Here is a 60948-nt window from a genome sequence, read left to right on the forward strand (position 1 = left end):
ATATATAGCTATGAACTTATGCATTGGCACGTAAAACTGCACACGTTTTTGTAGTTTTCTCAACAATATTGTAAAAGTCTTATGACAGCATATTACTGGTAAACTTCAATGTTTTACATTTATGTTCCAATATTGTATATCTATGCATAAATATGGTTTGAATATACGCTCAATATCTTTAAACAAATATATCTGTTTGTCAATATGTGTTTGAAAACAAAGGATATATTTATTTGAATTTGAAAACAGATGTTAAGGAAATATACATTCGATAAACTTGGTTTTACCTCTTATGCTTGTAATTTACAATAGAAACATTTACCAGGTATGGCTGCAAACGACTGAGTAATCAGCATCATTTGATTTTATCATTAGGCATTCCCTATGGCATATGTGCTCTTGGAAATTTAGATTTTGAGACGATCCTTTCAAACGTTTAACGGAAAGGCAACATATAAATATCATAACAAGTAGGCAGAGACGTCACTGGAGTCTGAAACAAGGTTAGTTCTTAATTAACGGCCATCTTCATGCGATACTATAGTCATAAATGCATCGCCTAAAGATGACGTTATTCTTTTTAAATATATGTATCTTTAAACGTATTTTCCGACAGCCTGAATTATAATAGATTGAACAAAGAAGTGTCCAACGAACTATATTTAGCTGTGGGTTTTCCATGATGTGTCGCTATTTCTATAGTTCTATTTATATAGTTGAGTCATTATCATGTAGTCCAACAGACAGATATAGTAGGATTTCTTAAGCTTTGAATAGTTTTTAAAAAAAAGATACTTGTACAGTACGTATAATACAGATACATTGTAATATAAGAAACGTTCTGAATACAATCATTTGACTTTAACTAATACGAAGTTAATACCATTCTCAATACGGTTTCCATGATATAAATACTGCAAACCAAAGTAATATGACTGAAGACCTCGATAAGATGTAACTTTCTTTGAATTATAATTCATATCAGTAAGATGCATTTGCTTCTAAATAATGTTTATTTACATTCAAGTTAATGGTTAGAATAAGTTATAAAAGATATATGAATATATCAATTTTCTACAAATTTCGAAATATATTAAGAAAACCATTTGCAATAATTAAACTCAATCATTCAGCTGTTTCAGATTCTCAATATGTAAGGACTTTATACAAACCTGTCAGTAAATACAAACCTGAAATTACTCAAAAACTGGTTACTGTATATTTATCCAACGAGAGTGAATGATAACAACCACGGGAGCTTGTCCGACAACGAATCGATCCGTTCTGTGCCCATGTGTTTTGTTTATATCGATTGGGGCGTAATGATATGATATGTCACGCAACGCCGCTAATGATTGTGTTTTCATTTATGTGCAGAATTGGTTATAGTAACAATCGGAAATCATAACGGATTTATCATCTTCAAGAATGATAAATCAATATACAAATCAATTATTATAAGACAATCACATAATAGAATTTGCGTGTTTTGATTTCCACGAGTGAGTGAAGCGCATCTCCCGCCAACATTTTATTCTTTCCCACAGGTCAATGCATATTTAATCAGCAAAATCGGGTTCAGAGGTTATTCCTGTGTTTTATTTATTTTGTTTGTATTGACTGGAAAATCATTCTTATTTGTTTATCGGGTAGGAAACGAGAATAGTGACTTCAAGTTTAATTAGTTAACTCTAGTAACAGGTACACTGTACCGTTGTATATGAGGGAGAGGGCAGGGAAGTGGGGGGAGGGGGTGGTAGACTGATACAATGAAGACAAGTGTCTATTTGTACGTTCTTGTTACTGGTATATTGTACATTTGCATGTGAGGGAAAACGGTAGGGGTTACCATTAGTGAAATGTACATTGAAATCAGGTTACGTTTTGTAAAATATATATTATGTTACTGTATTCGAGGGAGGAAGGGGGCTGTTGCAATGAAATCAAGTTACAGTTTATAATAGTTACTATTATGAGAGAGAGAGAGGGGGGGGGGCTGGTACAATGAAATTAAATACCTTTTTGTAAGTACATGTATATATGATAAATAAATATCTGTATTTTAAGTATGATATCAATATGATTATATTAGAAGAAAACGGATTAAGTCTATGTACATTTAACAGATAGTTTTTTGGATCTGTTTTATTATGACAGGTGAAGTATAGGTAAAACTTTGTCATATGCTGATATATTTCAAATTCATGTAGGAATTTGAAGTCTTACAGTCAAACTTATTAAATAACAAGGTATAAAACATTTGATATTATTATATTGAACTCGTTGAATTAATAACGGTTCATGACCAGGCACTGTTCAAGAGCGCAAGTCCTTAGGGCAGAGCGACGGGACGACATCATACATATAGGAGCGCGATTTTCCAGTCGTCTCCGCCGCGTTAGATGAAGATTCTGCCATCACCAGACCAAAGTTAGTCGACCATACCTGTAAACTGTGCAGTAAAGAGGTATTTCAAAAAGTCCCTGTCGGACGCGAGTCAGATCTTCCGTAATGAATTGTCAGTCAGAATTGCCTCTAAGTTGTCGCTTACAACTAAACACTTTGTTTTTAACTTTCCAGTTTCTGATCTGCAAATGATTGGATATTTGTTGTCACGTGGTGTTCCAATAATGTTAGATCAGAAAAATAATTTCCTCGTTTATTGAAACTTTGAGTAATTTGTTTTACGATATATCCACAATGGTTGGGTCAGTATTATTAACAAACTCTCTACTGAGAGGGACATTGTGAAAACGGAGGGAATTCCTCTTCCCGTACTATTCTAATTCCTGCTGCAGGGATAAAGGGGGGGAACTAACTCGGTCATCATGGCATGGATTGATCCCTGCAAGAGGCCAGTAGGGATTTAACTAGAGCTAGCGCGAGAACCGGTGCTATTGAGTCCAAAAGTCGGGATTGAATAAAGTACTCTTACTTAGAGTGTCCAAGACCAGATGGTTCATCTATGTCGGATAAAGAGTTGCGACGTCTGAGGGTGGAGGACTCAGTACTGGGGCCGGGTGTGTTACTAACAGGTTGATCGTTTCTGTTGAGCAGATGTAACTTCATTTCCTCCAGAAGAAGTTGACATATTAAGGAGTAGGTCACTAATGAACGAATTGACCAAAGTCAAATGTAAACAAAGGAGTAAACAAATGAATTCAAATTCGCAGATCTAGAAATCCCAGAACTTCACGATAAATGCATGTAGTTGTCAGTTTTTATTTTGCAAATGATGCCACAATCATGTTATGGCGAGACTGGGTTCTTTTGACACTGTAGTAACATCGTTAGACACAAAATTCAAAACCTTGTCGAAGAGGTGATCACATACCAGTCGTTCCCTGCGCCGCCATCTTGCGTTCGATGACTACGGACGAACTTACCAGTAGTATGATAAATATATCCTATAATGATTTATCTTGAATGGATTGTTTTTTTACTAACCCCATAGGTGTCTTAATGTCTCCTAATGTCTTAATTCTGATCAGTCATATCAGTTTGGAGTCTTTTGACACTTTGGTTTTAAGGATCATTCGTATTATACTTCTCATATATCTAACTGAGCAAATAGATTCCTTTAACTTACGGTGTTTACTCATTCATTTCCCCTGAAATACCGTTACCACTTATATAGTCGTGTTGTTTCCATTTGTTTTAATTTGTGAGGAAGGTGGATTAATGGAATGAGGGAATTGCAATCTTGGTTTATACAATTTACGCAAGTTTGTCCTTTCTGTTCACCAGATTTAGTGAAAAGGGCGATGGAAAATATGGAAACAAGTCCTTCGCATGCATCAACAAAAATCACGCTTCTGCGTGCATGTTGATCACCTGTCTAACATGATAACAAATAGGTATAAGGAAAATAGCGAGAACACTAAATTATCCCTTGCATTGTGAGATATGTTTTTAATCTCAGATTGCGTAAAAGTTCGATTTTTTAAGGAAAGGAATTTCAGCGTTTTGTTTTACTTTAATTTGTTAAACCATTCAATGTCACTAATTCATTTCTACATTTTTTTGCAGTATGTTTAAACGTTCGTATCTCGTATTAGGTTTGTTTGCACGGGCTTGTTTAAGTAGTATGTAAGAAATTATACACTTAAAACATAAGTAAAGGTTATGAGTACTGAAGTCACATAATTGGTAACAAAAACAAATATTATTTTTTTTAAAATCTATATATAAATAATTGGATGATTAAATATAAAGCACAAAGCATCAACTTATTATGAATGTACTGTCACGTTTGGAATATTTTCTGTAAAAGTTCGAGTGTACTCATGTATACAAGCTTTAAGAGCTGATTAAGAGGACCAGGTGCGTCAAAAGGTTTGCCTACGTATATCTGCATGGCCACTCTACAGTACTGACATACAACCAAGATATTATATAGCATAGCCAACAAGTTTCATGGCACATTTGAATAAATCTTTAATTGAAGATTGTTCAAATATGCAATAAAAAGGCGCACATCCTTGGCAAACCAGTAGATATCCCCTTAGATTATGATTTGCTTATTAAATGCATTATAAACGAAAGTACCAAATCCATTATTTATCGTTATTTGGGGTTTTACTTACTTTTTTTTGAAATTTGAAATTATGAAAGGTTTATTCATAAATTATTCATTTTCCAAACAATTAAAATATATTCCTAAATTTGATTGTGTTGTTCTGTACCCACAGGTGTTTTGTTTACGTCATCAGTTTGGACGTTGATAAAACCCGTAGTGAAATGCCACTAACTGATATGCAAAAATTACAATTTCCGTAATACATACAGATATTATAATTATTTTTTATAGATTATACGATATAAATTGGTTTATTGAAAAAACAAAAAGACGAAAACTCAAAAAGAAATAAAAATATTTTTTAAAAATAATGAAATACTTACTGTGCTATGTGGTTTCTTTTTGTGCGTGACTCGCCCTTTCAATCAAAATTCACCCGTTTAGCAAATCACAGCGTGCTCAATTTTTAAACCTAATGTGGTTATACGTGTTATTTAAACAGAATGGTAAACTGATGTCTTGAGAGTTAAGTAACTCCCTCCTATCGTGGTTGAAGAGACAATATAACAAATGATGGATATGTTTGTGAAGCTCATTTTGATATATTTGAATCATATTTCTTTGTTTCTGTTTTCAGTTTCGAACACAAATCCCGGTAACTAATGGTTGTGTGGTGGTATTGGCTTATATACCTGTCATTTGGTATAAAAGCGCTCGAGATACCTTGCTCGAATGACAGTCACAAATACACAATGGTAAATCATGTTGTTAAGATCAATATTATGTAAACTATGTAATTGAAACATAGAGCATACATATTGCTCATACGTAATTAAGATAAAATTTGCGGCCATGTTAAAGAATTTTGCTTACTCAAATTTCAAATGTTCTCGCCAAGTTATCTTCTGTTTCAACTGATGTTAGCCTCAACTGTTGTACGTCTAATTCAAAAGCTCAATGTTGTTTGGTACGCTTAAAGGGAATTTATTTAATGTAAATTACCACAAAAACAGAATGGAAATGCTGTTTTAAACCCTAGTTTTAAAAATTGTCATTATCAGAGACCAGAAATTCCGATATGCGAATCTTCGCCTGTGATCGTATCAGGCAAACAGGAAACAATGCTGCGAATGACTGTGCCGAATAAGGTATAGTGAATTGAGACGTTATCTAATGTAAAGAAATACATTGATATAATAACAAGTTCATGTTATATATCAATCTGTTGTCAACTTGTTATCAGGCGTTATTCAAGAATATCATTTTACCAATTCGGTAAAAAAACGTTTTATTCCTAATGTTTTCTTAAATACAACAATTACAGACTTATTTGCTGATCCTTCGTGACATCCTCGGTATAAGAAAATATTGCTGGTTAAACATGTATATCAACAAAGATTTTTTGAGCGCTGAAGATTTTATGGAAATTTTATGAAATATTTGCAAAAAATTCTACTTCCTTTTTTATGCTATGACGTGTGGCATTTTTTTTGCTCTGGTGTTTATTTTTACATTCCATGTTTTGTTTTCGTCGATAAATGATCGAAACTCAGTTCTTACATCATGTCCTCTGCTATCCGCTGCCGGATTTTGTCCCAAAAAATGCCTTAAAGGGCTCAATTGAGCTTTTAAAACCGGAGAGCCGGGGATGAACAAAACTGTAACAATGTAAATTTTCTAACTGATTTTAGACGGATGCTGACTTTGTTAACAACAAAATGATCGACGAACAAACGAACACGACAGGTAATTTTTCCTTGGATTTCAATATGTATTATTTATATATATACATGTATTATAAGATATTAATAGCAAGTGTTTATTCATTTATAAAACACAAAATCCAATATAATTATCGGATATTGATGTTATAGTTATTTCAGAAAATAAAGTGAAGGGGAAAGCCTACGAAGAAGAATGCAAAGTGTGCTTAATGTAAGAATAAAAAATACTGCACTTACCACGATAACGCTTTAATGTATGTGTAATACTAACCCCTAAAGATGAAGAAATCACATACCAAGTGCCCGTTGTCTTTGGTGTTTATTCTATCACCAGAGTTTTTTTTTTCCAAAAAGTTACCAAAGTCGGGAGCTTAACCGAATTTCAGTTCGGGATTGTGACAATTTATCTAACCTTATCGAGAATGAAGAGTTAAAGTTATAGCTTAAACATTGGTCTTAGATTTGGAAAAAAAATCTATTTTGGTAAACATATTGATTAACTGATTAAATATGATAAAGATTCCAACGCAGTACATTAACGAGACTTCAGAAAGAGAAACACAACATGATTAGTCTAAAAATCATAATAAATTTGAATTGAAAGTAACTTGGAAAATATTTTCTACAATGTCAGCATACCAATCTCCTTAAAGACCAATAATTGATAAATATTGAACTCAAAATCTTATTTCTCTGTCGCATTGTATGTAAAATCCGTATACCATCTGGTTTTTGTTGCCCTGGTAAGTTTTGTTATGCGATCTATCATACTACAATAGTGTTTTCTTCTATCATTCAAATTTTGTTATTTCAGACTTCTTATTGCTCTCGGATTTGGCTTTCTGTGGAAGATAAGCAACAAACATATTTACCGTACGTATCATAGATAAGATGTATGATATGAATTGTAGTAGATACATCACACATTATTACAACTCCGTATACAGAGAACAAAGTGGCATTTTGGTCACTTCTTGTGTCATGTTATCGATTTAAACAATTTACTATGAAACGAATCACCACAAAAATGGTTGCGACCTTGAATAGATCCTCATTCCTTGAAAATGTTATACATTGTAGTCGCTAATTAATCATGTTACTATGACAAAGAACAATCCTTTAGAGTTTTAATATTTCATTGAAAAAACAAATATTGAGACATATCAGATGATCAAACAACATAAAGAAAAATACAAATAGATCTTATACTGCTAGGCTTATAATAACGATTTACTGAATAAAAAGAGAGCAACAAGTTGTGCTCGCAAAGCTCCTTATGTGACCGTTTGTATTACTGACTTAACTATTGAATTTTTTTCAATGTTTGTTTCGCTGTTTCTTTTGATTTTACGTTGCATAATTCATCGTAACAGCCAGGGTCATATGCAGAAAGATGTACAATTAACGTACACCTGACCACCAAGTGAAAGGAACACAATTAATCTTCTGATACGACAAACAGTATTTTCTTTCCTCCATCCTACAGGGTTTTCGTTTTTTGTGGTTTTCCCAATTTTTGACAGATTTGAAATAGGATAATGATTTTAACATCGCGTAACATAAGTATATAAAAATCATGAACAAAATGTATCGTAAATACGAATGTGTTTGAAACCAGCTCTATTATCGTTGTAAGTATGGGGAATAGAACCCCGGATGTCTAAGTGTCTACGCCATCCGATCATTTAGTCCTTTGATAATTTCGATGAATGGCATAAAGAGTTATACACATGAACTACTGTACTGAATGGAAAAGAAGCCTCTGTTATTATAAAGTTCTTTCGTGTTGATTTATATCGGTTACTGCAACAAATGAAAGAAATGAAATTTATTATAAGTAAATATCCGAATTTACAATAACTTGATTTGATGTCTTTTGTATTTTATGTTGTGACAATTTGTAGGGAAGATGTAGTAATCACGACACGGAGTCAGAAGGCTGTTAACGTGCTTTTATTTTTAGAAGGACGCTCGAGGCACAACATGGCCGAGGAAGCATATAAACTTCAAATACCCGGGAGATAGTTCTAATTACTCTAACTTCTTTTTTAAAGGGAAGCAACCCATGATGTTACATTTACCACAGACGATAACAGAACAGTGCCAACGTTTGAGACGGGACCAAGAAACATCCGGTAATATTTACACGGGTTTTAAATGGGGAAGTGACCTTATACAGCTGATAATATTTCTTTATAAGGAGTAACATTAACATTGATTTATATCTAATTCTCAGTTTTTAATTATGCAATGATATAATATTCTTTATGTTTATATATATCCATTGCAAACATCAAACGTTTGACACAGGCTCGCCGGTAAAACACCTCCATTTGGATTTACCGATAATAGCTATCTAGGTATTAGTACAAAACTCCCGATGTAGTCAGTAATGTTAATTGTTTAAACATTCCTATGGATAGTATTTCAACTCACGTTTCATGACAGCCATGAATTTTATTACATGTTTCCATATAATTTATTTATACCAATTTGAATTATCAATCCTCCTCCGGATATATCGCTTCATATATCGTTCACGTATATAGTTAAGGTATCTTTGTAAGATATCGAATATTATTTTTATGAATTTCATACAGGATCTCTACTGCGTTCAGGAAAAATGTCAACTTTGCCTTCAAAATGATCTATGATCATTATGTTATTATCTTTTCCAGTTAGACAATCGCCACATTCAGATGAGTCTTACAATTCTATTGACCTCGATATGGAAAGTGTCGAATCATTGGATGTTAACGTAAGTGTGCCCTCTTTTACATGTTGATCCTAGATTAATTGACTATAAGTATCTGCATTACTCTCATTTGTTTCTCAAATAAAGCCTCAACACGGGATTGATCTTGAATTGTAACTCAGCATTAACTGGAGATAATGTACCGATTAGCTAAAAATATACATAATGCTATTGATTTACATGTCAATCGATAACAAAGTATAACATATTTATGATATGATATCAATTAGCAGTTTCAAATTTCAGAGTTTGTTATCGGAAAGTGATGAATACCCCTAACCAAGACCGGTGAGTATTAGCTATCTGTTTTTACCAAAGTGTTTAATAAATTTTGACTTTAAAGGCCCTGCTGGGTGTCTTGATAAGCTGTGTTTATGTGTGTAAATTATTTGCTAGACAAAAAACAGCAAGTACGTTTAATGAGAATGGCGTCACATGTTTACTAGTAATATGGCGATCAAAACAGAACTATTTTCTTTAAAAACAAATATAACGACTTTATTTGACCTTTAGCTGACGTCATCAGAGGGACATTTATTAATCAGACATTCATGTTATCATTATTCAATGATCGGGGACCATCGTTAGTCAAAACTGTAATAGATACCGTAAGCCATTAATACACAAATCATAACATTTCATCCTGTCCCCTAAACGAGGTTTTCTCGAAAACTATTGGATGGGATTTAACGAAACTTCACTTGCTAGTTTGAATATGAGAGGGCGTGGAATGGCTTTTCATTATTATTTTCTAGATAAATCATCTGAACGGTCAAGTACTGAATATTTCGTCAAAATTTACACAAAATAAAGATTTTGTTCAATTTTCATAAAAATCAGTATGTAAGTATAGTTTTTCACCAGAAACACAAGTATAATATTCGTCTTCCGATTACACCATATAGTGGCTTCTGATGAGTTAGAATTAAAATATCATCCGATATCTATGAGAATTGGTATGTAGGTGTGGTGTTAAACCAAAAACACAATGGTGAAATTCGTTCTCCGATTGAATAAATGACCGTTACAAAGCTCCGATTTCGAAGTCGGATTTTCAAGAAAATATATTTGATTTTAAAATGGCGTCTGAAGAAAGCTTTTGATTGGATGAAATTTCGTATTATGTTCAAATTTCAACTCCAAGGCACTAGTGATATTACCCTTTTTCATTTCCGAAGTGGGTGAAATATTATCTTTAAAGAAGCGCAATATTTTCTTTTAATATTGCAGATAATGAACATGGTGAACGAATAAGCATCATCGAATGGTAAGCAGATCTTGTAACAAAGACTTTCTGATTCAGGTCCATTTAGATATAGATTTTGAATTGTGTTTAGGGAGGTTAACACTGATGAAAAACAAACAACCACTATGCATATGAGTGATCTATATGATATAATATCATGGTATCTGTTGACCAAATAACTATTAAGTATCGTTGTGTGGCATGCTATTCGTTGTGTTAAGAAAATATCATTTTTCATATGGTATATATATATATATATATATAACATTATTCTGCTGCTCTACATGGGATATATGTGTGATCATAATTAAGATACGATATAAAGAAATCATTAGACGAGGAATGACTCAATCTCCTTCCACAATACGGTATAACGAGAAAGCCCTTGCTGTAATCAGAACGTCTGATGTTTAGATCAGTATGGAATCATTCTCGATACTAAAGGAATTTACAATCACGTTCGCCCTCTGCATCCCTTAAACATGTCATGAAAAAATCAGGGTACCTTGTGCGACACATGGTTTGGACAAGGCGAAAAGACTAGTTTGATCTTCCGATAAACATCAAATGAATCTCGAGGTAACATAACGGTATATTGTAATGGCTTTGAAGTTGGGCGTCGCTTCTTTGTAATCCTCAAAAGGAGTGTATTATCATGTGATTGGTGAGATTCTTCACTTAATCAAATTACTTCACCTGTGCCTTCAATATTGCCATGGCTTGTTGCAGGGGTGCAGCAAGCGGAAGTGATCGTAATCCATGGAGTATGAAAATCTGTACAGCGTTTTCTGTTTTTTTGCAGATTGAATTTGGAAACAATTAACGGAATTTCGGTTCGTATATATATATATAGAAAAATGTATATGTAGTCTTGAACTTGTTTCGTGAATTTTAAAATTTGCAATTGTAGTCCTGAACTGGTATTATGAATTTTATAAAATGCAGAATTAGAATAGTCTTTAACTTCTTTTCAATTTTTTTTAAGATGCATTTTTATGGAAGTTGACGTTCAGTAATTGATACGGTGATTAAACATTGTCTTACACCCAGTTGATTAGTGTAATTTTGACTTGACCTATGTTTTACCAGTTATCGTCCAGAAGAGAAATTGTACAAATAACAAATATTGTAATACGCTCACCGAATAACACAAATGTTTCCATTGAAAAAAAAGTTCCAGTGTGATTATGAAAATAAAGTCCTAATTTGGGATGTAACCTATATTTTCGGTTTTAAAACAACATTCCATTAGTTTTTGAGAAATATTGATAAACTATAGTTCCTGATATCATTGGTAGCCCAACGTTGATAAACTATAGTTACTGACTATAGTCTCAAAATCACAGAAGCCAGTGCAATGAAAAATGCTTTTTCGTTTCTACATTTTTTGGTCGAAATTAAATCAAACTGGGCATTTTCGATTATATATATATATATCTAACGCCACTATCCGGATTTGGTAGCTTGTGTTAAAGTGATTGTTCTGCATATTTGGTGTGTTGTAGGTTACCTCAAATTCGAAGTGTGACAGATCCGTTTAATATGCTAAGTATCTACATAAGCAATGAGGAGAATATTATGTACTAATATCATTTCATCACAAAGAGAGAGAGAGATTAATAATTGTAATAATTGTTTAAATGACTGGAATACAAAATAAAAAAGGTCTCAGAAATTTAGACTGATGAGTAACTATAACTCAAACTCATGAATGGACATGTGTGATTACAGATAATTGATAACAAATTACAAAATTGATATAATTTAACAATAGAATAGGTTTGTAATATAGCGCTTATATATTAAAACATTTAAACAGTTCTTATTTAACATATCGCTGACACTGTGGGCTGGCTGTGTTGCAAAGAGAAATTATATATCGATAAAGGGAGCATATAGAGAAACAACAAAAGTTATAAAATAAGAAAAAGTCACTTGATAAGGTTTCCAGATTTGCGGAAAATTTAACTAAGAAAGAAAGATAACTCTTCCTAGGGCGGGACACACACGCAGTGTAAATAAAGTCCTAACAACAGGGTTTCATGAGGTTTTTTGCAGTGCTGTACAGGAAAAGACAAAGCATGGTCGACAAAGATAACTTATCAAACAAGGCGCTTGAGTATTGCGCATTATGTTCTGCTTACCTACTAATTTTATGTGCTTATACACATTTTGTTGCTAAATAAAAACTCTAACGATAGTAATTATTCTTCATATTGCAGAACCATTTAGTAGATGCAATTTCGATATCCTTGGTGACACGCGATTTAATGGTGTTCTTGGGAACTACACTTTATATTAGTTGTAACACCACATTCTACATTTTGTTCATTCTGATGTTGCTCCTGCAATGAGGCCTCGTCTCAAAATGATCCTATTGTCCAGAAGACAAACAAACATTCACCGTATATGCTTTGCCACCTAATCACTGAAGAATTCTAAGCAAAAGGTTTTTAAGTTTTCCAATATCAGCTTACATTTGCAAACGAAATAATGTTGAAATCGATTTATTTTTTTTATTTGTTCAATATCAATGATTCACGTGTCATCAAAATGCTCCGACGATTTTAAGGTAACAATACATGAAAATAGATTTACATATTATTGTCCCTTAATTATTCATGTGTTTGCTGTTCGTAAATATGTCTCTAACACTTGTTCCTGCCTGTTAAATATGATGATGTTGACTTCCTTTCCGTCATTGTTGATAATTTAATTTTTAATGTTAAATGATTTTACACGAGACCCCAATATATATTAAATAATGAAAAAACAAAACTAAACGAAACTTATCAACATAATTTTAATCCAAACACAAATTAAACAAGGCAATATATGAACCAAACAAAGATTTAAACTGAAACTTCTGAAGAAGTTTTAGGAGAATAAGATCAGGTGTTTGGAAAGAGAAAGCGTGTTCTACTTTATCGACGACACCCGCCATGCAAACCTTGATCGATCCAAGTACGTAATATCACATAATCAAAGAGATTAAGGTACGCAAAAACGCAAATAACAGGCAAACTAACAAGCAACAAATACGTCTAGCTTCATATCGCACGAAGAAATAAGAAATTTCTAAATCCGATCTCTATGACGAAAGCTAAACATTCTATGACATTCATCAATCTGCATCATTTTAACCTTGTCTTCTGTGTTCACCAGTCAGTTGACGTTAGTTTCTCTGTAGGGAAAAACCAAGATAAGCGACTGATGTAGACTGTTTTCCTAGTTTTCCACTTCTGATGGGTAAATGTCTGTTTGATGGATGTAGTCAATAAAGTTCTTTTGTTTAAAGACAACATGTAAATAATATATCAGAAAGTGAAATCAAACGACCATTTAATGTCTTTGTGACCTGTTGTCATGAACACTTTGTTAAATTCAGCCTCGTAGAAAAACAACAAAAATATGTCGTCCCAGTGTCATCAAATCTGAGTTTGAATTTGAGATCTGGCACGTCAGAAAGTGATCTGCGATGTGTCTGATTCTAAACCTGAGTTTAACAGAAAGCTGATATATTTGGCGAACTGGAATTATGTTTGATACGGTATATATATTTTTCCATGGCTGCTTTTACATAATATATATATATACTAAGGTGATTCTGCAAGTTTGACTTATGAACATGAAACCCAATACAAAGTAAAACATCTTCTCTGACAAATATAAAGTCTTTATGTAATTTCATGAAAACACGCTTATTGTCTTAAAGTAACCGTTAAGACGCTGTTCATATGTCGATTTGATGTTGGGTAAGGGGGGGGAGGATAGGACGCGAATAAAAAAGACAAAACGGAAACAGTTCGACCTACAATGTCGACAATTTTACTCATATAAAGGTAACAATAGTAGGCACTGTTTAGCTAATTTCTACATAGTATGGAATTTGGTTTCTGCATTAGAAATTTATCAGTTGCAGCCATATAAGCAATGTAGATTGGATAAGAAATGAATGCATTTACTAATATTTCATGTTAACCATTCCAACTTAACTATCACGTTACTATTTCTAGTATGTCTACCGATGTTAAGCTGTTATATATATACAACATTAACATTTTGACATTGATAAAAAATTGATAAATACACCATAGACAAAACCATCAAGAAAACATGGCAACACAATCAAAATTCTAACACAAATTCCATAAAACTAGGACAAGATATGGACAAAAGAAAGATTTACACGGAGACTCCTGAACACGTACAAGGAGAAAAAGACCAGGTGTATTGAATTATGAATTATGACCAGCATGAAACAGACCTAAATCGTCCTAGGACTAGTCTGTGTTGATGGGGGCTTAATTAGTTTTGAGACAATTAAGGAAAATAAACGTTTTGTAAGTTGATTTCAAATTATAAATGGGATGGTGCAATATCACACCATACTGTTTATCTTATATGATTATACAAGCACAAAAATCGACATTTGAACAAATTCTGATTCAAATTCAACAAAGCGAGGACAAAAGGTATATTAATAAAAGCAATTATAACAAGATTATCATTTGAAAGTGAAAGATAAGATCAAGTGATCCGAACAAATGTCTTCATTGATCGTACTCGTCATGCATATCAAATTTTATCAGAGTAGTACCATGTTTTTAAAAGGAGAAGTAATGCAAATTGATAATTGAGCTTCGAAGTAATCGAACGTAATTGATATTCTTCCTGTAGAAAGAACAGAATATGAAAGTGTCGATGTTTGTTAAGGGGGTCATCGACATAAACATCATCATGACCACACAAGAATAACAAAGTCATGACGTCACGACTTGATGACAGAACCCATGGCCTTCTCAACTAGTCAAGCGCTCTGCCCAAAAAATAATTATGAAGAAAACAGGAAAGAAAAAACATGATTAATGACCTCTTTGATAATGCAGGTAAGAAGGTAAAGTTCTTACCCATTACTTGCTTGCAAGATATATCTTTACCGTATATGGAGAGGTAAACACGCTAACAGAGCGGCAACCTATTTCAAAGGCTACCAAAGGCAAGTTCCTAATATAGTAGTAATGTATTACGAATCAAAATATTTTCGATATTTCTATTGTAGACTTTGCTGAACAGAAAGAGAGTCTGAACGGATAACAACTCTCATTACTTTGTTTGAATATATTCAAGGGCGAGGTAGATAGTTTGCGCTTCCGTCGAGAATATTGAGGCTTGAAATGAAGGTTTTGTTACCTTCTTTTCCAAACGTTGTTCTAGATTGTTTGAACATTTGCTGTATATCAAAAATAAAATCAATTACACATCTCTTCAGAAATATCCTTTCTGTCAATTTAAGATACCTACCATGGACGCGTGATGCATGGATTAACTCTTATTGCACAATATATCAAATTACCGATCGAGGATGTACAAGACATACGTGAAAAGCTCCTTTCGTAATATAGACATTCATGCAATAGCTACACAGACGCGGCTTTCTTGTCGACAATTTTACTCGTATAAAGATAACAATAATATACCCTGTTTAGCTAATTTCTACATAGCATGGAATTTGATTTCTTCATTAGAAATTTATCTGTTGCAGTCATATAATGTACATTAGATAAGAATTGATTGCATTTATCAACATTTCATGTTAATCTTTCTAACTTAACTATCACGTTACTATTTCTAGCATGGCTACCGATGTTAAGCTGTTATGTATAACATTAACATTTAATATTTATAAAAAATTGATAAATAACCCATAGACAAAACCATCAGGAAAATTCAAACAAAAAATTCCATAACACTAGGACAAAATATGGACAAAAGAAAGATTTACACGGAGATTCCAGAAAAAGTACAGGGAGGATAAGACCAGGTGTATCAAATTATCAATTAACAGCATAAAACAGACCTTTATCGCCCAATTAAGGAAAATAAACTTTTTGAAAGTCGATTTCAAATCATAAATGGGATAAGGGAATATCAAATCATACTCTGTATTGTTATACGATATCTTTTGTCACAACGTAAGACAGCCTACAACTGATGTATTGTACGCTTCCGATCTTACTATACCGTATTGTTTGGAATAAATAAATCATCTTTCGGACTCAGAGAATTAATAATATTCTAATAAAAAAAGAAATGTTTAAAGACATGAAACAGGAAAACAGGAAAGAAAAAACATGATTAATGGCCTCTTTGATAATGCAGGTAAGAAGATAAAGTTCTTACCCCTTACATGCTGGCAATAATATTTTTGCCGTATATGGAGAGGTAAAAAAGCTAACAGAGCGACAACCTATTTCAAAGGCTACCAAAACCATATTTCAAGTTATCAAAAACTAAGTCGCAGGTGAGCTATAAAAATCTTTTAAAATGGTGATTTCGCGGAGTGTTTTTGGTTTTTAGTATAACGTGACCGAAGGAATAGTCTGTTGTAGATCTTCGGCAGTGCCCTACTTCCAGTGTGGTACAAGGCAATCGCTATTTTTCTCTCATTCCCCATTTGTAATCCTATCCTTCTGTTTGAATAATCATTCCCTCAACCAGCACAAAGATGAAGTCATCGAGACTCGTGGCCATGGAGATTACGACCAAACAATGTCTTCGCACAGTCAATATTAGCATAACCGGAAACACCACCTGAAGTTTTATATTCAGTTCTCACTACATGAACTGCAAAAGTGAAGGCTTTGTTACCTTCTTTTCTAAACATTGTTCCAGATTGTTTGAACATTTTCTGTATATCAAAAATAAAATCATTTAAATATCTTTTCAGAAATATCCTTTCCGTCAAATAGGTAAACCTATCATGGACGCGCGATGCATGGATTAACTCTTATTGCACAATATATCAGTTTTTTATACTGTACTTCCAATGCCGTGTACAAACTGTACTGAAAGATGAACAGGATATACATATCATCTAAGAGGGGAGGCAAATGCACGCTAAAAAGAAAAGTTAGAAAAGTATCCTCAATAACTTGCCTAATAGCTGGTATTGGTCTAAACCTCGAAAATAGTTTCACCGGGAATAATGAATATCATGTGTGTGGATAAAAAGGTTTAACGTAGTGCTAATGGATGCATATAAGTTGTATGCTTGGTTTTGTCAACTGAAGAAGATTACATACAGTCTAGTCCAGCACACACATCATTTAAACTATATGAAGAATTACATCACTGGTGCAACAGAAAACTAAAACTCATTTGTTGATTGAATACATCGATTGGCGTATCCATATAGCTAGACATACTTTGAGTTAGACACGTTTTCTATACGCTGTATTCTTGCCGATTAAATTAAAATTAATTCCATCAAATCACGTTAAACCTACACCAAGTGATAGTGATTGTTAGCATGATCAAGTCAAGAGATTTGGTTTACTAAAATATTTTACCTACACATGGTTGTCTCATTTTTGATACAAATCTGGTAATAAAAATTGGTTTTATTTTCGTTTTTGATCGCTGTTAAGGGGTACTTGACACATATTTTATTATATTATCGTCAAACATTCATATCTACAGTTATGATATTTGTCTTACGACACTTCTTTCGCAAGTATTTATAAAGATTTTCGTGTCCTGTGTTCTCGTCGTGTTTTGCTTCTTGCTTCTTTGGTAGTAACTATATCCGGTTCATCGTACAGTACCAATGATATATGGCGCTTTGGTGAATTATCGTGATAGTGGTGTACCTGTTCGTTCTCGACTACAGCATATCCATCCCTCGTGCAAATGAGCCAGCTGTTTGAATGCTTTTCCTCGAAAACACTATTCTTCCAGACATTAAGCAGAAATAAAAAGGTGCCTTTTTCTATTGTATAAAAGTAAATTGTAATTAACTATTAAAATATTTTCTGTTTAAATCATGAGGTCACAAGTAACGCAATTCATCAAATGAGTCTAGTCTTTATGATCTGTGACATGTAAATACCATAGGTAGAGATGCAGGGCTATCGCTATCAAGAAATGGAAATTTCACAATAGGGAAATAGATATCATAACCTTTAGCATACCATTTAATGGAAAGCTATCCATGCTAGGTTCGCTGTAGGAAAAGATCGAGATAAGCAGCTGATGTAGAAGGGTCTATCGTATTTATAATTTCCAGTTCTTGTGGATATATACGATGGACGTAGTCAATAGATTTCTTTGTTTTATGACAGCACGTCATCAATATATCTGAAGGTGAAATTTAATGTTTTTGCAAGGTTGCAAACTCATGGAACGCACAATCAACGAGCGCCATTGCTGAACAAGTACGAACGGAGTCACCCGGATATTCATTATGAACTGTTATTCGATTTCGCTAAACAAGTTTCAGATTGCGTGCATACTTTTGAATATTTTTTAATAATAATTATAAAAATCTTCATTCAGAAATCTCTAATTTCCTCATATTAAACATCCAACCTTGAATCAATGTTACCCTTAGCTTTCAATACATGTTTAGATATTGGTTGATGATCAATATCGTATTGTTTTTATTTTATTTTGTTTTGGCACTCTATTGCGATTTTGTAAATTTATATATACCCGGTATCCATGGTAGCACTTGCAGCCATAAAATCAAACATACTTCAAAAAATTAGTTATCCAATGTACGAACGTATGGGGAACCGTCTGATTAGAAGTTTTTCACACTGATAGCTGAAAAATACTAAATAGGACAGTTACTGATCAAGTGAAGATATTTGGCTTAAGGGACACCAGCAGAAGATCCTAGATACGTGGTTTCACGTGTTGGTGTTGGTTTGTTTCTCGGGAGAAGTGGAACGATCTGTGTTGTGGTTGTGTCCTTGTGCAGGATCTTACTTTATTGGTATCCTACGAGTATCCTGTATGTTGCTCTGTGAGATCCAACCTCAAAATGACCCTTGGTAATCATGGGTAATAAACACAGTAAATAACCAAATGTTTGATGTTTTAAATTTTGGACCTTTTGGACATCTGATTACACTTATATAAAATTAAGTAAACATACATATTTGTCTTATACCAGAGAAATTTAAAACACAAAAAATGTAATCCCCGGTAAATATTGATTATTTTCTGCATAATATATGTACAATATGATGGTACACAGAGCACAACTGGTACTTCACAAGACAACACGTAGGATGGAAAGGGTAATACGTCTTTTCGGACTCCTATATGTATTGGCATTGTGCTGCGGTGAGTTGATTACTTAAGACTTCATTTCATTTTTTCAGTTCAATTACCTATCAGTGTCTGTAGAAACAAAGCAAATAACATGTCAAACGAACATTTAAGAAAATCAAACTCGAACTGTGGATTCCTGAAATAGTCAAGGAGAATAATGCCATGTGTCCCGAAATGGTAATTATGAAATGTATTTGCTTTGATCGGATTTCACAATATGATGTCAATGTTCATCGAAAATATAATTTGTTTAAAGAATATAATATAACTAACATATTGGAAAACACTTTCGATTATGTTTATAAGAACGAAATTGTAAATGAAAGCGCTTTGTAGACTACTAACTCGGGGGGTATATCTTGCAGTGCTTTAAGATAAACAATCAAGATCATAATTGCTTTCATCGTAAAATAAATGCAAGTTGTTCCGGGTCAATTTCCATGTTGGTTTTCTTCAATGTCAACGAAGGATCTAGTCTAAAAGGAAACTGAAACTGAAAAAACTACCAGTAAGAAACAATGACTTAAGTGGCAAAACGATTAGAAAATATCAAGATATAACGACAATTAAGTTTCAATTTCAAATCGATCATATTTGAATATCATTGATTTCATTTGCTACCTCCGTTATGATTAGGTACTCCTAACACTATTTACACAATCAGTCGTGTATCAAATACATCGAAATTAACATTATCTAGAACAAGAATTTCAAATCTGTTGTCTTCGTTGAATTGATACGTAACTTTCGCTTAATGTAAATTTTGTTCTCAGCAAACATTCAGCTTTATATTTCCTGTAGATGACGCACAAGTCAATTGCACACGATCGAAATTATTGATAACTATAAGCTGTGTGAATATTGAATAAAATGATAAAATGCAACGTGGTGCTTTCGGAAGACCTCGGGGACTAAAAGTTAACCAGCAGTGTCAGCCACCTGTAGTCCTGAAGATTGTACGAAAGACTCACAAGTGAATTAAAATTTAGAATTAGGCATAGTAAACCCATATAATAGCTTAAATTGCATTATACAGACGTTAAATTCTTCTAAAACTCGTTAACGATTCTAAAGGTCTTGTAGGTTGAACCTACGGGGAAATGGAGGAAAATTCAAATTGCTCCTCATAAAATAGATATAATGAAATAAAGACGTTTAGATCCGGTAAGTAGATAATCTATTAATTAACTTCGGTATCAATATAGCTTTATGCGTAAAAATATAATGAATTGTAACTCTGTCTCCATAAGCGATTTACCTTAGCAAATATATCGATCGAATAATTACAAATTCATCGCAGCGAACAAGCAAGGAATATGCATTGTATCATGTAATCTGTTTCGCGGAATTACAGCAACTTGTTAGTGATTGTAATTGGAGTATCGAGGAAAACCATACCGTTGTGGAAATAGAAAGTAATGTATGCTGCTTTTCTCTTTCTTTTCTTTTCTTCAGAAGGATACGGTCCGTGTAATTTTAATCCTGTGACAGGACCAAACGGTGTTTCTGACAATGCTATCACCGCCTCCTCTTCACATAGTATTTGTCCGCGACGGTATGTTAGATTCAACAGTTCCGTTTCATGGTTCCCCATTGCACGCAAGAGATTGAAGCTATATACAGGTAATATTTCACACCAATCAAAACAGTTAAAGACTAGCGCAGTCTGATTAATTGATAATTTTATAATATTGCCTACATTCTGTCATAGATTTATCGATTGAAAGTCGAATTAAAGGTAACGGTGACTAATGTAAGTTTCCTTTGGCTTTATGCTCTTTAACGTGATATCAGAAGATATGGTCATTAAGGACGACCTCCGTTTTTATAAGAGACCGAGTAGGTCATCTGGGGATAATATAGAACTGATGCGAAAATCATAGTGCTATCACACTGAAGTCTTTTCGACTGTAACTGTATTGTATATGTGCGTGTTCAAGAGGGATGAAGCAAATTGCATTTTAAATACTCTTGTATGTATCGGGCAAGGCACAGATCCAAAAAATTCCCTAACAGGGTGAAAGAGCTCATCTAAAGCCAAACTGGAGCCAGTATCAAAGGAAAGGTTTTATTTTATTTGAAATTGTAAAGTATTGTTGATAAAGAAGAAAATAAGAACTCCTTAACTTTATCTTTTATTGCCCAGAATATCTAATAGATCTATCAGAGTTGAGGCCCTGTGATCCGATCTGTGCATAACATTGTCCCCACACAGGAGGGTTCTCTTACCACACTCATCACTTACCACTTACACTCATCATTATTAAACGTAACAAAACGTATTATATAAACCTCCCACACAGGAGAGCTCTCTCGCCACACTCATTCCTCACCACTTACAATATAAATTATTAAACATCACAAAACATATTTATATTCATCTCAACACAGGAAAGCTTCTCTCACTACACTCATCAGTCACCACTTAAACTGTAAATTCTTTTACATATCAAAACATACATACTCTAAAATACTGTTCTCCCCTATCTAAATTCGTTATAAAAACACCTGATTATCATTTTCACATAGAATTCTAACTTGCAAAGGAGACTAACTTACTTATCAATTCATTCTTTTACTGTCATACTTGTAACTGTTTTAACTTCATTAACCATTCAACTTGTATTTGTTTTATTAACCATTCATAATTCTTTCATTTATCATTTCTTTCACTCTCTCGCATTAAACTAATTGTAATAGTATTGATTATACTTCAGGCCCAACTTGTATAAAACATCTCAACTTGAGATTTCCTCAAGCCCAGATTTTCCTCAGCTGATATCTCCTTAAAAATATCTTGTATGAAAATTCCTCAAGGAATTTCAGGACATCCTAACCGCTGACTTCCTCCTGTTCCTTGAGAAAATTTTATACAAGCCGTTTTTGAGGAAATATCAGCTGAGGAAAATCTCGACTTGAGGAAGTCTTAAGTTGAGATGTTTTATACAAGTGGGGCCTGGACTTGTCTACATTTGGATTGGACAAAATCTCTCACACAGATATATCCTGACAACGTTTGCTAAGTATAAATAACATTATCACTGCACTTTATATGATAATCACTTTAGACATACTGGTCAACAGGTATACAATGACATGAATTGTATAAGGGGAGATTACTCTATTAACACTTTAAGTCCTAAATATTTAAAGTAACTACAAAAGATCCCTTCATATTTGGAGTTTAGGTTTAGAATTATTCTTTTTTAGCAATATTTTTTCTACCTTCATGACTTGGGCAAAATAAAGCTTACACAAATATTGGTATTCTGTTTTTATATTTTCATGTATAAATTAAGTAACTCAACATTTTGAAGAAGTGATCTCGTCTTTTGCTTGAATTACCACACATTTTCATCAGTGAAACATATAATGATATGGTTCTGAATGTTACCATTTTCAATATACCAAACAGTAACGTATCTAGTTGTGTCATAACAGCCATACAGGATGTGTCCCATTGTTTCTTCTTCCCTGTTACAAGAAGTACAAGAATTATCTTGTTTCATGTTGATTTTAAATAGGATTAATCCTAGACCGAAACAAATATATTTTCAATCGTTTCAATTTTTATTATTAATTATATGAAAATGTTGTAAGGTGTACATCACATTAGCGGGATTCTAATTCATTTATCATAATTATATAACCGCAGAAATGGTTATTTGATGTGAATGCTTTTCCAAAGAGAAGGCAATTAATAAAATCCATTCGATTTACCCAGAACAGTTGCGCACGACTGGGAATTGGTGACGGAGACGGAAAGATAGTAAATAGTGCTACACAAAGTGACCGATCGATCAGGGATAGGATGCCATATTTTTTCATTGGCCATATCCATGTTAACACAATCACATTACGTAATTATTTTTCAGGGATATGTGTTACAGAAAATATTTGATACATGATTGAAAAAAGACTGTATTGAACACTTAGCATACACATGTAAATCCCGATTTACATATAATTTTAAACACAGCTGAATGACGATTACGGATATCATTGAACACGGTCGCAAATAAAGATATAGACAAATTCACCAACAATGATTGAAATATTCAATACTGAAATAACAAGATAATTCATCATTTATATTATCACTTTGTCGAGGTTGATTTTTTTATCTTAACGGTACATATACCATACAGCTATTAAAACAGGATATTATTCTACACAACGACAACACGTGCATGAAGGTCTATCTAAATCATATCCCAGTCTGATAATTGAAAGGATTTAGAACACTGAGACCTTCAAGCATACTTTATATATTCAAACAAATAACACTTTTAATTGAATGCATTATGGATCTTGTCAGACCAGAACAAGATACTGTCATATCATGAAAAAGACGAAGAGCAGAAAGAGAACTTTTTGAATAAGGAAATGTCGCTGCTTGTTGAAGAGGACAAAAAGGAGAAGATCAAAATTTTTCAGAAAAGAGAAAAAAAATAAGTCAATTGTTCCGTAGGATTATGTAATTGCTGCTTGTCATTTAGCACTTAATGAGATACATGTGTATTATAAAGCCTTGTTGTCAGTCCGACGTCCGACGTGAACATTGTTTACATGTGTCCATGTTATTGAACTTCAATGGGATTGTACTCTACACTGAATATCTAAATTAATATTACCCTGGCTATTGAGCTATTCTCGAGAAACATAACTTATCAATATCTAATTTTTCGAAAACAATATAACGAAATGTTAATTTAATTATAATATACTTAACATTCCTGCTATATGTAATCATATAACATTATACAATGACACGGTCTGTTCCTTCGTTACAACACACAGGTAGAGTTTCAAGCAATTTCATCTTTGAGTGCAATTCAAACTCGTGGACGGGGAAATTACAACCAATGGGTGACGTCATACAAAGTCAATATCAGTATGGACGGAGTAACCTGGAGTTCATTATCAAACTCAACAACTGGTGAAGTAAAGGTAAGCCTAATCGATCTGCTGAAAATATCAACTGCACAAATTGCTCTCTGGACCAAGTGCACTTTCCCATATAGAGTATGACATTTTCTTTTATTACTTTTGCATTTCTCTCTAAGGTTCCCAAATTTGACTCTCAGCATCACTGACGAGTTCAAGAAGAATGAAACACCTGTATGATGCAATAAAATTGGTTCCGCTTTACCTACTTCTAATTTTTATCAAAAGGTGTTTTTCACTTACGTGTTTTTCTTGTTACACTTTGCTATAATATGTCTTTTCTATTCTCCGCCTATCATTTGTCAAGGTTTTATCCTGGAAATTCCAATAGAAATACAACTGTGACAAATAAACTGGAAGAAAACATTGTGGCCCAGTACATCCGTGTTATACCCGTTAGCAGTTATACCTATAAATCAATGAGGCTTGACGTACAAGGTTGTCCTGTTGTCAATCTATCCAGTAAGTGCCCCTACTTTTGATTGTTCATTCCATATAAGTTATGCTCATTTCAGACCATTGTAGTCTCATTTCTGATATAATTGTATTTGCCAGGTATTAAGAATATCCAACAGAAATTAAGTACATATAACAAACATTTTGTTTTCAATCATGGTATCCTCACATGTGTGTATATTTATGTCTTAATAAAGCATTGATAACACCACAGATTTGAGTTTTTGACAGTTTAAAGTAGAATTATGCCGATACTTACAAACGGTGTCTTAGAACAAACTACTTCACTGAAGTGAAAAGCAAACGCTGCAATGGGCCCGAATCGCTCGCCTGTTAAACAACTTGGAAATGAGACCTCTGTTGTTCGTTAAGTAGCTTTTTGTTAAGTTTGGGGCTACTGCATCAATACAATGACTCAGGCATATTTGATTATTGGGAAAAAGTTGTTCAAACGTCTTAACACGTTTGACCACTATGCGTTGAACACAGTTGATAAACATATTTCACAGCATTCAATTATACCAATATCGTGAACTTTGGTCTCTTTGCTACTGCGACAAAATCATATAAGGATTTGAATCCTGAAAGCTGGGAAAGGCTTATTAATTGAACAAGCTTGGTAATCTCAGTCCAAGCATGCCATAGTTTAAATATCAGCACTATTGTCTTTTTATTAATGAGAAAGAAAAGGGTTAAAGAAAACATTAAAATATATGATCCGTGTAATTAGTACTCTGACGATGTGTCAGTATTATTCATTTGAGTACACTTCATAGTTTTTTTTATATCGAAAAGTTGCAGGCCAATTATCACTACCATTGGCGTTTAGGTTATTGAGAAGACACCTATAGAGGAGAGTTGCGTCGCGTCAATTCAAAATCCATACGACAAAATCCTAACGAATGAATTTACACGAAGTCGTAGATCTACATTCACTATGCGTTTTGCACAGTATTTAATAACTGGCTCATCAATAGATAACCGATTCTTTTATTTTTACGAACACTACTTGTATAAATACGCATTAATCTATAGTCATGAATCACGTTGTTTTTTCAGGTGCATGTCACCAATGGGAAGCAAAGTTGGGAACAAGTGGCGATTTCTTTCCCGTTTTGATGGATACAGTTGGATCGAACCAGGGACAATGTGGATTGAAATGTTACAGACAATCGGAATGTGACAGCTTCTTGTTTGACACCTCCTCCAGCCGCTGTAGATTACTGAAATCAACAACTGAGCAGTCAAATATCACATTAGATCTGAATGGAATTTGGTATTTCATGGAAAAGGGATAGTATTCGCTTACTCTTGATAAATACATATAAAAATTGACCTCAGCGGGTTTATCTAATTATGCCCTGCCACAGCTAGCAAAATATCGGTTTTCCTGTGAAGGTTTTGTGTTTTATTTTGTAAAATATGCGTCTGAATATTTATCTATCTTTTAATATACTATGTTCACAATTATAATGATGATATTAGACGCTTGACAGCAATAGACCAATATTTTCCTTTGCTTCTAGCGGTGTTGTTGGTACATTTGACGCTACCAAATTATCTGTTTTTCAATGTAAACGATTCTGTTCAGATTGTGAGAGCAAGCCCAATAATATATCAGCTTCAATGTATTCAGTTTTGAGACGAAAGTTGCATTCTTGTATTCCCTGTATCTGATCATTCTCACGGGTCAATATTTTCGAGATTTTCTTTTAAAACAATGAACGTTATTTAAAGAATCAAAATTTCACAATCTGAAAGTAAAATGACATGTAATGTCTCGTTAATTAAATTTCGCGATCACGTTCATTTACCAGAAATTTGCGAAAATATCATCCACGCGAGAATATCCGGCTGTACGGTTTATCTTTGTGGTAAATGGGCTGTCATATTATCGTTGTCATGTTGTACGCAAGTTATGAAAACAACGTAGTATACAAAAAACATATGTCTAAATAAAATTTTCCATTCTATGAGTCATAATCACATGCTTTAAATGTCAACATTATGTTACAATTCTATTGTTTATTTGTTAATCATACCCTGACATTAATCCCTGTTATAGACGTACACGAACATTATTCTTTGATATCAAAATGTATCTTAATAATTAATTTTGGTCAATGCCGTTTTACACAACATGTGCATAATATGTATTCATATTCTTTTGTATTGATGTTCTTAAGACAATCACACGTTCAATCCGACACAAAGACAAAAATAATGAAAAGTTTTTGTTCAATCTTTCTCCTATTTACATGTCATTTAAATGCACCATGTGATTTATCATTGACACAAACTAATTAATTGTAACATTCTGTCCTTCTGTCTGAAACTTCTGTCACTTGCCCGGAATATCCTTTCAAATTCTGTCGTTTGGGTTGCTTGTTTGATTGACTCTTTTTCCTAATAAAAATGTTTCTAAAGAAATAAAGATAATGATTTTTAACTGTCAGGTTCCCTGTTCTTGTCAGCTATGTTTTTTTTATTCTGATCAGTTCCAAAATCAGACACGACACTGGGACAGGGGAAACCTCGATACATAATTTGAGAAAGATTAATCCGGTAATTATCATGACCGACATTTCAACAGTCAGATATCAATTTAAAGCTCAATCGGAATTTGATGCAATTCAAATACATCTCACAAAATAGCGATAACACAAATCGTTTAAGGACGGTAGACAGACGTTTGTTTTATCACTTGTTTACTCATTGTTATTGCTGTCCTTTATTAGAATCAATAAGGCAACTAACAGCGTATGGTTTTCCCTGTCTCCATTCATATATTGGTTCAATATCCCCTTGTCAACTGTATGGATTCTTCAATGCATTATTAAAGGTCATATAAAAGTCGACGATTGCGAGGAGATTGTATGGTAATTCTGGAACAGTTCGCTTTTCGTTATCCTTCTATTGGAGATTAGAACTGTAGGTTGCGACCATTAAAAAGACGTGTCAAGTAAATTTGTATCTTGAAGAGACGCTAATACCAAATATCAAAGGAAAGTAAACCAAATTTTGTATTCGAAGTTATTGCACATTTTCTGTCGTATTCAATCGGCACACACCCTTAAAATATTAATGATCAATGTCAAATTGTTGATAAATCCAGGCCAAGGTTCAATATGCTGTAGTATTTTAAAATATTGGTCTTCGTCAACAACATGTCAAAATAATTTCATATTGATTCACGTAGAACATATCGTTTATCAGAAGTGGCAGATATTATTGTTATCTCTCTGACATTGATAAATCACAGGGTTCACAATCAGATATATCAAAAACATGTTTTTCAATGGAACAAATGGATTCCAATCATCCTGTGTTTAACTTTCATGGCAGAAAGAATACAAATAAATTTAGTGCTGCTTTTGATTATTGAAGATAATGATTTAGGTTGATATATCAAATTTCAAATTTAACAAGACATATTTCTAAACTTTCCAACATACTAATTAGACTTTAAACAGAAAAAAAGATCGTCAACCTTTTTTCTCTCCACCTGGCAATTCCAGTGAAATATTCGGTTCTCGCAATTATCAATTTGTTGATGACATATACCACGACATTTCGGTCATTAACTATTATCACTCAAGCTGATTCACATAAATTGATTGGTTAAATGAGTTCACGTCAATTTGATAGAGAGAAGAACATTTTGATAAAAAACGTGATAGGAAATCCGATACATTTGCTGATTGATCAGGCAATCTGTTATTACCTTTTATTATTTTTGTTGACTTAGATAAAACAAACAAACTGCCAGTCGATATCAACGCGTTCGTTATCAGAATACATAGACTCGAGGAAATTGTCATTCACACCTGATACCTCGGTTCTGACGATGATATGAATTGTTATTCACTTCTGGTGGACTATTGTACAATCTTTTAGAGAACAGGTGGTAGACACTGCTGGTGGACTTTTGTAAAGTCCTTTAGAGAGCAGATGGTAGACACTGCTGGTGGACTTTTGTACAATCTTTTAGAGAACAGGTGGTAGACACTGATGATGGACCTTTGTACAATCTTTGAGACAGCAGGTGGTAGACACTGCTGGTGGACTTTTGTACAATCTTTTAGAGAGCAGGTGGTAGACACTGCTGGTGGACTTTTGTACAATCTTTTAGAGAGCAGGTGGTAGACACTGATGGTGGACTTTTGTACAATCTATTAGAGAGCAGGTGGTAGACACTGCTGGTGGACTTTTGTACAATCTTTTAGAGAGCAGGTGGTAGACACTGCTGGTGGACTTTTGTACAATCTTTGAGACAGCAGGTGGTAGACACTGCTGGTGGACTTTTGTACAATCTTTGAGACAGCAGGTGGTAGACACTGCTGGTGGACTTTTGTACAATCTTTTAGAGAGCAGGTGGTAGACACTGATGGTTGACTTTTGTACAATCTATTAGAGAGCAGGTGGTAGACACTGATGGTGGACTTTTGTACAATCTATTAGAGACAGGTGGTAGACACTGCTGGTGGACTTTTGTACAATCTTTGAGACAGCAATTGGTAGACACTGCTGGTGGACTTTTGTACAATCTATTAGAGAGCAATTGGTAGACACTGCTGGTGGACTTTTGTACAATCTTTTAGAGAGCAGGTGGTAGACACTGCTGGTGGACTTTTGTACAATCGTATAGAGAGCAGGTGGTAGACACTGCTGGTGAACTATTGTACAATCTTTTAGAGAACAGGTGGTAGACACTGCTGGTGGACTTTTGTACAATCTTTTAACGAGCAGGTGGTAGACACTGCTGGTGGACTTTTGTACAATCTTTGAGACAGCAGGTGGTAGACACTGATGGTGGACTTTTGTACAATCTTTTAGAGAGTAGGTGGTAGACACTGCTGGTGGACTTTTGTACAATCTTTTAGAGAGCAGGTGGTAGACACTGCTGGTTGACGTTTGTACAATATTTTAGAGAACAGGTGGTAGACACTGCTGGTGGACTTTTGTACAATCTTTGAGACAGCAGGTGGTAGACACTGCTGTTGGACTTTTATACAATCTTTTAGAAAGCAGGTGGTAAACACTGCTGGTGGACTTTTGTACAATCTTTGAGACAGCAGGTGGTAGACACTGATGGTGGACATTTGTACAATCTATTAGAGACAGGTGGTAGACACTGCTGGTGGACTTTTGTACAATCTTTTAGAGAACAAATGGTAGAAACTGTTGATGGACTTTAAGTCCTAGAGGTATACTGTAACCTGTATGCCACATTTAAATTCACTCGAATAGTTTGTCCAGATAAAAATTCATGTACTATGTTAACCCTATTCTGAAAGTATCTGATGTATGAAAATTACATTTATCTGATTATAGGGTTGCTGCACTGCCTCGTCGATATTCTGACTTTTCTTTTGATTTTCATTAGACGCCTAATTGACTTCTGAATTTAGGCCCATATAATCACTGACGAGTCCTAGAAGGAGGAAACAGCTGTATGGTGCAGTTTAATTCATTGTTTGGTTCTATTGCTGTTAACTGTAAATTTGTATATGCATTAAAAGATTAAAAGATTCACGGATTTGTCTTTTGTAAAATCTTATATAAAATTATAAATAGATGATCGCGTAATGAATAAGGAAATAATAAAACTATGTATGTGATGATGTTCTCTGTATATTCAAGTATATTCAAACCTGAGAAATCTAACCCACACAAAACAAAATCCCGGTAAACATTGATTATTTTCTGTGTTAACTCAACTGTCGTGTTTCATTCATCGCAAACAGCAGTAACGATAATAAGCAGCAAGCACTATTAACTGATTTCAAAGGGGTAAAATATCAGATTGCATTGACAATACCTAGAACCGATATTCACAATATGATGGTACACAGAGCACAACTGGCACTTCACAAGACAACACGTAGGATGGAAAGGGTGATATGTCTTTTCGGACTCCTATATGTAGTGAAATTATGCTGCGGTGAGTTGATTACTTAAGACTTCATTTCATTTTTTCAGTTCAATTAACTATTAATGTCTGCAGAAAAAAAAAAACATGTCAACAGAATATTAATAATTCAAACTTAAAACTGGAGAATTCTGAAAAAGTCAAGGAGAATAAAACCGGGTGTCCCGAAAAGGTAATTATGAAATGTATTTGCTTTGACAGGCTTTCGCATAATAATGCCAATGTTCATAGAAATTTAAATTGTAGAAAAGACTATGTTCATGGATGTTTTCGTGTAAGAAGAAAACTGTAATTTAATGAAATCGCTTTGTAGACTACTAACTCAGGGGAATACTTTGCAGGACTTCCACGCAAACAATCAAGATTATAATTACTTTGACAGTTAACTAAATGTATGTTGTTCTGGGTACATTTTCCTGTTGATTCTCTTCAATGTCAACAAAGGATCTGGTCTGAAATGAAACTGAAACTAAAAAAATACCATTAAAACAATGGCTTTTGTGGTAAAACAATTTTGCTTCAGACCTTCTGTTGATGACACGCAAGTGAATTGCTCATCACTAAAATAAGTTAAAATTATTAGAGGTTGAAAAAATTTGGTCATTTTTCGTATTGATTGATATGAAAAGAATCGATTTCGGAAACCTCTGGGACTAAAAGTCAACCAGCAGTGTCAGCCACCGGTAACCTTGAAGATTGTATGAAAGACTCACAAGTGAATTTCAACTGGCGATACCAATGTTGAATTAGGCATAGTAAAGTCATATAGTAGCTTGAACTGCATCATAGAGATTTAAAGTTAACGTTACGTTAACGATGCTAAGAGTTTTTATTGAACCTACGGGAAATAGAGGAAAATTCAAATTGCTCCTCATGAAAAACATATTATCAAATAAAGACTTTCTCTACGTGTAGATCTGGTAACTTGATAATCCACTCTATTAACTTCGGTATCAATATAGCTTTATGCGTAAAAATACGATGAATTGTAACTCTGACTCTAGATGCGATTTACCTTAGCAAATATTTCGATCGGAGCAAATAATTACAAATTCATCACAGAGAACAAGCAAGGAATATGCATTGTATCATGTAATCTGTTTCGCGGAAGTTGATCACGTCAAACTTGTTTTGTTTTATTCGGGAAAGTAAGTAAGTAGTGGAAGTTGGCGTGCAATACTTCTGTAAGGTAAACACATACTACAGTTAATAAAAATGGCGCAGGTTATATTCAAGTGTACTCGATAAACGCGCGCGACCGCTACCTGCACTCTTGGAATATGTCATGGCAAAATTCAAGTTTCCGTATGCGAAAAGACGAAAGGACTAGCTTGATCATTTGATGTACATCACAGCAGTTTCGAGTCCGAGGGGTGCAGTGAGCGAAGTTCTCTGGAACAAAGTATCCGTTCAAAATTATAAGCGTTGCCAAAAACCTCAATGAGCAATTCATAGTCACTTCAATGCTACATCCAAACTGGCAAATGACAATGTTTCTAGGGGAAGGGGCATGTGAAATATACTACGATTTATAAATAGGAGCAACGATATACCAGAGAGATATTCACAATCCTCAGTTAGCCATGAAATGTTCGAGGGGTAAAGAGAGCGAAAATTATTATAATCATAGAGTATCGAGGATGATCATACCGTTGTGGAAAGAGTAATTTACGGGGTTTTTTTAAAATATTTTCAGGAGGATGCGGTCAATGTAATTTTAATCTTGTGACAGGACCGTACGGTGTTTCTGACAATGCCATTACGGCCTCCTCTACCCATCCTCACTGTCCGCTGCGGAATGCTAGATTCAACACTTCCGTTTCATGGTGCCCATTGCACGGTGGAGTCGGACACTATTTACAGGTAATATTTCACACCAATCACAAACATTCGACCGCTAGCAAAGAGTCGTTATGAATGTAATCTGATTAATAGATCATTTTAATATATTACGTATGTTTCATTCTTTGCAGAAGATAACAATAATGGGCTTCTGTCATAGAGTTGTACTTTTATCGCATGAAGGTCAAATTAAAGGTAATAGTGACTTAAGTAAGTTTCCTTTGACTTTATATTGATTAACGTGATATCAGAAGATACAGTCATGAAAGACGACCTCCGTATATATACGAGAGCAACATTTTCAAACAGGTCATCTGGTGATAATACAGTACTGATGCGAAAATCATAGTGCTATCACACTGAAGTTCACTTCCGGGCCGTTCCACCATATCGTATTTGTCATAATATAGAACTGATTCGAAAATCATAGTGTTTTCACATTGAAGTTTACTTCCGGGCAGTTCCACCGTATCGTATTTGTAATGCATGTGTCGGGCAAGGGAGAGATCCCTAACAGGGTAAAAGGGTTCAACTTAAGCCAAACTGGAGCCAGTGTAAAAGGTGACAACAGGTGATAACTGATTTTATTTTATTTTGTACTGTAAACATTTGTTAATAGAGAGGGGAATAATCATATCTAAACATTAGCCACCATCTAAAAATAATTAAATGGGGACTGCGGGTATAATCCTTAACAGTAGTAACATAGTTACATTACCACAGAAATGTTTATTTGATCTCACAGAGTGTATGCTTTCAATAGGCAATCAAAAAATGTATTGGATTTATTCAAAACAGTTGCGCACGACTGAGCATATGTGACGTAAACAGAAAGATGGTAAATAGTGCTACACAAAGTGACCGATCGATCAGCTATAGGATGCCATATTTTTTCATTGCCCCTATCCATGTTAACACAATCACATTATACGATTTGTTTTTCTAAGACTTACAGACATATGATAAACAAAATACACATATAAAACCCGGACATGATTCATATACAACTTTAAACACAGCTGAATGACAACTATGGATCATATTGAACATTGTCTCAAATAAAGATATAGACAAATTTACCAAACTATATAAAATGTTAATACACTATAGAGCTATTAGAACACGGTATTATCCTACAGAATGATGACGTATGAATGTAAGTCGATAACAATAGTATCTCTGAAAATGAAAAGGATTTATAACAACGAGAACTTCAAGCATAGTAAAAACATGCAAACACATAACAATGTTAATTAAATGCATTATGAACATTATGATCTTGTCAGACCTGAACACAATATGGATAATTAATCTGATAATGTTTCGATGATAAAACAAAATGATACTGCCATATCAAGAAAACTACTCCGGAAAAAAGACGATGGACAGAGAGATAACTTTCTGAATGAGGTAATGTCGCGGCTTGTTGAAGAGGACAAAAATGGATAAATAAAAAGTTCCTTAGAAAAGAGAGAAAAAAGCTCCAAAGTGTATTGCTCCGTATGAACATGTGATGACGGCTTGTCATTTAGCATTGAATAGGTATTGGTTAGTCCTGTTGTCAGTCCAATGTGAACATGTTATGATGTTTCATGTTATGTCACTTCAGTGGGATTGTACTTTACAGGCGTCTGTCAGTGATCCCTTCATTCGCGCAAAACCTTAAAATCAACATGACCCTGGCTGTTGAGTTGATATAAAATCGCCAGAAATAGAAGATATCAATATCTTTATTTTTTCGGAGACAATATAAAGAAATGTTATTCAATTAAAATTATGTTTATATTCCTGTTAAAAAAGCATTTAAAAGGCACAGTTGGTTCCTTCTTTACATCACACAGGTAGAGTTTCAAGCAATATCGTCTTTGAGTGCAATTCAAACTCTTGGACGGGGAAATTACAACCAATGGGTGACGTCATACAGTGTCAATATCAGTATGGACGGAGTAACCTGGAGTTCATTATCAAACTCAACAACTGGTGAAGTAAAGGTAAGCCTAATCGATCTGCTGAAAATATCAACTGCACAAATTGCTCTCTGGACCAAGTGCACTTTCCCATATAGAGTATGACATTTTCTTTTATTACTTTGCATTTCCCTCATGCGTCTCTTAGGTTTCACAAATTTAGAATCAATGACGAGTTCAAGAATAATCGAACACCTGTATGGTGCAGTAAAAATGAATATTTGATTCTATTATGCCTCTATTTTTTATTAAAAGGTGTTATTCACGTTTTTATTACAATCTTCCGATAATATCATGTTTTTAACTCTCAGCTTTTCATTTATCAAAGGTTTTTCCTGGAAATTTCGATAGAAGTACAACTGTGACAAATAACTTGGAAAAAAACATCGTAGCCAAGTATATCAGAGTTATATCCGTTACCAAACATTCCCATGGCTCAATGAGGCTTGAAGTACAAGGTTGTCCTGTCGTCAATCTATCCAGTAAGTGCCCCTACTTTTGATTGTTCATTCCATATAAGCTATGCTCATTTCAGACCACTTTAGTCTCATTTCTGATACAATTGTTAAGTATTTGCCAGGTATTAAGAATATCCAGCAGAAATTAAGTACATATAATAAACATTTTGTTTTCAATCATGGTATCCTCACATGTGTATATATTTATGTTTTAAGGTAAACTAAAGCATTGATAACACCACAAATTTGAGTTTTTGACAGTTTAATGTAGAATAATGCCGATACTTACAAATGGTCTCTTAGAACAAACTACCTCACTTAAGTGAAAACGCTGCAATGGGCCCGAATCGCTCGCCTGTTAAAAGGAGACTTCTGCGGTGCGTTATGTAGGCTTTTGTATTTTACTTTGGAGCTATTGCATCAATACAATGACTCAGGGCATATTTGATTATTGGGTTATTGGAAAGCAGTTGTTCAAATGTTTTAACACGTTTGACCACTATCACATTGAACACAGCTGATGGCCCTGTTTCACAGCATTCAATTATCCCACTTTCGTGAGCTTCAGTCTCTTTGTTACTACGAAAAAGTCATATGAAAATTTTAACCTTGACCACGGGGAAAGGTCTATTTATTTGAACAAGCTTGATAGCCTCAGTCCAAGCATGCTAAAGTTTAAATATCAGCACTATTGTCGTTTTAAGATTTTAATCCTGAATGCGGGGAAAGAATATTAATTTGGACAAGCTAGTACCTTCAGTATAGATCAATGGAGTTTATTAACACTTCATAGCGCTTTATATTGACATGTTCCTGGCCCATTATCGCTTCCGTGGGCGTTTAGATTATTGAGAAAACATTTATAGAGACTCGCACCGCATGACGGTATAAAGTATTCAATTTATTATCTATATACAACACAATTCTATCGGATGAATTAACATAAAACTATAAGTCTACATTCACCATGCATTTTGCATCGTATTTAATAACTGACTCGTCAATAAATAAACTAATATATTTTAACAGACACTACTTGTAAAAATACGCATTTATCTATAGTCATAATTCACGTTATGTGTTAGGTACCTGTCACAAATGGGAAGCAAAGTTGGGATCAAGTGACGATTTCTATCTTGTATTGGTGGATACGGCTGGATCGAACCAGGGACAATGTGGATTGAAATGTTACAGACTATCGGACTGTGACAGCTTCTTGTTTGACACCTCCTCCAGCCGCTGTAGATTACTGAAATCAACAACTGAGCAGTCAAATATCACATTAGATCTGAATGGAATTTGGTATTTCATGGAAAAGGGATAGTATTCGCTTACTCTTGATAAATACATATAAAAATTGACCTCAGCGGGTTTATCTAATCATGCCCTGCCACAGCTAGCAAAATATCGGTTTTCCTGTGAAGGTTTTGTATTTATTTTGTAAAATATGCTACTGAATATTTTTCTATCATTTTATCTAAAGTTTTAATTTACTATTTTCACAATTATGATGATTATATAAGACGCTTGACAGCAATAGACCAATATTTTCCTTTGCTTCTAGCGGTGTTGTTGGTACATTTGACGCTACCAAATGATCTGTTTTTCAATGTAAACGATTCTGTTGAGATTGTGAGAGCAAGCCCAATAATATATCAGCTTCAATGTATTCAGTTCTGAGACGAAATTTGCATTCTTGTATTCCCTGTATCTGATTATTCTCACGGGTCAATATTACTTTCTTATTATTTTCTTTTAAAACAATGAACGTTATTTAAAGAATCAAAATTTCACAATCTGAAAGTAAAATGACATGTAATGTCTCGTTAATTAAATTTTCGCGGTCACGTTCATTTACTGCGAATTAGCGAAAATATCATCCACGCGAAAATATCCGGCTGTACGGTTTATCTTTGTGATGAATGGGTTGTCATATTATCGTTGTAATGTTGAATGCAAATTATGAAAACAACGTAGTTTACAAAAGAAAATATGTCTAAATTAAGTTATCACACGAGTCACATTCTTAAAATGCCACAAAATGCACAAACTTTACATAAATGTGAATTTATTTTCTCATGTCTTTATGTGTTTAGGAAAATCACAAGCCTCAATCTGACGAAAGAACCAATTTGAGATTTTATATCAAAAACATACTGAATATGTCTAAATATATTATCTTGCATGTGGGTCTGATTGCGTTACAACTCTTTTGCGCCTGCAAAATTGTATTAACGTATTGCATTCAGTTTTTGTAACGTATATTGCCTAACTAAGGCACACGTTATAAGCTCCATTTGATATAGAGATAGAATCCGATACAGTTCAGCAAAATTAGGAATTATAATGTATCATACATTTGGCTCGTCGATGAGGATATATGACTAAAATTTTAAACTAGGCAGAAAAATAAAACTTGGTCAAAAATAGGTAGAAATCTATATTTGAAGATCTCCTATCTCCATCCCTCAATGTTTTCATATATCTGATAATTTCAAAAGAACAGGTTCAATGTACATGTGAAGAGTTTGAACTGTGTTGATATTCGAATACTGAATTCATTAGATCGGTTATCAAAATAGCAGCTGGTGAAAGAGAAAACTATATCATTGGAGTTGCACGCTGCTATGTCGAGCTTTTTTTTTTATTTAAAGATGATTGTGATCAATCAAAATGAGTGTACGATACTAAGCTGACATTTCTGTTGACATGTTATCTGTTAACAACCTGTAGTATTTGTTCAATCTTTCTCATATTTAAATGTCATCTAAATGCACCATGTGATTTATCACTGACACGAACTGATTTATTAAGGCATTCCATTTTTTGTGTAACAAGTGATCTCGTTGTGGAGGAAATAAGGAAACTTCTGTCACTTGCCTGGAATAGCATTTCAAACTATCGTTTGAATCACTTGTATGTTGACTCTTTTGCGTATTAAAAATGTATCATTCGGAATTTTGAATATGTCTTTTCGTCTTATTACACTTGCATTTACTTAAAATCGAATTCAAAAAGCCACGGGAAATGTATTATGTAGTTAAACTTAAAACGCATTGCATTCCTCAATACGTATATTTGACAACAGATCCTAGACGCACACCATGACTGATCTTTATTTGTTGTTTATAGTTTAATATTTTGTCTTTTTTTTAAGTTGAAAATTCCTCTGACGAAATGAAGATAATTATTGTTAACCGTCAAGTTCGCCATTCCTGTTGGCAATGTTGTTATTCTGATCAGTTCCAACATCAGACTCACGAGGGAACAAGGGAAACCTCGAAATGGAAGATCCATCCGGTAATTCTCATGACACACATGTAGCGATGATAAGCTTTAGGTCAAAATCTAAGTCTTGTCAGCCCAGCTGATTTTCTGATTAATCATAAACTTAATATGTGTATATATACACACACAACTAAGAATGAAGTAAAAATTACATAAAGACTATGAAAAATATCAATCCCGTACGTCTTCAGAAAGAGCGATTTTCAAAATCCAAGATAGCTGTTTGTTTGACATTGCTTTTGTATCATTTCAAAAATGAAATTGACACATCTAGGTACAAATTCAAGTTCAATGAAATTACGGCATAATTTATGAAAATTGATACCTGTTCATAGTGGTGATCAAATCAGAAACATTAACCAATCATAAAATACATTACATCACGAATATTACGTTGTAATTTGCACAAATTATGCCCTGAATCACCGAAGGATATCCCATCCCAACAAATAATAGCATAACATTTCGAATAATTCCAAACGATTATCTCTCACGATAAATCACATAATTGATTGGCTAAACGCGTAATTACCTGTTGTGAAGCCTCCCAAAGCAGTTTTATCGAGAGAAGTTTGTTCGGGTTATAGGGAATCCTATTCATTTGTTTATTGACACAAATCAAGCCATCAATTAATATCTTTTATAATGTTTGTTGACTTAAATAACACTACTGCACTGTCAATTGATGATAACGAGATCGTTATATCAAAATACATTACTGTTACTCGAGGAATCTGCCATTAACATCCGATACCTCACTTATGTCTTGTATGAATAACACATAACACAACCCTGTCAAAATAAAGTGTCGAATATCTGGCCACCTCCCGCCAACATATCGCAGGCGTTTAACTTCTCCCTTTAGCCAGTTCTACAGCATCAATACCAGTTACAAGTTTATAACATTTGGAAATTGACAATAAAAGGAGAATTGTACAACTTAGACTCACAAGTGAACAATTATGTAATACCATCTCTGTTCGGACAAAATGACTGGGGTTTTGATAATGCTGTGGTCAGTTACCCATCGATCATATCAGAGTAGGAAACCCAGCATGTTGTCTCAACTAGTTATACTGTCCACCATAACCAGGAAGAATTAGAAGCAACAGGTGATTTTGTTTTACCTGAAGTGCGAAGCTTGTATCTATGAAACTATATATATATATATATATATCATACATTGTTAAGGACTACAGTGCTACAGTAAGACATTACACATACTCACCTGAATGACTTTGAAATGTTTCTCTGTGAAATATTTCCTTCTATGAAATGAGATACATTCTCATAAAATCAAGTGGACTGAAAACAAGGTAAGCATGCACTTTATTTACCTACCACATACACATTTACAAGATACCATGTGAATTGTTGTTAAAGTTGTGTTTTTCTAGGATTTGTAGTAACTGTCAAATTAACAACATCTCAGTTATCATAGTTCCATTTACTACTTATCATTATTTAAGGTCTAAAGAAGAAATTCAGCAGAGGTATTTACAATATCTTGTTGTTCATGCATGATAATTTATTATGAGACATTTTGAAATAAGCTGTACCCATGTCCATATTTTACTTTGATTGCTGGGAATATCCTTGCCTGAGTAGCATCCGATATGTAGGGTAATTGTAGGATATCGACCAACTAAGAGTCATTGGCAAGCTCTCGCTTAGTTCTATGTAAGCATGCTATACACGGTAATCTTTGTTTACACATTAGATGGTCGATATTGTTTCTGTGTCCTATACATTATAACTGCTGATCCATTATATCCTATTCGTTTGCTTACATGACAAACAATCAGCGGGAACTGAAAAATAGTGAAATCGATCCTTTTAGATTATGATATCCTCAACAGTAACGACTTAAAAACTTAACAATATTTAAATAAACTTTAATGGCCTTTACTTAATTTGATGACAACATCAGCATATCAAAGCAATCATTAGGATATTTCATTAGCATTATCGTGATTAGTTTCCCAGGATACTGTTGTTTGGCTATACGAGTTTGGTCAGAACTCTGGTCCTCTGACACATGAAAATTCAGTATATGATCAACGGTAAAGTGATACTTAATATTACTGATAAATCACATAATTGATTGGCTAAACGCGTAATTACCTGTTGTGAAGCCTCCCAAAGCAGTTTTATCGAGAGAAGTTTGTTCGGGTTATAGGGAATCCTATTTATTTGTTTATTGACACCAATCAAGCCATCAATTAATATCTTTTATAATGTTTGTTGACTTATATAAAACTACTGCACTGTCAATTGATGATAACGAGATCGTTATATCAAAATACATTACTGTTACTCGAGGAAACTGCCATTCACATCCTATACTTCACTTATGTCTTGTATGAATAACACATAACACAACCCTGACAAAATAAAGTGTCGAATATCTGGCCACCTCCCGCCAACATATCGCAGGCGTTTAATTATCTCTTTAGCCAGTTCTACAGCATCAGTACCAGATAAAAGTTTATAACATTTGGAAATTGACAATGAAAGGCGAATTGTACAACTTAGACACACAAGTGAACAAACATGTAACATCATCTCTGATGATTCCATGGAAAATGAGAGGATGACCTCACAAATCATTCTGACAAAGCTTTCCAAACAAACATTTACTGAAAAGCCATATCGATATTGTCCCTGTGTCCTATACATTATAACTGCTGATCCATTATATCCTATTCGTTTGCTTACATGAAAAACAATCAGCGAGAACTGAAAAATAGTGAAATCGATCCTTTTAGATTATGATATCCTCAACATAAACGACTTAAAAGGATATCGAAGAAGTGAAATCAATAATCAATAACCCAGTACAAAGTATGTATAAAGGCCATTATCATGTAAAACTGACCATTTACCGCACAAATTGGATGGTATTAGCACAAGATGGTTTAAACGTTATATAATTTATTTGGTTTTAAATTTTTTTTTTTTTTAAACTTAACAATATTTAAATAAACTTTAATGGCCTTTACTTAATTTGATGACAACATCAGCATATCTAAGCAATCATTAGAATATTTCATTAGCATTATCGTGATTAGTTTCCCAGGATACTGTCGTTTGGCTATATGTGTTTGGTCAGCACCCTGGTCCTCTGACACATGAAAATTCAGTATATGATCAACGGTAAAATGATACTTACTGATTTTTTTAAAATTTCACATGTTTATAGAAGTATTATGATATATTTTACTCATTTATTTTATTTTCAGAGTGTCGTGAAATTTTACTCACGTTACCCGAGATATCCAAGAATATACAATAGTTATTTTGTTATATTATTATTCCCCACTGCCTTCCAGTTAAAACACGGTAGTTAGTCTTGCATTTTCATTACCTAATCAAAGAAAACATTTCATAATAAATCCACCTGTGTCTCTAAAATCGTTAAGAAAATAACATCTTATTAGCATAAGTAAAATCCAAACTCAAAGCTAGGGCAAAATATAAATAAAACAAAATCCCCCAAAGTTTGGCGTTTGTTATGTTGTAAATTATGCGAATAGTGGCACCGTTCATAATATACACGTGTGCTTGACGCTATTCTAAAATTGTCTACTATATGAAACTAATGAAATGTATTTCATTATGGAACTGCTGCACCTACCCGTATAGGATTTTACTTCATTCGTTAACATTAGATTTTCCTCAGTCGCCTCTCATGCTCGAAAATTTAGGCTCTTATCACCCTTGACGAGTCCTAAAAGGACGAAACATGTGTATTATGTAGATAAATTCATTGTCAGACTCTACTATATCTAACTCTAAATCATTAAACTGTGTTTTGCACGTGTGTGTTTTCAGTACAATCTTTAAAACCCTAATATAGACAAATGTGATTTTGAAAAATGCACGTTTTTCCTTAAATAAAGTATATTTATCACAGCATAATGTTTATTTGTGTAGGAACAATAACATAAATAGCTGCCAAATTTAAACTGTTGCACATTCTAAAGGTCCCTAGTGTATCATAATAGTAAAAGAGTATAATAAATATGGTTTTTTTCGGCGGGGGTCGTAAAACAGATGTGCTGGTATTGTAGTGGCTGGCTATTAATGAAGATTTGTTGTTTTAATCTACGAAATTCACAAGATATTTTGAAAACAAAATACGAAAACTGAGCTCAACGAAAATATGATTTTACAATTTATATAAAATGACATTTGACTGTTTTAAATATTTATGTTTAAAATTACAATAAATGTGAGATATTTTACTACTTTACATTGTAATTCACGTCACCAGTAAAACACCATAGATTCATAAATATATAACTGATGAACTCACAATGAAAGGTAATAGCATTACGCTTAATTTCACTTATTTGAGCGGTCACTCTTTCCGATGGCTGTGACGATGTGATGTGAAATAAACAAAATAGAAGTCGATATGTACATATCAATACGATTACATTATCAGTTGGGTCCATTGTATTAATAGTTATTTCCTTTACGATGTGTTTAGCAAGTCTGAATTTGTCACATGTACTGTGGAAAACACCTTGTTGCTATTGATAGTTCTGTCTGTGTTCTACACGTGTTGTGTATGTCCGTATTTGGCATTATTTACGAGTTATATGTATATTAGCGAGTGAATTTGTAAGAAAGCATGAAGATGTGAGCGCATAGAATGTTAAAAGGAACTGAATACCGCGTATGTCCTCAGTTGGACATTTAACTATCGCAGTGACGTATCATCCGGAATCACTATGTAACGCCACCGTCATTATTCTCCATTTTACGTTACTGTTATATAGTCACGGAAGGTACGTACAGACCATGACATACTTTGGCGTATAACTTATTTATGACAATGTTATTATAATAATGTTTCAGTAAATGTAACAATTACAAAGTCTGAGCGACATATCGGGAATTATTTTTATATATACGCACATAACGTCATCTATTTATTTAATTGAAGCCTTTTGTATTGTTTTCTAGGATTCTATTTAATACTTCATTGCAAAGGGTTCTGTGGATGTGCTCGGGTAATAAATTCATATTTGATAATAGGCGAATCTTAACTTGAGTTGCCTTTGCCCTTTACATAGAGATTGAACGTTTAGCGAGTTTGGATTTTGGATGGGTTTTGATAGGACGGAAGAGGCTAATTACGATTGTGTTGATATGGTATGATATCACTTTTCTCTTTTTCTATAAACTCCTGTCAGCAATGGGAAGCTCGGTTAGGGGACAGAACTGACTTTTCCACAGTTCTTTCGAGCACAGACGCACCGAACCCAGGAATCTGTGGGCTGAAGTGTTACAAAATGTGACGTCACGCCATGGATACAGTCGTGGTTGAGGATGCTCCGTTGCCAAAGGGGTAATTTTTTCAATAATTTGCCGATAAGGAAGTAATTATCGATACATATGGCATGGAAGTTATCAGGGGACCATCATAAATTTTTGTGTGAATTCGTAGATACGAAAATATACACGAAATAAGAGATAAAAAGACTAAAGGCAAAACCGAAAGTGCAAGAAGTAGAAAGAAATAGACTTCTCAACTAGGCTCCAACTCGGAAGAGTCCTTCAACGACGCTTTGATGGAGGAACAGTATAACTTCAAAATATGCTCGAATGAAGCGAAGAAGTACATGAAGTGTGATCGATGCCAGGACCTTTATTGCATCAGATGTCTGGATTTTGATTCAAGGAAATATGACATCCTATCAAAATCAGATATAATGTGGTTTTGTCCACTATGCAGAATGACAGTCGAAAAGAATATTCTCACGGACAAAAAAATAGAAGAGAGGTGTATCACCCAAGAATTTGAAGATAGAATTGTGGAACTTAAAAGAGAGGTAAAAGGGTTAATTGCTAAACTGGAAATGAACTTGGAATCTGAGAAATCATTACCAAACAAAGACGAAATAGTTGTTGAAATAAAAGAGTGAACAGAGAGGGAAAAACAACATAATTCTATTTGGAGTTCTCGAACAGTCCCATTATGACGGAAAGAAACGTATGAAAGAAGATGCTAAAGTTGTAGGAAATTTATAAGAATTCTGTGGAATGGCAAACAAAGATAGGCCTAGAAAAATTATACGATTGGGAAAGAGACCAGAGTCCAGTGACATAACCAATAACAGCCGGTCTATTCTAGTTCGTTTTTAGCCACAACAACCAATTCAATACTACAATTGACGTATCTTTTAAATAATACAACATATAAGGTTGAAATTACGATCGACTTCCATTATTGAAGTGTGTTACTCATCTTCGTGTCTTTTTACAATATTCAACTATCGTTTTAAAGACACACATCCATTAATGTTAATAATTCCTTTCGTGGTTTCATTCATGAATTCTTATTTCATTGATTAATTCAGCCAATCGTCATTAAGTCAATAATTCATTCCCCTTTTTACTAGGTGTAAATCGTATAATTATTTTTAGTTAATCATATTAACCGTATCTTTCATTAATTTCCCATTATTCTGTAGTATTCCATGGCGGTTCTTGACAAAATCCAATGTCCATACATGTCCACAGCAGATGGCGCACTGATAATGTTTTCATAGTGCCAACACACTGAAATGTCATAACCCGGTCACAGTTGTATGACAGATGTTCAATGCCAAAAGCGAGGTATGGTCACATGAGACTCATTAAAAACACATAAAAAAGGAATAAAAGAAAAAGATTCCAATATCAGTAGCCCTTTGCCATCGAACTTGGGGACAGCAGGTGCGATTCAGCGGTTTGGTCTAGAGCAGGTAAAAACTCATCATCTTCGGCATTATCTTTGTAAAAATGTTGAAATGATAGGTAACTATGTTGAATATCACAAGTGAAGATTTTTTCCTCCAATCATTCTCCATCATTGCATATCATTGGTGATTTCCATCATGTCTGTATTAGTGCCAGTAGGACGGACAAAGTCAATTATTACTTTATCCTTTCTCTGCTTTCACAAGCCATAACTATATAACTAAGATCTATGTGTTGACTTTTATCAAACCAATCCATATACACAGAATGTTTGTAATCACAAATGTAGTTCCTGGCATATTAAACATATTTCAGAAAGTAGCCTGTCATATCTTAGATATTGACAGAAATCATTTTCGTCTGAAATAGGTGACAACGCAGTGAATGGCAGAATTATATTGATTGCAATCATGGATATCCCTTCCCCCACCCCTTCCGGTATCTGTGTCCTTTGTAATAGTTGACCATCAAGAATTATCTTCACACAAAAAAAAAATAAAATCCTTGTTAATAAAAGATTCCTATTATTAAATTGTTTTGCCTTAATTTGTAATAAGTGAAATTAGAAGGACGAAAACGCATGAACAATATTTCATAATAATAGTTGAACACATATTCAAAGCTTTTTTACGGTTTTGTTTTTAATATTTAAATGGAAACGTACAATTGTGTTTTATATAACTTGAATATCTTAATTTTAACTTAACTTAGGAACACTTGAGTTAAATCGATGACGATACACTACACAACCTGAAAGGTTTGATATTTTTATATAATTCGAACTTGTTCATATCTGTTAATAGTGATATTATCGTAAAACAGAAAAATAAATTAAGTTTTATATAATTACATGTATCGGTACATTCATTCGTTAATCAACAAATTGAAAACAGGTGAAAAACCTGATAACATACCACCTTCCTCCTCCTTATCCATTCCTTTAAAACCGGAATCCATGCTTCGATATTTCCTAGAACGAGCTATCGTAGAGAAAGAAGATAGAAAATATTTCATTTCAAAAGAGCATTCAAATGAAAAACAAACAAAAATCTTTTTTTTTTAAGTATTGCGAAAACATAGAGAGATGAAAAAGAATTAATGATTCAATGATGTAAAGTTCTCATCATATTACATTATGGAATTCTGAAACTTCTTTGACAAGGATTCGTGTCTAATTTTAGAAACTACTGGAAATCGGATTGATGTATTCTCTTCAACGAGTAACTTATAATTTAGCAACGTGTTATTAGAGATATGAAATGTAGATTTTATTATTGATTCTAGAAAGTATACATTTAATCATAAATTTAACTTTCAACCCTAACACTGACACCAGAATCTTGGTCCAATAAACAGTCATTTAGATACTTTTTTATATGTTATACAATATGTCTTTTTTGTTTCCTTGTATGTCAGCGTATATTCGTTCCGCCATTCAAAATTCCAACTCCGTTTGTATAGGTAAAATTACAAAATCAAAGTCAATTCACAGTATGGTTTGTTTTGTAAACAACACAATTTCTCGTTACGGTGCTAAGCTTTTTCAGTTGTCCTTGTAAATTCTGAATATGATTATATTTCTGTATGTGTCGGTGTATGGCTATATAACTTAAAGATTGTCACTGTAAAAGGTACACACGTATTTCCAGCAGTTTTGTTGATTTCATAAGAAGGACTATACATAAGAACGTTTGTAAGTTTTTCCATACTATCGTATGTATTAATGATTTGCAAATGGACATGTTCCATTTACAAGAAAAAAGCTTAAATTCCCTCACATATATACACACACATATATATATAGTCACACGTAATGATAGTACAATGTGCTAAACTTTATTTTTATACGGATATCGCATCTATAAATTTTGACTTGGTGGTATTTGAAGAATCAAAAACTGTCTGATATTTCATTACATACACTAAAGCGTGGCAATAGTAACCGATATATTCATTATATTTATACCAACCAAAAAAAACACCTGTTACCAAGAGCAGATAACTCGGCATTCTGAAAAGACGGTAGGGCATGGTGTTTAGTAAGACTGGTTCAATGTTAGGTGATAAATGCATCTTCATGTTTATGCAACAATGTGATTTTTTTATCTCCTTACCTGAATCCTGCCTATTGTCAAATACGGGGAAGGGCACATCAGGTCTACTGATTGGAAACTCTAAAATTGAGGGGAAAAACCTGCACGTATTACTAATACATGGAAAATAATAATTATGATGTTTGTGTTCAAAGCGACTCTCTGCAACACCTTGTAACCTTAAGCCAAAACCTACCCTAAGGAAGGCCACTTTCATGACAGAAGATTTTCTGAATATTCTCAAAAATGATGTATTTGATAATGGTAACTGTTGCTTGTTCTGTTGATCACAAAGACGACGAAATTTATAAGATTCCAAATCAATTTATTTATCAGTCAGAGATACCGTTTACTTGATAAGACATTTCCACTTTAAAGGGTAATAAAGATATAAAGGCTCATCTTTGTAATCCGGTCCGAAAAGATATATTTTTATTATTGAATAACATTTTAAGAAACCCTGCACATGTACATCGGTTACTTTTCACAGTAACACAGTCAGACCCCATATGCGCTTCCATGCTTGCAACAAGAGCGTTAATACGAGTAATGTCAATATAAAACATGTTTATAGTTCTTGTAAATTTGGATTTGTAGTTTAAGAAATAAGAGGAACCAACCACTTGTTATTTATGATAAACTTTCTTTGAAAACCAAGTTCAATCATCAAATGAGTTCAGACCATGCTTTAACGCAATGAATAAAGTGTAGTGTAGTGAAGTGTTGTGTAGTGAGTGTAGTATAGTGTAGCGTAGAGTAGTGTAGTGTAGCGTAGTGTAGTGTAGTGAAGTGTAGTGTAGTGTAGTGTGGCGAATTGTAGTGTAGTGAGTGTAGTGTAGTGTTATGTACTGTAGTGTAGTGTAGTGTAGTGTAGTGTAGTGCAGTTTAATGTAGCGTAATGCAGTGTAGTGAAGTGTAGTGAAGTGCAGTGTAGTGAGGTGCAGTCTAGTGTATTGTAGTGTGGCGTAACGTAGTGTAGCGTAGTGTAATGTGGCGTAGTGTAATGTAGTGAGTGTAATGTAGTGTTATGTAGTGTAGTGTAGTGCAGTTTAGTGTCGCGTAATGCAGTGTAGTGAAGAGTAGTGTAGTGTAGTTCAGCGTAGTGTAGTGCAGTGTAGTGTAGTGTAGTGTAGTACAGTGTAGTGTGTAGTGTAGTGTAGTGTAGTGTAGTGTAGTACAGTGTAGTGTAGTGTAGTGTAGTGTAGTGTAGTGTAATGTAGTGTAGAACAGTGTAGTGTAATATTATAATGTGGTGTATCATTGCGTAGTATAGTCTGGTGAAGTGTAGTGTATTAAATCGTAGTGTAGTTTAGTAAAGTATATGTTATAGTATAGTAAGGTGTAGTGTAGTTTATCGTAGCATTGCGCAGTGTAAGTAGTTTAGTATAGCAAAGCGTAGCGTAGCATAGCGTAGTGGAGTTTAGTGTAAAAACTGTTCATGGAAGTTAGTAAGAGCACAACAGGCAGGCAATAAAGACAAAGTTGAAATAAGTTGATGAATTGTAATAATTCTCAATCATGTCTAGATATATAGCAAATACAACACAAAAATAACAACATGCCAACAGAATCTTAATTAAAACTTAAATTCAATTTGATTATGAATGAATGAAGCATTTGCATGGAAATCACTGCGAAAGTGTTCCGGAAGGATAACCGTCCTTTGTTTCATAGACGACGCTCTCATGTTAATATTGGTCCGTTGAAATAGGTAACGGTGTGTCCTCTAAATAAAAATATGGTAAACAGCTACGGAAATAACAGGGTGAAAAAATATAAAACTTGTCCAGATTCATATCGCAAAAGGATTAAGCACATTTCTTTGTGAGAACAATATCAGGCTTGTATTGTAGTTACATGCTTGCACTTACGTAGCAGGCTTTTGGACAATACTAGAAAATAATAGACATTAACTTTTATCAAAATTTTTTACCACACTATCGGTAAGATGTTGAATGGTCTTCCTCCCATCTGATTCTATCTTTTTTCGGGTTGCCTGAGCTTGAGTAGAAATATGGGCCTTTATAGTCTTTTCGGATCTCCGAAACGCATCCTCTGCAACGTATGTCTTCTGAACATCTTCAATAATTTCTATGTCCTTGTTTAGTTTATCAATATCATATTTAAATAGATGTAATCTATTGCTGGATTTATTTTTCCTCTGAACGATGGAAAGAAAAAAGTAATGGAGAACGTTGAAATGGGCGGAAAAGGTGATTAAAATAATAAAATCTAGATTGGAATGTCAACAAACCCTATAATTCTATGATTTTCCCCATGAAATCTTCCTATGAGAGGCCCTTTTCAATTGTTAAAATGCCTGGACCAAAGGGCAAAGTGAACTGATGCCGTGGCGCGGCGTCCGTCTGCCGTCCGTCGATCGAAATCAATTGACTAATATTCAAGGTCACAGGGGTCAATTTGTGTAATAATGTAAGCCTTTAAACAACTTGCACTAATAGGCCTAGAGGCATGATATTTCTCCTGTATGTTCCTAGGATGAAGCCCAACATAGTTTGAATAAAAATGCCCTCGTGCAAGGTCACGATGGTCAATTGTTTTAAAACATTTAAATGACTTTTTTCTCTCAAGGCAAAGAGAGGCATGTTATTTGGCAGGAATATATATATACCAGATGAGCACTGAATGCCCATTGGGCCCATTATTTGGGATATATGTAATGGGAAGCCGTAAAATGGAGAGTAACTCTCTTTGAAATTGGCAATAAATTATTTTTGTTTCTTTTCTGTAATCAACATTAACTCTTGGTAGGTTTTGTTCATTTGTTTTCTTTACCATCTTGAGCACTATCAGCAGTATCCGGAAGTTCAAATAAATCCTTGTATGCTCTGTTCCTGTCTGAAAAAAATGCGTAGTTATATTAAAAGATTGAGGTTGAGGAACACATAGAAAATGTGTAACGCCACGTAAACAGAGGTTCAATAACAATCTTTTTTTTTTATTTTTAAACATTTAAAAATTATCGTTACTATTATTCTTGTATTTGTAATACGACAATGTAAAACGAAAAACCAGTTAAAAGTAAGAACAAATGAAAAGTAACATCTACCAATCAAATCGATTTAAGAATAGTAAAGGTCTCCAAGTTTTGGAGACTCTATAATGATAAAAGGTTTTCAAACACTGAAAAGGAAATCATAGGTTTTAAAAAAACATGAAAAGACCTTCAGTTTGTTCATATTGCCCTAGTATATTAAATCCTAGTTAGAATTGCGTTTGCATTTTCTGGTTTTTCATCATAACCCCGCGTATTTTAATTGTAAAAATGAAATTGATTCAAACTTTCATCTGTGCTACAGTATCCGATACCGCGGCCGACAAAGCTTCCAAAGATACGACATTTTTATGTAGGAAAAATACATAAGGAAATCACAACTTTCTTAAACATAGAAAGGTTGATGACTTTACCTGATATATCATAAACCTTTTAAAAAATCGTTTACAAGCATGGTTCCTCGAGAATTTACAAACGAGAGATCCATGGGCGGTTTACATTGTCAACGGTTACAAAGTAATGGTACCTCGAGAATTTACAAACAAGAGATCCATGAGCGGTTTACATTTTACTGGTTACCAAGTATTGGTACCTCGTGAATTTACAAACAAACAGCTATATTAGCATAAGTAACAGGGGAGACAATTGATTCATTCTTCATACACTTCTGGCCAATGGCAGTTAAAGTATACAATTTCAAGATTCCCACCTTATTTCAGCTTAATGAACACTGAGGATTGACAAAAGTTCAACATGTATGTGCTATTTTTTCAAGATGACGGCCAAAGTGAGGTTTTGGCGCACGACTACAAACGTAATACAACGATTCTTGTCGGATTACTGATCCGTGATTAAAGCATACGAATTATTCTGTGAAAATTAAGAAACAATGTTCGTTAGGATTATTTACCACATATATATGTTGATACAGTTCGTAACCGACACCAAACATAACTGGTTAACCAAAGACAACCTGACAATATCAAAATGTTAGCAAATTGTAAAATAAAACTAGCATTGATTTAAGTTTGGCATAATATCAAGAACATAATAATTTTACTAAAAAAACTGTTTCGTCAATCAAAATAGTCCTTTTGTATGTTATTTTATTGTGTTGTTTTATCAATAATTCATAATTCTTCGTCTATAGCAATAAAAAAGACGAATTTTCATTTTTCATTTAATCACAAAAAACAGTAATTGTCACATATCTAACCATTCACGGAAAATTGATAATAACAGAAAATGCTCAATTGGTGTCTTAAAGAAACAGGGAATATAAGAAACTTTCACACCTTTTCATCAGAAAATGTATTTTCAAGAGTGATCATCTTGGCGGCGAGAACACCGATCTCTTCCTGAAATGAGTATAAATATCCATTGAAACCGTATCGCAGTTTATCGACAATGTCGTCGTTGTATCTCTAATGCAACGATATTAAAACAACATTAATAATTTTCTTGTTTACCTTCATGAATATCTTTTAAATGAAAAGGAAACCAAACTAATAAAAGATATCTTCATTCAGTAGAATATTCACATTAAATATTTCGTTCTCAAAGTGCACCGTTGTTTTGACATGTCAATCTCTTTCGCCCTTTATTTCATATTAAGATAGGACAGAATCGTGTAAAGACTCGTACTCATTTTACTGTTAGTAAACTAAACTGAACATTTCGTTTAAATTCAAATCCAGTATCCAATATTACAAAATGACTAGTCTGTTATCAAAGAATAAGTTGAGCAAGTTGATGCAGTTTTTTTCCATTTACCTTCATTTGTTTGACTGATGCCTTCACTTCTGTTGACATATCTTTCAACAAGTCAGAGTCTTCCTGCAAATATGTGTAGTACTGGTGTATTAATTGCAGCAAATAATCAATTGCTATGAATTTACAACGAGGGCATATCAAAACTGTTATATTTACTATAAGTAGGAGTAATATCAAAAGAGAACATCGTCATTATTGCCATCCTTTTTCTCTAATATAATAACGATATCAGTTCGATTCATTACATGATAGGCCTATTGTGTCATGTCACATATCCATGTCATAAATATCATAAGATATGTTTGCAATAACACAACTGTGACCTCATGAATAAGGCAGGTTCCGTATTCATGATATCATTCTTATTAGTTATCTGTACTGTAATTAAACTTTTAATATTGTTAATAACTTTACACGATGCTGTGGATTATGAAAATTTAATAATTTGCTTCTGTTTGACCCGGAGTACTTAGATCTTATTAAATCATCAATACATTATATAAAGCGACAACATTATATAACAGTTTACAATATGGATAACTTAAATGGTATTCTTCTTGACGAAATTACCTTTCGCATCAATGACCATTTATTTTTAGAAACACTTATGAATGAACTAAGGGGTAAAACTATTTCTTATTCAACTTATGAAAAAAGAAAGTCTAATGAAAGAGAGAGATTTTTGATAAATGAAATTAGGAACTTAGAGAAAACAGGGCCAGATACCATTTTTAATGAACTTGAGGATGAAAAAAGACAATTAGAAGGAATAAGAAAACACAAAATTTCAGGTAATATGATACGCTCACGAGCAAAACGGATTGGTGAAGGAGAAAAACTCACTAGATATTTCTATGGTCTAGAGTCAAGAAATTACACTTGTAAAAGTATTAAAGGTATTGACAAAGATGATGGAAAGGTAATTTCTAGTCCAACTGAAATTATGAAAGAAACTGAAAATTATTATAAATCACTATATGAAAAAAAACTCTGTCTAACACACCTGAATGAAAATAACGTACGTGATATCAATTATTTGAACTTTCCCAGTGTACAGTTAGGTATCCCATATAAACACAGACTTTGATATCATAATATCTGACAAAATAGTCTGTTGCAAATGTCATTGTTTTAGCCGGCGAACTAAAAGTAAATTTAATGGATGGCTTTTTTCCCAATTGATAACTACAAGACACACGGAGACTCCTAAAAAGTACAGGGATAATAAGACGGAATAGTAGACGGCTTCTACTTTGTTGACACTCGTCGTGTAACCCTTTGTCAATCTAAGTAAGTAATGTCACGTTCTTCAATGAGAACAAAGTCTACAACAACGTAGCTTAACTGCAAACTAACGAATATCCATGATATCACTATGGCGACTAAAAAACTTCCCTATAATTCCAATCAACCTGCACCTGTTGAAGAGCCTGTGTTTCGAGTTTGTTCGTCAGTTGACGATTTCTTGTAAGAAAATCGTGATAATGGAAATACGGGAGTATATGTAAATTTTGAAGGTATCTGTTTTTAAAACATTTCTTAATGTTATCTGCCCTTTTCGGATCACATCATTCATCTGAGTAACATTAATTTCAAGAAGCAGTGCTGCCCTCTGCAAAAGCAAATACGAAAATAAACGTATTGAAAACAGTTCCTGCATATTCGTTTTGCAGAAAGACCATAATTACGTTGATATGGTGGTTTTATCCGAAAATGTGTAATTACAATCAATTCAATTGATTTCGAATCTTAATGAAATTGACAACCAGCATTTAATTACCCCCTTGCCTTCATGTCTTGTGTTAAGATTGATACCACTGTATCAAAGATGGTCATCTGTTTCTGAAAACATATAAATGAACATTTAGATCTCAAATTAAACATATTTCACGTCACAATTTAAAAAAAAATGAATTACTGATACAAATATAAAATACAGGGAGGTCGTTCCACTCTGACGGATGGACACTAATAAAACAGACAATGTTTTACTAACAATATGTATAGGTTTTAGTAATATGTACATTAAGTATATGACCAGTTTATGTTTCGTGAAAGCCTAGCACCATATTCGATACGTTCAAGATCAAGAAGACAGTGTATTCCGAAAGAATAAGAGTCTTCGTTTGACGACACCCGTCATGTAAATATTTGTAAATCCAAGAAAGTAGTGTCGCATTCTCAAATGAGAACAAGGTACACAATTGTACCACCAGGCGTACTTACGAACATCAAGCACGGTCAGCTTCATATCACACACACAAAAAAGATATGAACTTGACAACCATAAAAAGATTTCTATAATTTTCAACAACCTGTCTCTCGAAACCCTCTTTTGTTTGTATGTTGCACGAAAATCGTTATATTGAAGCAGACCCTTGAATATCGAATTAAAAAAGATCATTTAACCGGGTCCGTTTGAAGTTAATGGGCAAGATGGAATGCGTTTTTACGCCAACAATTCTGCAATTTCATTTAATCGAGAATTTCGTAATTGAATAGGGAGACAGAATGTCCAAAACCATTTCCCGGTGGTATAACATCAGAAAAGAAAACTGCTGTATAAATTGCTGAATACCTGGAATCCCGGAGTTTTACTAATGTAAATAAGCATTGGTCAGATACACCGTACAAGACCTATAGGTTGACTTGCTAAATGTTTCCAATTACAGTTATCCTTCAGACAAATTTGCCTAAATTGACAGAAAGGTGTTTACAGAGAGTCTTAAAAGACTGACAAAGACTTGGCAATGGGTCTCATATAATCCCCTCTATCACGAATATCTCACTCTCAAAACAAACCACATTTCTAACAGATGAATGGTAAATTAACACTTGAATAATTTAGTTTTGTGTTTGCACGTTTATATGTGCAATGTTTCTAAATCTTTATATAAATACCACGTATGTTACTTGTGATGTTATTTGTTGACGAAAAAATGAATACGCAATGAAATTTCGAGACAAGTGCTTCCACGCTATAATATACTATTGGATCGTGTATTACACATATGCTTCGACATTCCCATCTTCACATTGATAAAAAATGAGGTGAAATTAATTATTCTGAACAATATTCATAATAAAACTCAAAATCCAAATTAATATATGTGGAAAGGAATTCTTTACTCAACATCATTAAAAATAATACATTATTTATAGCAAATATAAGTACCTCCACTGACTTGAACGATTGCTCAACTCCTTCAAACTTTGTCATCATGGATTTTGATTTCGCCTGGCAATATAAACCACATTTCTTAAACGTGAAAAGCGTGAAAAACATTTCGAAGATACATGCTACAGCGTCTACTGTATGTTATTATGCTAGTATATTATTATGTTATTTTACTATAATATCACCATTTTATCATACTGTTATGCTATCACTGTTATATCATTATGTCAAATTATATTATCATGTCATAATTCTATCATATAATCCCACTATAATACTGTCATATTATTATACTGTTTGGCTATTATGTTACAATATCATTATGCTATTATTTTTCACGCTATTATTTTAATTATCTTTTATACTATTATATTATCATACTTTTATACTATCATACTGTTACTGTCAAGATACTTTTTTCATACTATTGTACTATCATATCGTTATCCGGTCATACTATTATGCTTTATTCTCTTATATTATCATACTAGTGTACTATCATACTTTTGTAATATTTTATAATATCAAGAGAAGACGACTCCTCCTTCAGTTTCAAACAAAATATCTGCATTTTACTCAAAAATAACGAAACCAAGGCAATTCATTCCTTACGATACTGAAAAATATATTTATATTTGGGACCTTTTAATCTCGTCTTTCATATCGCGCAATATATTTCCTGTAATGTTCGGAATGTTTCGCTTCATCTGAACCTAACAATGGTACTTTATCAATTCCTTCTGACAGCAACTGACCTCTACTTCTCGATTGAATCTGCAAAAAAGCGCACTCCGAAACAATGTCATTTATCATATCGAACTGACCCCGTCAATATGACACGAGGACACAAAACTCTATAGATATGAATTGAATTGCATGAGCGAAAAAAATGAACACTAAATTTGACATATGTAGCAAATAATGAATATATCAGGAAATAGGAACTAAGCATAGCCAATCCTCGATACTCCAAGGGTACGATCACTTTCGTTCTCTGTACCCTTGGAACCATCTTCGATACTCCAGTGGTTACGATTACTTGCACACTCTGTACTCCTGTAACCATCCTCGACACTCCAGGGGTTACGATCACTTTCGTTCTCTGTACCCCAGGAACCATCCTCGATACTTCATGGGTACACAGAGGGCTGTCAGAACTGACACAGACAAAATGGTTTTGATAACAGGAGAATCCATTTAGATCCTGGAAAGTAAAGAAACGTAAGGAGTTCCGGTAATTTTTCTCTGTTAAGTCCTATCCAGACATGCGTCAAAGTCAACCAAAAAAAAAGCTTTGAAGTATTTGCGGTTCAGTAGTACTGCAACTAGTCTATTGTCAGTGTTCTGTACACAGGTATTTTTCATGAAAAAAGAGTTAGATAGAACATACTCAGATCAACATAAGGTAATGTCATTAAAAATGGCAAGGGCTGTTGTTATACGTTAACCAATGGCCATCATAACGGTGTTTTTTTCAGTTCTGTGGATTCGGATAACTTTCTTCTTAAAATTACCATGTTGTTTGTTCGGTGGTGTGGATGATTGTGATCAACCTGAGCTACTTTCACGCTGGAAGTCACCCACATTTATACTATACTATACCACCTTTGAAGGATTGTTGTTCTTCCAGAAACATTTCTAGACGAGAATCACAGGGACCTGTTCTTTATCAGATCTGGAAGCTGTTTCAAACGAGCTTCTAATTCCACAATGCCACTGGAAGTCTTAATCGGTAACTGCGCACTCTGTGTGCAAGTACTTCATAGCGTTCTGTAGGAGAATCACCTTCGTTCTCTATCCATGATTTCCTCCTTGAATTATCACGCATCATAGGATCTCTTTCTCTGCCAACTGTGACCCTGTAGATGTGTTCTTGTATTATTACCATTTTAATTACTTTATTCAACGTTTTGGGTCTCTTGTTAAAGACGTCAAATGCTACTTTTGGGCTTTTGTAGCTAAGTGATCCTGTAGGTATGTCTGATCAGTAAACATAGATATGAAAATAATGTAGGTGTTCACATTGAATCGCTGTTTCAATTAACCAACGACTTGTGCGTTACATACACCATATATGCAAAACGAAAGTACCCGTGGCAATATAATCCTATTGAAATTTCTTTTGATTGAAATTCCGATGAGATTAGAATTGTATGACTATGAAAAATGTTAACATTTAATCTAAAAATGTGACAACGATTCATCAACCCTGGATACTTGTAATAGACTCCTGTACACATGCACGTTTGAGCTGCAGAACGTCGCCGTCAAAATTCACAAAATCATGTGACCATTGGGTTACCAGGATCTCTCCAGGACGTAAAAAGTCGACCGTGATTTATCCGACTTCTGTCACCACTTGTTGAGCGAGGATGGCAAGGGTTACTACGATAATTCGCCAGGCTTAGGCTTCAGGTCACATGTTTATTGATTGTGAAACTCAAGCGAACAAGGGATATAAAAACATGCGTCTAAAAGACGAAATGGAATGATCACAAAGTCCGGAAATACAAGGATTTTTTACTGAGTTTACTACTGTTATTTCAATACAGAGTATTACAATACCACTACCTGTTTCCCACTCGGAACTCCTCGGGTGTGCTTCACAACATGTGGCGTTAGTCATATTCGAGGAGTTCCGAGTAACCTGTTACCTGATCAAGATTAGATCTGTAGTGGTGAATATATTCACATGTACCTATTGTGTTAAGCTCGGTGTATATGTATGTACATACAGCTACTCTAAGGTATAGTATAGTAAGGTGATAAAACCATTGAAATCTGAATATATTTTTAAAAGAATTTTTAGGATACAATCCGAAATAGGTGCTGACTGATGCATTCGGAAGACATTGTATGTATATATGTTTACATTTTTAAAAAATGTCATGCTGACATTAAGTAATCATACAATAAACAAATACATTATTTACACGGGTTCACAATAACCTGGATTGGATATCAGTGATACAAACAGAAGTTTTCAGTTGCTTGGCCTGAACATGAAATGAGAAGGTACCACTACGAAAACCGTGTAGATTAATAGTAATGTAATACTGGATACCTCCCGGATCGTGGAAACGTTACAGATTTTCCAAAAGTCCTGAGTAGAAATTAACAAGCAAAAATGTATTTCATTTTCAAAACCTTTCGATTTTATGTACAGAATATATATCCTTTATCAATATTACTCTTCCAGTAATTCATCAAGCTTAAACATGTGTTGTTATGAGTAATATAGCATATGTAGTTTAAATTTTTAATTTCATAACTTATTAACGTTTTTCGTGACTTGAAGGATAAGTAAAGACAAGATATTATTGGCATTTATTGTAATAGTTAAACAACGTACCTGTCAAATCGTCTGATCCAATGGAATGAGTGTTTCGCTGCTATGACTAGGTAAAAAGTTAACTTCACAAACGTCGGGATACCCAATCCGCCATTTTTAAATACCTTTATCTACATGATTGCACTTTGACTTGTTAATCATACTGTTCGTTAACATGAGTTATGTCCCTTTAACAGTGTTTACTTTACAGGTTCTCTTTAGTTTTTTGTAAATCATTCATAAGTAGATATGCTGATACGGAAATTGACATGTACTATATGGATCATCAGATATAAAATTATTTGAGAAATTGGTTTTTTACGGTTATATACGTTTTTTGAGATTTTTTGTTACCCCAGATTTGTGTAGATATTTTATAGCAAGAATAAAGTATCATCAACTCCCCATGTATTAATCTCAAAGATGAGTTACTAAAACAGTAAAAACGACACCTGTTTGATAAATTATAAAAGTGGAAATCCCAAGTGCAAGAAAACGGATTGACTATACTTTGTATTTCAACAGGTATTTTCTGATAGATGTGTCAGCAATGTGCATGTAAGCATGATAAATACTTGCCGTAATATACCTCTCGACCAGAGCTAGAACTTCTTTTTAGCTCGATCGGTTGAGCGGTAGACTAGTAAGGCAGGGTTCCTGGGTACGATTCCTAGCGGAGGCATTGATATAAGTAATGTTTTATGGTCTCCGTATTGGGATTCGGACTTAGTATTGTCCTTGTGCAGCTTTGGATGAAATTATTTTATACATATTTTGTCAGTTCTGATCTACTGAAAAACGTGTTCTAAATGCAATTACAAGCTTTATTGAATATTTAATTTTCAAATGTCAGGGAAGATAACTCAAGAAAATTATTTTTTTGTTTGAAGTTGTTTCTTCTAGTATTCAGTTATTTCCCTTGTAATGATTATGGCTGCACTCGCATTTGTAAAATAATGATGTAGGCAGTGAGCATACTGTCATTTAAATGTCTAGATATGTCCACTTTATTTGTGGGGTTTCATTCGCCGTGTAAATCAAATAAAGAAATACATATACATGGGATCACAACAGACACTGGTAATTGTTTTAAACATATTTTTTTTAATTAGACACAATTTAGAGTATGCTTATGGTAGTCAGTTTTTTACCAAAATGGTAAAATATCTGTACATTTTTTTCAAAACATTTTGTCTTCCATAATAATATTATTATTGCTAAAATCATGATGGTGTTTCCAAAACTAGTTACTTGTATCAGATTGAAGAGTTTCAATTGTAACACTTACTAGCAGTTGAAAATAACACATAATTTAGATTTAATCTGATTTTGCATAATTCTCCATACTAAATTTGAAGAGGTAAAATGTAAGTTAAGACTTTGCTGGCTCTGATGGCACAGAATGACTTGGATGTTTCAGTGTCATCACATTTTGTCCATATTAAAAATTCCTGTATTGTAATTGAAGTTAGCAATGCAATATTCATACCATAAGCTGTATCATATCAGTAATGCAAATCTATTGACAGAATATATTTAGGAATATTGATATCAAAATCATTAAATTTATCATTAGTCAGTTCCTATATGGATAGCAATTCAGACAATTCAAATATTTCATGTATACACTATACAAAACAAAAGTCTGTAGAAACACGTGATGATTGATAGTATAACTATTCTTATAATGCTATATTTATCTAATTACTTTCCTAATTAGAGAGGTTTCCATGTTATAGGTGTTGGTGGTTCTTGACATTCAATATATAATGCAAAAGGCTAGTAGAATCAAACCTCAAACCATGCAAGAAAGAGAACTATATATATTACAGATTATTTTCATTACACATGATACTTCAAATATATGTTATTTATTTTATTTTCTTCAAAACAGTTTCAAAATTTGTTCAGGATGTGTACATGTACATTAATGAGACATTGGGGTCTAATGAATGGCTTTCGACCATCTGAGAATGCGATTTAAAATCACAGCTCACTTATTCATATGGCTCCCCCTAATTTAACACAACTTCCATGTTTTTCCTGAGATTGTCTTGGATACAAGTGAAAAAGCAGGATTTGAAGGATTTGACTTAAGCTGAATGGTGTATTGCAAAGCCAATTTATTTCGACAGCTATATGGTGATGGTTCGTTAGCCTCTACATAAAGGCTTGCTGTAGGTGTGGTCTTAAACCTCCGAGAGCGAGTCTCAGACCCTGGTGATGAACAGTGTCTAGTAATTGGAGATATGAAGGTCTAGCAGATCCATACGCAATGGAACAGTGGCCTAATTTTGGTTTAATAGTTTCCCAACCAGTGTGCAACACAACCTTAAGAATATTCAGTGCCTTAAGGCATCATCAGGTAGAAAACTGCAGTAGATTTAACAGCGAAAAATATCAAAAGAAAAAATATATCTGTCCAGGTATGTGGAATAAACTGTGCGTCCACCGTGCGCGTGATATCATCAATAAAAATTGTCCGAAAAAATTGCCTGGTATTTTCCACTCGCCAAAGGCGCAGGAAGTATTTCGCAAATAAAACTTTTC

General features: G+C 33.7%; 1 pseudogene; it reads left to right on the top strand.

Annotated features, from left to right (window-relative positions):
- Nucleotides 1-30656: 30656 nt before the first annotated feature.
- Nucleotides 30657-36175, top strand: LOC132560536 (lactadherin-like; annotated as a pseudogene).
- The last annotated feature ends 24773 nt before the right edge of the window (nt 36176-60948 follow it).

The sequence above is a fragment of the Ylistrum balloti genome, unplaced genomic scaffold (genome assembly GCF_031769215.1).
Source record: "Ylistrum balloti isolate Yb309-2 unplaced genomic scaffold, AGI_CSIRO_Ybal_v1 Utg371074, whole genome shotgun sequence".
NCBI lineage: Eukaryota > Metazoa > Mollusca > Bivalvia > Pectinida > Pectinidae > Ylistrum > Ylistrum balloti.